We start from the raw sequence: 72,089 nt of genomic DNA on the forward strand, positions 1-72,089 counted from the left end.
ATCACCTGTTGGGTCGGTTCGCTGTGGCGTTGCAAACCCTGCTTGAACGCACGGCTCATTTCGCTTCCGTTGCCGATGGGTCGGTTGTCGCTCCTGGGCCCGCTCCTACTGCCGCTCCGGTTGTTGCGCCAGAGTCTACCCCGACACCTGTTGCTGCGCCTGCGGTGTCTCGGGGTATGACCGGTTCTGCCCCCCTTCCACAGCGCTTTGGGGGAGAGCCAACTCAGTGCCGAGGTTTCCTTAACCAGGTGGGCATTTATTTCGAGTTGCTGCCACATGCCTTTCCTACTGAGAGATCAAAGGTGGGCTTCTTGATCTCGCTGCTCTCGGACAAGGCCTTGGCCTGGGCCAGCCCTTTATGGGAGAACAACAATCCGGTGGTTGCCGAGTTTTCCGGTTTTGTTGCTTCTCTTCGGAAGGTATTCGATGTGCCGGCTCGTGCTGCCTCTGCTGCGAAGCTCCTTATGTCCATCAGACAGGGTTCACGATCCGTAGCTGAATACGCCATTGAGTTTCGTACCCTGGCAGCAGAGGTGGGCTGGAATAATGAGGCTCTGGTCGCTGCTTTCTCTCATGGTCTCTCGGATGCCTTGAAGGATGAGGTTGCAGCTAAGGACCTACCGGTGGAGCTCGAGTCTCTTATTTCTTTCCTGATTTTGATTGACACCAGACTCAGGGAGAGACCTTCCTTTAAGGAGAGCCTGCGGAGGCCTTCTAACAGATTGGCGCCTACGTTTGCTGTCCCACCCATGCCTCCCTCTCCTCCCACGCCTCCTGGGGATGACTTGTCTGGGGGTGAACCCATGCAGCTGGGGTTTGCTCGCCTGTCCGAGGGGGAGAGGGTACTCCGGAGACGCGAGAGCCGATGCATGTACTGTGGTCTCGGTGGGCATTTTCGGTTGGCATGTCCGAACCGTCCGGGAAACGCTCGCACCTGAGATCCTGTCGGGGGCAGATCTTGGGTGGAGTCTCCTCGTCCCCGGTTTCCCGTGTTGACAAACCACTGATCACTGTTGTCCTCTCCTGGGTCGGGGGCTCGGTGACGACCCAGGCGTTGGTGGACTCTGGTGCTGGTGGTTTGTTCATTGATAGTGTGTTCGCTGCCGCCAATTCCATTCCTCTGGAGCCTCGAGGTTCCCCACTGGCTCTTGAGGTCGATAGACGGCAGACCCCTTCTGCCGCCACACGTGACTCATGAGACCCTTCCAGTGGGGATAGCCATTGGTGCCGTTCACAGAGAGTCGGTCTGTTTCCAGGTGATTTCGTCTCCACACTACTCGGTGGTCTTGGGGTACCCCTGGCTCCAGAAGCATAATCCGACTTTCGATTGGAGATCGGCCGAGATCCTCTCGTGGTCACCGCAGTGTGGGGCTAGTTGCATCCATGGGCCTGTCAAGTTGCTGTGTACTTCCTCGGACTCTCTGTTGCCTCCTGAATACGAAGAGTACCGGGATGTATTCGATAAGGTGCGCGCGGTTGCCCTACCTCCGCACCGCCCATACGATTGTGCCATAGAGTTACAATCTGGTGCCGTTCCTCCTCGTGGCAAAGTCTATCCACTGTCGGTAGCGGAGAATGAGGCCATGGAGGAGTACGTGAGGGAGGCGCTTTCACGCGGACACATTCTCAAATCCTCGTCCCCGGCAGGGGCTGGATTTTTCTTTGTGAAAAAGAAGGGCGGTGAGTTGAGGCCTTGTATCGATTACAGGGGTCTCAATCGCATCACGATCAAGAACGCTTACCCAATACCCTTGATTTCCGAGCTGTTCGATCGCCTCAAAGGGGCCACGGTCTTTACCAAACTCGACCTGAGGGCGGCATATAACCTGGTAAGGATCAAGGCGGGCGATGAGTGGAAGACCGCGTTTAACACCAGGACCGGTCATTATGAATCCTTGGTTATGCCCTTTGGGTTGTGCAATGCGCCCGCAGTCTTCCAGGAATTCATCAACGATGTTTTCCGTGACCTGTTGCAGCAGTGTGTGGTGGTCTATTTGGATGACATCTTGGTATATTCTGAATCCATGGAAGCCCACATTATGGATGTCAGACGAGTGTTGCAACGGTTACGAGAGAACAGGCTGTTCGGTAAGCTTGAGAAATGCGAATTTCACCGATCCCAGGTAACCTTCTTAGGTTACATCATTTCCGCTGAGGGGTTCTCCATGGATCCTGAGAAGGTTTCGGCTGTCTTACAGTGGCCCCAGCCCAGTGGTCTCCGTGCCCTGCAGCGCTTTTTGGGCTTCGCCAATTATTATCGGAAGTTCATCAGGGACTTTTCCATGCTAGCCAAGCCTCTCACGGATCTGACCAGGAAGGGCAGTAATTTCCAGGTCTGGCCGCTCGAGGCCATCCGAGCTTTTGAGGCTCTAAAGTCCGCCTTTGTGTCGGCTCCGATTCTGTCGCATCCCAACCCTGGGTTGCCCTTTGTCCTCGAGGTGGACGCGTCTGAGACGGGAGTAGGCGCCCTTCTGTCTCAGCGTAGAACACCCGAGGGTCCTCTGCTTCCTTGTGGGTTTTACTCCCGGAAACTGTCTTCCGCGGAGTGCAACTATCAGATTGGTGACAGGGAGTTATTGGCCATCGTGCAGGCCCTTAAAGAATGGAGGCACTTGCTCGAGGGTTCGGTGGTTCCGGTTCTCATCCTGACGGACCACAAGAATCTGACCTACCTTTCTGAGGCCAAGAGATTGACACCACGTCAGGCCAGATGGGCTCTGTTCTTGTCACGTTTTAATTACGTGGTCTCCTACCTACCCGGTTCCAAGAACATCAGAGCGGATGCCTTATCACGGCAGTACTCCGAGCTGTCCGGGGAGGAGTCGATTCCGACTTCGGTCATACCTCCGAATCAGATCCTGGCCGCCATTCGCACCAGCCTGACCTCTCCCCTGGGTGAGCAGATTTTGGCGGCTCAATCTGGTGCTCCCTCTGGGAGACCCAACGGCAGGTGTTTTGTGCCTGAGGAGTTGCGCACTCGGTTGTTGCGAACCTACCATAACTCCAAGGCCGCGGGGCATCCTGGAAAGAATCAGCTGTCCTGGGCTGTTTCACGTCTGTTCTGGTGGCCTTCTCTACGTTCCGACATCGCCGCATATGTAGCGGCATGCTCCGTTTATGCCCAGAGTAAGTCCCCTCGGCACCTTCTGTTGGGCCTTTTGCAACCCATAGCCACCGGGGAGCGCCCATGGTCATACCTGGGGATGGATTTCATTGTGGACCTCCCTGCATCCCGAGGCCATACGGTCATTCTCATGATTGTGGATCGGTTTTCCAAAATGTGCCACTGTGTTCCTCTCAAGAAGTTACCCTCTGCACAAGAGTTGGCCACGATTTTCGCCAGGGAGGTCTTCCGGTTGCACGGTTTGCCCAAGGACATTGTGTCGGATCGGGGGAGTCAGTTTGTGTCCAGGTTCTGGCGCGCCTTTTGCTCCCAGTTGGGGATTCATCTCTCTTTCTCCTCGGCCTACCACCCTCAGTCCAATGGGGCCGCAGAACGATCCAATCAGGCCTTGGAGCAATTCCTTCGTTGCTATGTCTCCGATCACCAAGACAATTGGGTTGACCTCCTGCCTTGGGCTGAGTTTGCCAGGAACACGGCGGTGAACTCTTCCTCTGGGACGTCTCCCTTCATGGCCAATTATGGGTTCCAACCTGCCGTGTTACCGGAGGTATTCTCTCCCCAGGATATTCCGGCTGTGGAGGATTACCTTTCCGTCCTACGTGCTTCTTGGGTACAGATCCAGAGGTCCCTTGAGGTCTCTGCGCAGCGCCAGAGACTCCAGGCTGATCGCAGACGAGCGCCCGCTCCTTCCTACCAGGTCGGAGACCGTGTATGGTTGTCCACCCGCAACCTCAATCTTCGAGTGCCCACTCCCAAGCTGGCGCCTCGCTTTGTTGGTCCCTTCCGAGTGCTTCGCAGGGTAAACCCGGTAGCCTATGCCCTTGCGCTTCCTCCTGGCATGCGGATCTCCAACGTGTTTCATGTCTCCCTGTTGAAGCCATTGGTGTGTAATCGTTTCACTTCCTCGGTTCCTCGGCCCCGTCCGGTCCAAGTGGGCAATCGTGAGGAATATGAGGTGAGCAATATCCTGGACTCACACCTGGTCCGCGGTCGGTTGCAGTTTTTGGTCCATTGGCGTGGTTATGGTCCAGAGGAGCGTTCCTGGGTTCCCTCCGCAGATGTCCATGCTCCTGCTTTGCTCCGAGCCTTCCACGCACGCTTCCCTCTGAAACCGTTCCTTACTCCGCGGAGGAGGGGCCCTTGAGGGGGAGGTACTGTCATGGTCTTACCTTCTTACTGTTCTCCTTCGTTTGACATGTGCTGGCGGCCATCTTGGTTTCTGGGTTTCTTGTAGCCTCCCACCCTGCGGCTTCTCCTTCCCACTGGGAGGAGCTGGATGCCTAGCTCATATATATAGGAGGTCTGTGGCTTCAGTTCCTTGCTTGGTCCTCCTGTGTTCACATGCTTCTAAGACTGCTGCTGCTTCTGGTTCCCGATCCTGGCCTCGTCTGACTACCCCGTTGGTTCCTGATCCTGGCTTCGTCTGACTACCCTGCTGGTTCCTGATCCTGGCTTCGTCTGACTACCCTGCTGGTTCCTGATCCTGGCTTCGTCTGACTACCCTTCTGGTTCCTGACCTCTGTCTACGCAAGACCCTGCTTCGGTTTAGCCATCCGTTTGGACTTTTGCTTACGGCTTGTTTTTCAATAAAGCCTTCTTATTTCCACTTATCTCTTGTTGTACGTCTGGTTCATGGTTCCATGACAATTAGGGAACAGCTGCTGGAGACCGGGGAACCTCAAATGGAGCAGCCTGCACTTTCTCCAGACCTGAATCCAATTGAAAACCTATGGGATCAGCTGAGTCGCCGTGTAGAGGCGCGTAACTCTGTAGAAAGAAATCACAGAATAAAGTGGCCTAAATGGGAGGAAATGCTCAGAACCCCAAATACTGTAGTGTATTAATAACTGGGGCAGCAAAACCCCCAAATGTGATCCGCTGCAAACGGCAATCCCCAGCAAATAATGCATACAATGGAGGATGCCGGCAGCGGACCACGTGTGCCACAAAAATATCCTACACAATATGGAATAATGTGTGGATGAGACTATGAGAATAAATAAATCACTGCAAAGGTGCACTACAATATATGCAAATGAAAATACAAGGCTAAACCCTCACGCTAGATGTTACTGAGATACCTTGACGCGGTGTGCGGGCTCACAGCAGCATTGGTGCCTTCTCAAACTGCTGATCAGTGGGGGTCCCGGGTGTTGGACCCCCACCGACCACATACTGAAAACCTGGAAAACCTCTTTAATTTATGCAGTTTGCGGAAAGCACTGTACACTGCACATCTGCCGCCGTAAACCCTCCGATTTTATTGGTTGCTCCTAGATCCTTCCTTCTGTATTTACTGCTGAAGAGACAAGAGGTCAGGAAGGATTTGTAAAAAGCTGCAACAAAGGAAATGTCAGGAAACAAGCGGAAGTCAGAGGCGTTTATGAAAGCTCCTGGGTCCTAATGCAAAGTGTGTAACAGGGACCCCCACCTGCCTGCACCTTCTAAGTCAGCAGTGGAGGAAGTAACATCAAGACATAATTACAAATGATAATATTTATTTATTATATTTATAAATTATTTCCCACCCAAACGGAAAGGGGTTCATTCTGTTCAACCTATAAGGATCATAATCATTGTGTGCACCAATGCGTTGTCCACGCATCCAGTGACAATTGTTAAATTACTTGTACAGCATGGCGCCCCCTGGAGCTCATGGTATCGCAGGATACAGAAGGGGGTCATCGTCTTCTGGCATGACCACATCTGTCTGCCTGGTACAGCTGCCCTCCCCACTGAATCGCTCTCCGCTCCCTCACCCGTCAGCCCCTCAGCTATATACCCTCACCTCCTACGGCCGCGGTCAGCAGCTCACCCCAAATGAATCGAGCATACTGAAGTCTATCTGCCCGATCCTTCTTTCCCCGACATCTGCTGTTGGGGGACAGTCTGAAGACTCTCTGAAATGGGTGGGTTTGACTGATGTGTATGGCCGCCTCACGTTTTATAACGCCACTGCACTTTTATAGGGCCCTTCAATAAAAATATAAAACCGCTCAGAGTGTGTTGTGTGGACACGTACACTGCGCCCAGTATCCTGTGGTTAACCCTTCCTCTTCCTCATGCAGCACCTTGGCCATGCACCTTACAGAGCTATCCCTCCTGGATCGGCCGAGAGAGTGTGTATATGCGAGGGAGGAATAAGCTGGCCCCGGGCTCTTCTGATGTCGCCTTATCTCTCACCAACTTGGCTGACTTTACCTAATGTGTTTGGGCACCTGAAGTATTGCAGCTTGAAGAATTGTGAATCTCGCTTCAGCATTTTGTGATGATTTAACAAATCCCCTTTATTACATGATAAAACATGGCCGGCCTGCAGCCACCACTAGGGGGAGCTCACTGCATACATTTATATATACATTCACCACTAGGGGGAGCTCACTGCATACATTTATATATATACAGCCACCACTAGGGAGAGCTCACTGTATACATTTATATATACAGCCACCACTAGGGGGAGCTCACTGCATACATTTATATGTACAGCCACCACTAGGGGGAGCTCACTGCATACATTTATATATACATTCACCACTAGGGGGAGCTCACTGCATACATTTATATATATATACAGCCACCACTAGGGGGAGCTCACTGCATACATTTATATATATACAGCCACCACTAGGGGGAGCTCACTGCATACATTTATATATACATTCACCACTAGGGGGAGCTCACTGCATACATTTATATATATACAGCCACCACTAGGGAGAGCTCACTGTATACATTTATATATACATTCACCACTAGGGGGAGCTCACTGCATACATTTATATATACATTCACCACTAGGGGGAGCTCACTGTATACATTTATATATACATTCACCACTAGGGAGAGCTCACTGCATACATTTATATATATACAGCCACCACTAGGGGGAGCTCACTGCATACATTTATATATACAGCCACCACTAGGGGAAGCTCACTGTATACATTTATATATACATTCACCACTAGGGGAAGCTCACTGCATACATTTATATATATAGCCACCACTAGGGGGAGCTCACTGCATACATTTATATATATATATAGCCACCACTAGGGGGAACTCACTGCATACATTTATATATATATATATAGCCACCACTAGGGGGAGCTCACTGCATACATTTATATATAGCCACCACTAGGGGGAGCTCACTGCATACATTTATATATACATTCATCACTAGGGGAAGCTCACTGCATACATTTATATATATAAAGCCACCACTAGGGGGAGCTCACTGTATACATTTATATATGTACAGCCACCACTAGGGGGAGCTCACTGCATACATTTATTTATACAGCCACCACTAGGGGGAGCTCACTGCATACATTTATATATATAGCCACCACTAGGGGGAGCTCACTGCATACATTTATATATACAGCCACCACGGGGGGGGGGGGGGGGGAGCTCACTGTATACATTTGTATATACAGCCACCACTAGGGGGAGCTCACTGTATACATTTATATATGTACAGCCACCACTAGGGGGGGGGGGGCTCACTGCATACATTTATATATACAGCCACCACTAGGGGAAGCTCACTGCATACATTTATATATATAAAGCCACCACTAGGGGGAGCTCACTGCATACATTTATATATGTACAGCCACCACTAGGGGGAGCTCACTGCATACATTTATATATACAGCCACCACTAGGGGGAGCTCACTGCATACATTTATATATATAGCCACCACTAGGGGGAGCTCACTGCATACATTTATATATACAGCCACCACGGGGGCGGAGCTCACTGTATACATTTGTATATACAGCCACCACTAGGGGGAGCTCACTGCATACATTTATATATACAGCCACCACGGGGGGGGGGGGAGCTCACTGTATACATTTGTATATACAGCCACCACTAGGGGGAGCTCACTGTATACATTTATATATGTACAGCCACCACTAGGGGGGGCTCACTGCATACATTTATATATGTACAGCCACCACTAGGGGGGGGGGCTCACTGCATACATTTATATATGTACAGCCACCACTAGGGGGAGCTCACTGCATACATTTATATATACAGCCACCACTAGGGGGAGATCACTGCAGACTGTGTTATGGCTGAGTTCCAGCCCAGCATGCCCACCTACAACCTTCCTTTCTGACTTTTTTTGTGTTTTAGCTCACAATTCTGGATTTTTATTTCTTTAGAGAAAAAGGAATTAAAATAAAAAACTATTCCCAGATTGCAGATTACTGTAATCAGTTTCTATGTTTTACAGCCGTGCTCTGGCGTCAGAGGTGTCTTCTGTCTATGCAACATGATTCAGCAGATTCCTGGGCCCCGGGTGACTACTACGTGACACACCAAGTCACTCAGAGCAGGAATCCGAGCGCTGCTCACCACCAGCCTCCAGGAGATAAGTTTCCACCACTGAACAATGGAATGGCAGTGGCTCACCCTCTGAAATCCTGGCGGGCGCTCCTTTAATCCGACATTTGATCATTCAGCAAATGCTATTGGGTCTCGTTCTTGCCGAATTGAAGGAATTTTGCAGAAATCAAAAGTAATGGGAAGTCCGGACGGGTGGGATATGCTGCAGAAAACCCGCCAGCAGTCCCAATATGCTTTGCGGTGTAATCGCACCTTTACGTTATTACATTATTTGCATATTTCATTGTCTCCATCAAAATTAGGGACGAGCAAACTTGTGTTTTTAAGTTCGTGGTACAAGGTTCGGTTTTTTAAGAATTGCGTTATGGATTCCGCTATAACTTATGGTCGGTGGTAGCGGAATCCATAACGGAATTCTTAGATAACCCGAACCGTGCACGCCGAACTTAAAAATACAAGTTCACTCAAAACTAATCAAAATCCATGTAAACATATTGCTACAAAATAATTCTTCGGAAGGTTTGGCGACACTTTGCAGCGATCCTCGGCTTTTGTTTAAGCTGCAGAGACGATGACTGCACACAGGTACTGAGCCCCACAGAGGCCTCCGCCCCTCCCCCCACATACCAGGGCCCCGCACATACATGACACACGCCCTGTCATGGCGGTGAGCACGAGAACAGAAGACGCAGAGACCGGGGAATGATTTTATAATATTTTATGAATATAATACCGGAGGATCGCCTTCTTTCTCACGGAATCTCGCTGTCGGTCTGGGAAGAGAAAGACGTCCAGTTATACGGGAGGGGGTGTAGGATAGGGATGTGATACACGTCCTGCACACGCCACATACCGCTATATACATACTGGTCAGCCGGTGACAATGGCGCCAATCACGTTATCACCCACCTGAAGCCGGTGATACACCCAGTCCAGAAGTGCGGTGAGATTGGCGTAGACTCCGGGCCGATTCGGTCGCCCACAACCTTCTCCCCAGCTGACGATGCCGACCTGCCACCATAAGCCGCCCTCCTGGCAGACGAGAGGACCCCCGCTGTCCCCCTGTGCGGTAAATTATATTGTCTCAGGATAAAAGGGTGATGAGTTCAGACATGTAAAATGTATTAAGCTATAGGGGGCGCTCCAGACCCAACATCCAGACTGCTGTTATAGGGGGTGCTCCAGACCCAACATCCAGACTGATGTTATAGGGGGGCTCCAGACTATACATCCCGACTGCTGTTCTAGGGGCAACTCCAGACCCCACATCCCGACTGCTGTTCTAGGGGCCGCTCCAGACCCCACATCCAGACTGCTGTTATAGGGGGCGCTCCAGACTATACATCCAGACTGCTGTTATAGGGGGGCTCCAGACTATACATCCCGACTGCTGTTATAGGGGGGCTCCAGACTATACATCCAGACTGCTGTTATAGGGGGCGCTCCAGACTATACATCCAGACTGCTGTTATAGGGGGGCTCCAAACTATACATCCCGACTGCTGTTTTAGGGGCCACTCCAGACACCACATCCAGACTGCTGTTATAGGGGGCGCTCCAAACCCAAAATCCAGACTGCTGTTATAGGGGGCGCTCCAGACTACACATCCAGACTGCTGTTCTAGGGGCCGCTCCAGACCCCACATCCAGACTGCTGTTCTAGGGGGCGCTCCAGACTACACATCCAGACTGCTGTTATCGGGGGCGCTCCAGACTATACATCCAGACTGCTGTTATAGGGGGCGCTCCAAACTATACATCCAGACTGCTGTTATAGGGGCCGCTCCAGACTACACCTCCAGACTGCTGTTATAGGGGCCGCTCCAGACTACACATCCAGACTGCTGTTATAGGGGGTGCTCCAGACTACACATCCAGACTGCTGTTATAGGGGGTGCTCCAGACCCAACATCCAGACTGCTGTTATAGGGGGGGCTCCAGACCCAACATCCAGACTGCTGTTACAGGGGGGGCTCCAGACCCAACATCCAGACTGCTATTATAGGGGGCGCTCCAGAACCAACATCCAGACTGCTGTTATAGGGGGGCTCCAGACCCAACATCCAGACTGCTGTTATAGGGGGTGCTTCAGACTACACATCCAGACTGCTGTTATAGGGGGAGCTCCAGACCCAACATCCAGACTGCTGTTATAGGGGGAGCTCCAGACCCAACATCCAGACTGCTGTTATAGGGGGCGCTCCAGACTACACATCCAGACTGCTGTTATAGGGGGCGCTCCAAACCCAAAATCCAGACTGCTGTTATAGGGGACGCTCCAGACCCAACATCCAGACTGCTGTTATAGGGGGCGCTCCAGACTACACATCCAGACTGCTGTTATAGGGGGCGCTCCAAACCCAAAATCCAGACTGCTGTTATAGGGGACGCTCCAGACCCAACTTCCAGACTGCTGTTATAGGGGGCGCTCCAGACTACACATCTAGACTGCTGTTATAGGAGGCTCCAGACTATACATCCAGACTGCTGTTATAGGGGGTGCTCCAGATTACACATCCAGACTGCTGTTATAGGGAGCGCTCCAGACTACACATCCAGACTGCTGTTATAGGGGGCGCTCCAGACTACACATCCAGACAGCTGTTATAGGGGGCGCTCCAGACTATACATCCAGACTGCTGTTATAGGGGGCGCTCCAGATTACACATCCAGACTGCTGTTATAGGGGGCGCTCCAGACTACACATCCAAACTGCTGTTATAGGAGGCTCCAGTCTCACCATCTAAAATGCTGTTATAGGGGGCGCTCCAGATTACACATCCAGACTGCTGTTATAGGGGGCGCTCCAGACTACACATCCAGACTGCTGTTATAGGGGGCGCTCCAGACTACACATCCAGACACCTGTTATAGGAGGCTCCAGACTACACATCCAGACAGCTGTTATAGGGGGCGCTCCAGACTACACATCCAGACTGCTGTTATAGGGGCGCTCCAGACTACACATCCAGACAGCTGTTATAGGAGGCTCCAGTCTCACCATCTAAAATGCTGTTATAGGGGGTGCTCCAGACTACACATCCAGACTGCTGTTATAGGGGGCGCTCCAGACTACACATCTAGACTGATGTTATAGGGGGTGCTCCAGACTACACATCCAGACTGCTGTTATAGGGGGCGCTCCAGATTACACATCCAGACTGCTGTTCTATGGGGTGCTCCAGATTACACATCCAGACTGCTGTTATAGGGGGCGCTCCAGATTACACATCCAGACTGCTGTTATAGGGGGCGCTCCAGACTACACATCCAGACTGCTGTTCTATGGGGTGCTCCAGATTACACATCCAGACTGCTGTTATAGGGGGCGCTCCAGATTACACATCCAGACTGCTGTTATAGGGGGCGCTCCAGACTACACATCCAGACTGCTGTTATAGGGGGCGCTCCAGATTACACATCCAGACTGCTGTTATAGGGGGCGCTCCAGATTACACATCCAGACTGCTGTTATAGGGGGCGCTCCAGACTACACATCCAGACTGCTGTTCTATGGGGTGCTCCAGATTACACATCCAGACTGCTGTTCTATGGGGTGCTCCAGATTACACATCCAGACTGCTGTTATAGGGGGCGCTCCAGATTACACATCCAGACTGCTGTTATAGGGGGCGCTCCAGACTACACATCCAGACTGCTGTTCTATGGGGTGCTCCAGATTACACATCCAGACTGCTGTTATAGGGGGAGCTCCAGATTACACATCCAGACTGCTGTTATAGGGGGCGCTCCAGACTGCTGTTATAGGAAGCGCTCCAGACTACACATAGCAAGTAGATCCTGACACATGAAATCCTTTTTATCTCTGAACCTATAAATCAATGTGATTTTACAATTTAGATTAAGCTTATTTTATCTGCAGGGTTTATGGCCAGAGGGCAATGAGCAGATGTGACAGGGCCGCAGGGACTGACGTCAGGGGTCCTAATAGTAGTATTATGGGCCTCTCATGGTGACCTTGGTCTCTGGTTATTGTAAGTCCTGGAGCCGCTCTCCGAGGTCCTGGGATATACAGTCCCCACTAGAAGTGGTCAGACCGTTGTTTTTAGACTGGTAAATGTGTCCAGGTCTCCATATTTACCATGTTCACACAGGGCCAGCAAATCTGCTGCAAAATCTGAACATAGAAACATAGAATGTGTCGGCAGATAAGAACCATTTGGCCCATCTAGTCTGCCCAATATACGGAATACTATGGATAGCCCCTGGCCCTATCTTATATGAAGGATGGCCTTATGCCTATCCCATGCATGCTTAACCTCCTCCACTGTATTTGCAGCTACCACTTCTGCAGGAAGGCTATTCCATGCATCCACTACTCTCAGTAAAGTAATACTTCCTGATATTACTGTTAACCCTTTGCCCCTCTAATGTAACACTATGTCCTCTTGTAGCAGTTTTTCTTCTTGTAAATCTTCTCTCCTCTTTTACCTTGTTGATTCCCTTTATGTATTTAGCAGTTTCTCTCATCTCCCCTCCGTCTCGTCTTTCTCCCAAGCTCTACATGTTAAGGTCCTTTCATCCTTCCTCGGTCTCCTCGCTGTAAACCATTGATTCATAATTGACGTTCCAAAGATGGTTCAACGTCAGCAGAATCAGTCCTTGAAATAATGCCATTATTTTATTTCACAGCAGATATCACACGGATGTGTCCTAAATGCAGATTATTGTATACGTGCCATACACAGGGGTCCATACACAGGGGTCCCTACACAGGGGTCCCTACACAGGGGTCCCTACACAGGGGTCCATACACAGGGGTCAAACTCCATACACAGGGGCCCATACACAGGGGTCCATACACAGGGGTCAAACTCCATACACAGGGGTCCATACAGAGGGGTCCATACAGAGGGGTCCATACACAGGGGTCCCTACACAGGGGTCCCTACACAGGGGTCCATACACAGGGGTCAAACTCCATACACAGGGGCCCATACACAGGGGTCCATACACAGGGGTCCATACACAGGGGTCCCTACACAGGGGTCCATACTCAGGGGTCCATACACAGGGGTCCCTACACAGGGGTCCCTACACAGGGGTCCCTACACAGGGGTCCCTACACAGGGGTCCCTACACAGGGGTCCAACTCAATACACAGGGGTCCATACACAGGGGTCCATACACAGGGGTCCAACTCCATACACAGGGGTCCATTCACAGGGGTCCAACTCCATACACAGGGGTCCATTCACAGGGGTCCCTAAACAGGGGTCCCGACACAGGGGTCCATACACAGGGGTCCATACACAGGGGTCCATACAGAGGGGTCCCTACACAGGGGTCCATACACAGGGGTCCATACACAGGGGTCCAACTCCATACACAGGGGTCCAACTCCATACACAGGGGTCCATACACAGGGGTCCAACTCCATACACAGGGGTCCATACACAGGGGTCCAACTCCATACACAGGGGTCCATACACAGGGGTCCAACTCCATACACAGGGGTCCAACTCCATACACAGGGGTCCAACTCCATACACAGGGGTCCATACACAGGGGTCCAACTCCATACACAGGGGTCCATACACAGGGGTCCATACACAGGGGTCCAACTCCATACACAGGGGTCCAACTCCATACACAGGGATCCATACACAGGGGTCCAACTCCATACACAGGGGTCCAACTCCATACACAGGGGTCCCTACACAGGGGTCCATACACAGGGGTCCAACTCCATACACAGGGGTCCATACACAGGGGTCCCTACACAGGGGTCCATACACAGGGGTCCATACACAGGGGTCCCTACACAGGGGTCCAACTCAATACACAGGGGTCCATACACAGGGGTCCCTACACAGGGGTCCCTACACAGGGGTCCCTACACAGGGGTCCAACTCCATACACAGGGGTCCAACTCCATACACAGGGGTCCCTACACAGGGTCCCTACACAGGGGTCCATACTCAGGGGTCCATACACAGGGGTCCAACTCCATACACAGGGGTCCAACTGCATACACAGGGGTCCATACACAGGGGTCTAACTCCATACACAGGGGTCCAACTCCATACACAGGGGTCCATACACAGGGGTCCAACTCCATACACAGGGGTCCATACACAGAGGTCAAACTCCATACACAGGGGTCCATACACAGAGGTCAAACTCCATACACAGGGGTCAAACTCCAAACTCCATACACAGGGGTCCAACTCCATACACAGGGGTCCAACTCCATACACAGGGGTCCAACTCCATACACAGGGGTCCAACTCCATACACAGGGGTCCAACTCCATACACAGGGGTCCAACTCCATACACAGGGGTCCGGGTCCATACACAGGGGTCCGGGTCCATACACAGGGGTCCAACTCCATACACAGGGGTCCAACTCCATACACAGGGGTCCAACTCCATACACAGGGGTCCAACTCCATACACAGGGGTCCAACTCCATACACAGGGGTCCAACTCCATACACAGGGGTCCAACTCCATACACAGGGGTCCAACTCCATACACAGAGGTCCAACTCCATACACAGGGGTCCAACTCCATACACAGAGGTCAAACTCCATACACAGGGGTCCAACTCCATACACAGGGGTCCAACTCCATACACAGGGGTCCCTACACAAGGGTCCCTACACAGGGGTCCCTACACAGGGGTCCATACACAGGGGTCCATACACAGGGGTCCAACGCCATACACAGGGGGTCCAACTCCATACACAGGGGGTCCATACACAGGGGTCCATATACAGAGGTCAAACTCCATACACAGGGGTCCATACTCCATACTCAGGGGTCCATACTCCATACTCAGGGGTCCATACTCCATACTCAGGGGTCCATACTCCATACTCAGGGGTCCATACTCCATACTCAGGGGTCCATACTCCATACTCAGGGGTCCATACACAGGGGTCCAACTCCATACACAAGGGTCCATACACAGGGGTCCATACACAGAGGTCAAACTCCATACACAGGGGTCCAACTCCATACACAGGGGTCCAACTCCATACACAGGGGTCCAACTCCATACACAGGGGTCCATACTCCATACACAGGGGTCCATACACAGGGGTCCATACTCCATACTCAGGGGTCCATACACAGGGGTCCATACACAGGGGTCCCTACACAGGGGTCCCTACACAGGGGTCCCTACACAGGGGTCCCTACACAGGGGTCCAACTCCATACACAGGGGTCCAACTCCATACACAGGGGTCCCTACACAGGGGTCCCTACACAGGGGTCCATACACAGGGGTCCATACACAGGGGTCCATACACAGGGGTCCAACTCCATACACAGGGGTCCAACTGCATACACAGGGGTCCATACACAGGGGTCTAACTCCATACACAGGGGTCCAACTCCATACACAGGGGTCCATACACAGGGGTCCAACTCCATACACAGGGGTCCATACACAGAGGTCAAACTCCATACACAGGGGTCAAACTCCAAACTCCATACACAGGGGTCCAACTCCATACACAGGGGTCCGGGTCCATACACAGGGGTCCAACTCCATACACAGGGGTCCAACTCCATACACAGGGGTCCAACTCCATACACAGGGGTCCAACTCCATACACAGGGGTCCGGGTCCATACACAGGGGTCCAACTCCATACACAGGGGTCCAACTCCATACACAGGGGTCCAACTCCATACACAGGGGTCCAACTCCATACACAGGGGTCCAACTCCATACACAGAGGTCCAACTCCATACACAGGGGTCCAACTCCATACACAGGGGTCCATACACAGGGGTCCAACTCCATACACAGAGGTCAAACTCCATACACAGGGGTCCAACTCCATACACAGGGGTCCAACTCCATACACAGGGGTCCAACTCCATACACAGGGGTCCAACTCCATACACAGGGGTCCCTACACAAGGGTCCCTACACAGGGGTCCCTACACAGGGGTCCATACACAGGGGTCCATACACAGGGGTCCAACGCCATACACAGGGGGTCCAACTCCATACACAGGGGGTCCATACACAGGGGTCCATATACAGAGGTCAAACTCCATACACAGGGGTCCATACTCCATACTCAGGGGTCCATACTCCATACTCAGGGGTCCATACTCCATACTCAGGGGTCCATACTCCATACTCAGGGGTCCATACTCCATACTCAGGGGTCCATACTCCATACTCAGGGGTCCATACACAGGGGTCCAACTCCATACACAAAGGTCCATACACAGGGGTCCATACACAGAGGTCAAACTCCATACACAGGGGTCCAACTCCATACACAGGGGTCCAACTCCATACACAGGGGTCCAACTCCATACACAGGGGTCCATACTCCATACACAGGGGTCCATACACAGGGGTCCATACTCCATACTCAGGGGTCCATACACAGGGGTCCATACTCCATACACAGGGGTCCATACTCCATACACAGGGGTCCAACTCCATACACAGGGGTCCATACTCCATACTCAGGGGTCCCTACACAGGGGTCCAACTCCATACACAGGGGTCCAACTCCATACACAGGGGTCCATACACAGGGGTCCATACACAGAGGTCAAACTCCATACACAGGGGTCCAACTCCATACACAGGGGTCCAACTCCATACACAGGGGTCCATACACAGGGGTCCATACACAGGGGTCCATACACAGGGGTCCAACTCCATACACAGGGGTCCAACTCCATACACAGGGGTCCAACTCCATACACAGGGGTCCAACTCCATACACAGGGGTCCATACACAGGGGTCCATACACAGGGGTCCATACACAGGGGTCCAACTCCATACACAGGGGTCCAACTCCATACACAGGGGTCCAACTCCATACACAGGGGTCCATACACAGGGGTCCATACACAGGGGTCCATACACAGGGGTCCAACTCCATACACAGGGGTCCATACACAGGGGTCCATACACAGGGGTCCAACTCCATACACAGGGGTCCAACTCCATACACAGGGGTCCAACTCCATACACAGGGGTCCAACTCCATACACAGGGGTCCCTACACAAGGGTCCCTACACAGGGGTCCATACACAGGGGTCCATACACAGGGGTCCATACACAGGGGTCCAACGCCATACACAGGGGGTCCAACTCCATACACAGGGGGTCCATACACAGGGGTCCATATACAGAGGTCAAACTCCATACACAGGGGTCCATACTCCATACTCAGGGGTCCATACTCCATACTCAGGGGTCCATACTCCATACTCAGGGGTCCATACTCCATACTCAGGGGTCCATACACAGGGGTCCAACTCCATACACAAGGGTCCATACACAGGGGTCCATACACAGAGGTCAAACTCCATACACAGGGGTCCATACTCCATACTCAGGGGTCCATACACAGGGGTCCATACTCCATACTCAGGGGTCCATACTCCATACACAGGGGTCCATACACAGGGGTCCATACTCCATACTCAGGGGTCCATACTCCATACACAGGGGTCCATACACAGGGGTCCAACTCCATACACAGGGGTCCATACTCCATACTCAGGGGTCCATACACAGGGGTCCATACTCCATACTCAGGGGTCCATACTCCATACACAGGGGTCCATACACAGGGGTCCAACTCCATACACAGGGGTCCAACTCCATACACAGGGGTCCATACACAGAGGTCAAACTCCATACACAGGGGTCCAACTCCATACACAGGGGTCCAACTCCATACACAGGGGTCCCTACACAAGGGTCCCTACACAGGGGTCCATACACAGGGGTCCCTACACAGGGGTCCAACTCCATACACAGGGGTCCATACACAGGGGTCCAACTCCATACACAGGGGTCCAACTCCATACACAGGGGTCCAACTCCATACACAGGGGTCCAACTCCATACACAGGGGTCCAACTCCATACACAGGGGTCCAACTCCATACACAGGGGTCCAACTCCATACACAGGGTCCCTACACAAGGGTCCCTACACAGGGGTCCATACACAGGGGTCCAACTCCATACACAGGGGTCCATACACAGGGGTCCAACTCCATACACAGGGGTCCAACTCCATACACAGGGGTCCAACTCCATACACAGGGGTCCCTACACAGGGGTCCATACACAGGGGTCCATACATAGGGGTCCATACACAGGGGTCCATACACAGGGGTCCAACGCCATACACAGGGGGTCCAACTCCATACACAGGGGGTCCATACACAGGGGTCCATATACAGAGGTCAAACTCCATACACAGGGGTCCATACTCCATACTCAGGGGTCCATACTCCATACTCAGGGGTCCATACTCCATACTCAGGGGTCCATACTCCATACTCAGGGGTCCATACACAGGGGTCCCAACTCCATACACAAGGGTCCATACACAGGGGTCCATACACAGAGGTCAAACTCCATACACAGGGGTCCATACTCCATACTCAGGGGTCCATACACAGGGGTCCATACTCCATACTCAGGGGTCCATACTCCATACACAGGGGTCCATACACAGGGGTCCATACTCCATACTCAGGGGTCCATACTCCATACACAGGGGTCCATACACAGGGGTCCAACTCCATACACAGGGGTCCATACTCCATACTCAGGGGTCCATACACAGGGGTCCATACTCCATACTCAGGGGTCCATACTCCATACACAGGGGTCCATACACAGGGGTCCAACTCCATACACAGGGGTCCAACTCCATACACAGGGGTCCATACACAGAGGTCAAACTCCATACACAGGGGTCCAACTCCATACACAGGGGTCCAACTCCATACACAGGGGTCCAACTCCATACACAGGGGTCCCTACACAAGGGTCCCTACACAGGGGTCCATACACAGGGGTCCCTACACAGGGGTCCAACTCCATACACAGGGGTCCATACACAGGGGTCCAACTCCATACACAGGGGTCCAACTCCATACACAGGGGTCCAACTCCATACACAGGGGTCCAACTCCATACACAGGGGTCCCTACACAAGGGTCCCTACACAGGGGTCCATACACAGGGGTCCATACACAGGGGTCCAACTCCATACACAGGGGTCCATACACAGGGGTCCAACTCCATACACAGGGGTCCAACTCCATACACAGGGGTCCAACTCCATACACAGGGGTCCAACTCCATACACAGGGGTCCAACTCCATACACAGGGGTCCCTACACAAGGGTCCCTACACAGGGGTCCATACACAGGGGTCCAACGCCATACACAGTGGGTCCAACTCCATACACAGGGGGTCCATACACAGGGGTCCATACACAGAGGTCAAACTCCATACACAGGGGTCCATACTCCATACTCAGGGGTCCATACTCCATACTCAGGGGTCCATACTCCATACTCAGGGTCCATACTCCATACTCAGGGGTCCATACTCCATACTCAGGGGTCCATACTCCATACTCAGGGGTCCATACTCCATACTCAGGGATCCATACTCCATACTCAGGGGTCCATACACAGGGGTCCAACTCCATACACAAGGGTCCATACACAGGGGTCCATACACAGAGGTCCAACTCCATACACAGGGGTCCAACTCCATACACAGGGGTCCATACTCCATACTCAGGGGTCCATACACAGGGGTCCAACTCCATACACAGGGGTCCCTACACAAGGGTCCCTACACAGGGGTCCATACACAGGGGTCCATACACAGGGGTCCATACACAGGGGTCCAACGCCATACACAGGGGGTCCAACTCCATACACAGGGGGTCCATACACAGGGGTCCATATACAGAGGTCAAACTCCATACACAGGGGTCCATACTCCATACTCAGGGGTCCATACTCCATACTCAGGGGTCCATACTCCATACTCAGGGGTCCATACTCCATACTCAGGGGTCCATACTCAGGGGTCCAACTCCATACACAAGGGTCCATACACAGGGGTCCATACACAGAGGTCAAACTCCATACACAGGGGTCCATACTCCATACTCAGGGGTCCATACACAGGGGTCCATACTCCATACTCAGGGGTCCATACTCCATACACAGGGGTCCATACACAGGGGTCCAACTCCATACACAGGGGTCCATACTCCATACTCCGGGGTCCATACACAGGGGTCCATACTCCATACTCAGGGGTCCATACTCCATACACAGGGGTCCATACACAGGGGTCCAACTCCATACACAGGGGTCCAACTCCATACACAGGGGTCCAACTCCATACACAGGGGTCCATACACAGAGGTCAAACTCCATACACAGGGGTCCAACTCCATACACAGGGGTCCAACTCCATACACAGGGGTCCAACTCCATACACAGGGGTCCAACTCCATACACAGGGGTCCCTACACAAGGGTCCCTACACAGGGGTCCCTACACAGGGGTCCATACACAGGGGTCCATACACAGGGGTCCAACTCCATACACAGGGGTCCAACTCCATACACAGGGGTCCAACTCCATACACAAGGGTCCAACTCCATACACAGGGGTCCAACTCCATACACAGGGGTCCCTACACAAGGGTCCCTACACAGGGGTCCCTACACAGGGGTCCATACACAGGGGTCCATACACAGGGGTCCAACTCCATACACAGGGGTCCAACTCCATACACAGGGGTCCAACTCCATACACAGGGGTCCCTACACAAGGGTCCCTACACAGGGGTCCATACACAGGGGTCCATACACAGGGGTCCAACTCCATACACAGGGGTCCATACACAGGGGTCCAACTCCATACACAGGGGTCCAACTCCATACACAGGGGTCCAACTCCATACACAGGGGTCCAACTCCATACACAGGGGTCCAACTCCATACACAGGGGTCCCTACACAAGGGTCCCTACACAGGGGTCCATACACAGGGGTCCATACACAGGGGTCCAACGCCATACACAGTGGGTCCAACTCCATACACAGGGGGTCCATACACAGGGGTCCATACACAGAGGTCAAACTCCATACACAGGGGTCCATACTCCATACTCAGGGGTCCATACTCCATACTCAGGGGTCCATACTCCATACTCGGGGGTCCATACTCCATACTCAGGGGTCCATACTCCATACTCAGGGGTCCATACTCCATACTCAGGGATCCATACTCCATACTCAGGGGTCCATACTCCATACTCAGGGGTCCATACACAGGGGTCCATACACAGGGGTCCAACTCCATACACAAGGGTCCATACACAGGGGTCCATACACAGAGGTCCAACTCCATACACAGGGGTCCAACTCCATACACAGGGGTCCATACACAGGGATCCAACTCCATACACAAGGGTCCATATACAGGGTATGTGGAACACTTGGGCAAAACTCCGAGAATATTAGTCATAAGTACAGAAATCGCCACATTTATTAGTGATATATAGAAAAAAGGAGCCACCACCAGTGAAGGTGTAAAAGTCCCACTGAGGAGCAGGAGGTCCTGTTACATGGGGTCGTGGGGTCTCCAAAGCGTTTCCCCAATACTGCAGGTTCATCAGGGGACAATAAAGGGACATTAATAACTATCTTATGACATATAGACTGTATATACATCCAGGGCCGGACTGACCATAGACCCTACAGGGAAACCTCCCGGTGGGCCGATGCCCATGGGGCCACCCAAGCCCTCCTTACACCACCGGTCGGATGCTCTCGACATTAATTATTGCTAGGATCGTATGGTCCTTTTACCCCGGGGCCCTCCTGCATTCATCTGTATTTCCATTCTCAGGGCGGTGACAGAGTTGAGTGCTGCGCAGGCGACTGCAGTATTTTGCATTGTGCTGTGCATTTGGTTCTGCTGGGGCGGTATTTTGTGCTGCAGAACAGTATTGCAGACCCCGCCTACCTCTGTTGCTCCACCTTCTGTCTATTTGGACCCGCCTACAACATGAGGCCACTTTTAGATTTTTTTCCAAGTCCACTTTAAGCTCCCAGTCCGTCCCAGTCTACATCCGTTTAAGGCACAGCGACAACATTAAAGACGTCCATGCGAAGCCGGAGACGACCCGGCGGGAGGATAATCATGGCTCTTAGTTAACGGTGTTTGTCTATTAGCTGCAAGAAACCGTCCAGGGAGCAGCAAGTCAAGTAGATAGACGTCCTGTGAGCACAATATGGCGGGAGACCCTCCCTCATTCGTTATAGAAAAGAAACAAAAAAGGGGAAACGTACGCTGATCCGCACAATGGCGCCCCTAGGTATGGCGGCCAATACCAACATCAGAACGCATAGAACAGATAGACCGCATACGGACACGGTCACATGTCTTGTAGTGCTAGTCAATGGCGCCACAATGCGACATGCCGCGACACCACTGTCGTAAAGAAAACCAGACTTGGTGGATTTTGTGTCGCAGGTTGAACGTCTCGCGACTCGCAATTCACCTGCGACATCCCAAATCCCAGCTCTAATACATTCGCGCCACTTGTTGTTGTGCACCACATGACGCCGTGTAACCGCCGCCTAACAGCGGTTAGTCTGACTGGTCGGTACGAAGATATGCCGGGATTGCGTAAAAAAAAGGCCCTCGCCGGCTGCATGTCCGGAACGCGAAGAACGATGACCTCACTCAGGTTATAAACATCCACTCACGGCGATTTCAGTGCTTCTGACTAATATTCAGAGTTTTGAGCACGTGTTCCCCTCACCCTCCGGGTACGGACCCCTCTGCTGTGGGGAACATACAGTAATCTGCATTAACTCTTCAGCCGACAGGTTATCTGTGAGACCTGACGTCAGTGGAGGCGCTCCTGAAATCCTGCGCATGCGCCGCTGAGTCTTGCTGCGCGGGCTGTCGGCTCAACAAGTATCTCTGCTGCCTCCCAGCACAGGCGCAGGGCACAGATGAAGCTGGATCACATACACCCGGCTTCACAGCGCATGCGCAGAGTGCAGAAATCAATGGTGCGGGGTTTCAGTGGGTGTGAATATTTCCATGAATTGCCCCCCTCACATGATGACTTGCACATTAGTTCCCCCCCCTGCTTTTATATGGAGGCAGGTCTGTGAGGCTGGAATGGCGGGCGCTGGCCGTTCAGTCTGAAGGTCTCCTTTAATTTATTATTGCAGAAAAAATGCAAACAGACCTTTAACTTTAATGCTCGGGCCACAGGGTGAGGCGGCCGGGGTGACGGGTGCAGGTCGATATATTGACTGGGCGCGGTTATATAACTGCGCCATTACCCTGGTGGAAAGTGCAATTGATTTGTAGTTTATCCCCATTAGTGCAGTTATCGGTTACGTCTCGCTGTGAGCACTGAGCACGGCCCGGTCCACGTAGTGTTCAGTCCACGCCGGAAACTGATGCAGATTAAAATACTTGAGAAAAACTATTTCCTGGTGTAATAAATGAGGGCTGATTAATGTGATTGGGGGTCTTCCAGTTCTGTTATACTGATGTCCTATCCTCATCTGATTATCAGGTCTCCTCTCTCTGAACCCCCAATGGTCCGCTGTTCTGCAGCATCTCTGACACCGGAACTACAACTCCACCCATTGTATGTAGTAGATGGAGCGGGATACTGCGGCGCAGCTCGGGAACAGCTGAACGGCAGGGGTCCTGAGATTCACAGCAGCAGCTGAGGTGTGTATTATGAGGTTCTGCAGCAGCTGAGATGTGTATTATGAGATTCTGCAGCAGCTGAGGTGTGTATTATGATGTTATGCAGCAGCTGAGGTGTGTATTATGAGGTTCTGCAGCAGCTGAGGTGTATTATGAGGTTCTGCAGCGGCTGAGGTGTGTATTAGGAGGTTCTGCAGCAGCTGAGGTGTGTATTATGATCTGCAGCAGCTGTGGTGTGTATTATATGGTTCTGCAGCAGCTGAGGTGTGTATTAGGAGGTTCTGCAGCAGCTGAGGTGTGTATTAGGAGGTTCTGCAGCAGCTGAGGTGTGTATTAGGAGGTTCTTCAGCACCTGAGGTGTGTATTAGGAGGTTCTGCAGCAGCTGAGGTGTGTATTAGGAGGGTCTGCAGCAGCTGAGGTGTGTATTAGGAGGTTCTGCAGCAGCTGAGGTGTGTATTAGGAGGTTCTGCAGCAGCTGAGGTGTGTATTATGATGTTCTGCAGCAGCTGAGGTGTGTATTATGAGGTTCTGACGCAGCTGAGGTGTGTATTAGGAGGTTCTGCAGCAGCTGAGGTGTGTATTATGAGGTTCTGCAGCAGCTGAGGTGTGTATTAGGAGGTTCTGCAGCAGCTGAGGTGTGTATTAGGAGGTTCTGCAGCAGCTGAGGTGTGTATTATGAGGTTCTGCAGCAGCTGAGGTGTGAATTATGATGTTCTGCAGCAGCTGAGGTGTGTATTAGGAGGTTCTGCAGCAGCTGAGGTGTGTATTATGAGGTTCTGCAGCAGCTGAGGTGTGTATTATGAGGTTCTGCAGCAGCTGAGGTGTGTATTATGATGTTCTGCAGCAGCTGTGGTGCGTATTATCAGGTTCTGCAGCGGCTGAGGTGTGTATTAGGAGGTTCTGCAGCAGCTGAGGTGTGTATTATGATCTGCAGCAGCTGTGGTGTGTATTATATGGTTCTGCAGCAGCTGAGGTGTGTGCTATGAGGTTCTGCAGCAGCTGAGGTGTGTATTAGGAGGTTCTGCAGCAGCTGAGGTGTGTATTAGAAGGTTCTGCAGTGGCTGAGGTGTGTATTAGGAGGTTCTGCAGCAGCTGAGGTGTGTATTATGATGTTCTGCAGCAGCTGGGGTGTGTATTAGGAGGTTTTGCAGCAGCCGAGGTGTGTATTAGGAGGTTCTGCAGCAGCTGAGGTGTGTATTAGGAGGTTCTGCAGCAGCTGAGGTGTGTATTATGAGGTTCTGCAGGAGCTGAGGTGTGTATTATGAGGTTCTGCAGCAGCTGAGGTGTGTATTATGATGTTATGCAGCAGCTGAGGTGTGTATTATGAGGTTCTGCAGGAGCTGAGGTGTGTATTAGGAGGTTCTGCAGCAGCTGAGGTGTGTATTATGATCTGCAGCAGCTGTGGTGTGTATTAGGAGGTTCTGCAGCAGCTGAGGTGTGTATTAGGAGGTTCTGCAGCAGCTGAGGTGTGTATTATGATGTTCTGCAGCAGCTGAGGTGTGTATTATGAGGTTCTGACGCAGCTGAGGTGTGTATTAGGAGGTTCTGCAGCAGCTGAGGTGTGTATTATGAGGTTCTGCAGCAGCTGAGGTGTGTATTAGAAGGTTCTGCAGTGGCTGAGGTGTGTGCTATGAGGTTCTGCAGCAGCTGAGGTGTGTATTAGGAGGTTCTGCAGCAGCTGAGGTGTGTATTAGAAGGTTCTGCAGTGGCTGAGGTGTGTATTAGGAGGTTCTGCAGCAGCTGAGGTGTGTATTATGATGTTCTGCAGCAGCTGGGGTGTGTATTAGGAGGTTCTGCAGCAGCTGAGGTGTGTATTAGGAGGATCTGCAGCAGCTGAGGTGTGCATTAGGAGGTTCTGCAGCAGCTGAGGTGTGTATTAGGAGGTTTTGCAGCAGCCGAGGTGTGTATTATGAGGTTCTGCAGCAGCTGAGGTGTGTATTATGATGTTCTGCAGCAGCTGAGGTGTGTATTAGGAGGTTCTGCAGCAGCTGAGGTGTGTATTAGGAGGTTCTGCAGCATCTGAGGTGTGTATTAGGAGGTTCTGCAGCAGCTGAGGTGTGCATTATGAGGTTCTGCAGCAGCTGAGGTGTGTATTAGGAGGTTCTGCAGCAGCTGAGGTGTGTATTATGAGGTTCTGCAGCATCTGAGGTATGTATTAGGAGGTTCTGCAGCAGCTAAGGTGTGTATTATGAGGTTCTGCAGCAGCTGGGGTGCGTATTAAGAGGTTATGTGTATTATAGAACACACTGCAGCTGCTGAAGAACCTCTTCTTACAGAGACGGCACTATACATTATATTACTACAGTCCATATACCTGACAGGAGTCCACTTTCCCGTCCAGGTAGCCGGCACATAGCATTTGGGCAGTGATCATCCCCGGGTAATATGAGGACTGGTTACAGAGATGGCTGCTGATCAGATGGACCTTGGCTTCTCGGAGAACCGGAGACAATTGACCTGGGAATAGACCAAAAAATAAGAGGAAACCCATAAATGTCCTGACAGATCACTGTATACCGCCATATACCCAGATCGTGTTCATAGATATTAGAACCTAATATTTGGGGGTTCCACCAGCCGGTCACCCCCACAGTGTGTCACCTCACCTCCCTCACTCACGTGTCCCCATCCGCTGATCCAGCAGTTGCCCATGCTCTGGAACTTCTGACGTGTTCTGGGTAGACACACGGGCCGCAGGGTTTCTGCATGAAAGAGAAACCGAAGAGAAGCGACTGCGGGACGGATATAGCGGTGTGATGTGAAAAACACGCATCAAAAATCCCAGAAAGTCCTTATTTCCTTTGATCTGGAACCAAAACTGAGAGAAATATCTAAAGAATTCTTCTATACTTTTTCCCACTCTCCTCAGAAGACCTGAGATCCAACCTCTCCCTTTCTGTAAGGCAACTACATCCAGCAGGAGCTCTGCCCCACTGCCTGCAACCAGAGGACAGACATGCTAAGCCGGGCCCATCTTATCACATTCCTGATCCCATCAGCCAAAAATGGGACGCAACGGGGTTAAGGGCAGAAGGATACACCTTCAGAAACCGAGATCAGCCCCGTGAAGGTATAGTCCGGCATGCACCCCACTGAACCCCAACCTTGAAGAGGAATTCTAGATACAAGCCATTGTTCTGTTCATCCAGGACCCAGTAGTCCGGTCCTCATCCTGATCCTATGTTCAGGTACATGGCAGATCAGGGGGACAGGTAGAGCTATTCTGCACTATAAAGCATGGTGGAGTTTCATCTCACCAGTAAAGCCCATGGGCTGGCTAGTTTTGAGCAGAGCGACATCGTAGTCATTGGTTTCAGGGTTGTACAGGCCATTGTAGTAGATGCTCCGGACAGAGTGAGAGGTGGACGGGTTGAGGGAGGTAGAGCCGGCGTGAACCTTCCACCTTGCCACCATAAGGAAGTTGGACCTGTGAAATCAGACAGAGAAAGGTACTCCACGCCGATCACCCACACGTACAATACTCCATGCAGCTGTGTCGGCTACTCACAGGACGAAGCAGTGGGCCGCACTCATCACCCACTGGGAAGAAATGATGGACCCTCCACAGACATGCCGTCCATCCCAGCGCAAGCTGACCTGCCATGGCCAACGTCCCCAGGCCGATGGAGATCCTCCAACTATACGCTGGCCATCAGCAGAAGAACGGCCACAGTCTACACCAAGGAGAGAGGAACATAGGCAGTGAGACCACAGGACCTACACACCATGACTCACCATGTCTCCCCAGATAACAGCTCAGCTTTGTATCGTCTGCTCTTAGGACATGTTTTGGGGGCACTTGAGCACCATGGGCCAACATGGTCAAAGGTAATTTTTCTAGTGTAGTTTAAAAGATTAAACCTGCGCTCCGGTTGATTGCTTACTGGTATATATGACACAGTGAGCTTATATACAGCTGGAAGCCATGACACCATCCCTTTAAGGGTTCTATTATACAGGTGGATTAGTGGGCACAAGTAGCTCTCACCGCTTCGCTTACCACATGTCAGGCTGATCCAAACCAATATCTATTAGTGGCTGTATATATCTGTATGTAGTACTCTACTGAGCTCCCTCTAGTGGTGGCTGCATATATCTGTATGCAATAATCTCCTGAGCTCCTCTAGTGGTGTCTGTATATATCTGTATGTAGTAATCTCCTGAGCTCCCTCTAGTGGTGGCTGTATATATCTGTATGTAGTAATCTCCTGAGCTCCCTCTAGTGGTGGCTGCATATATCTGTATGTAGTAATCTCCTGAGCTCCCTCTAGTGGTGGCTGTATATATCTGTATGTAGTAATCTCCTGAGCTCCCTCTAGTGGTGGGTGTATATATCTGTATGTAGTAATCTCCTGAGCTCCCTCTAGTGGTGGTTGTATATATCTGTATGTAGTAATCTCCTGACCTCCCTCTAGTGGTGACTGTATATATCTGTATGTAGTAATCTCCTGAGCTCCCTCTAGTGGTGACTGTATATATCTGTATGTAGTAATCTCCTGAGCTCCCTCTAGTGGTGGCTGTGTATATCTGTATGTAGTAATCTCCTGAGCTCCCTCTAGTGATGGCTGCATATATCTGTATGTAGTAATCTCCTGAGCTCCCCTAGTGGTGGCTGTATATATCTGTATGTAGTAATCTCCTGAGCTCCCTCTAGTGGTGGCTGTATATATCTGTATGTAGTAACCTCCTGAGCTCCCTCTGGTGTAGCTGTATATATCTGTATGTAGTAATCTCCTGAGCTCCCTCTAGTGGTGGCTGTATATATCTGTATGTAGTACTCTACTGGGTTCCCTCTAGTGGTGGCTGTATATATCTGTATGTAGTAATCTCCTGAGCTCCCCTAGTGGTGGCTGTATATATCTGTATGTAGTAATCTCCTGAGCTCCCTCTAGTGGTGGCTGTATATATCTGTATGTAGTAATCTCCTGAGCTCCCTCTAGTGGTGGCTGTATATATCTGTATGTAGTAAGCTCCTGAGCTCCCTCTAGTGGTGGCTGTATATATCTGTATGTAGTAATCTCCTGAGCTCCCTCTAGTGGTGGCTGTATATATCTGTATGCAGTAATCTCCTGAGCTCCCTCTAGTGGTGGCTGTATATATCTGTATATAGTAATCTCCTGAGCTCCCTCTAGTGGTGGCTGTATATATCTGTATGTAGTAATCTCCTGAGCTCCCTCTAGTGGTGGATGTATATATCTGTATGTAGTAATCTCCTGAGCTCCCTCTACTGGTGGCTGTATATCTCTGTATGCAGTAATCTCCTGAGTTCCCTCTAGTGGTGGCTGTATATATCTGTATGTAGTAATCTCCTGAGCTCCCTCTAGTGGTGGCTGTATATATCTGTATGTAGTAATCTCCTGAGCTCCGTCTAGTGGTGGCTGTATATATCTGTATGCAGTAATCTCCTGAGCTCCCTCTAGTGGTGGCTGTATATATCTGTATGCAGTAATCTCCTGAGTTCCCTCTAGTGGTGGCTGTATATATCTGTATGTAGTAATCTCTTGAGCTCCCTCTAGTGGTGGCTGTATATATCTGTATGTAGTAATCTCCTGAGCGCCCTCTAGTGGTGGCTGTATATATCTGTATGTAGTAAGCTCCTGAGCTCCCTCTAGTGGTGGCTGTATATATCTGTATGTAGTAATCTCCTGAGCTCCCTCTAGTGGTGGCTGTATATATCTGTATGCAGTAATCTCCTGAGCTCACTCTAGTGGTGGCTGTATATATCTGTATGCAGTAATCTCCTGAGTTCCCTCTAGTGGTGGCTGTATATATCTGTATGTAGTAATCTCCTGAGCTCCCCCTAGTGGTGGCTGTATATATCTGTATGCAGTAATCTCCTGAGCTCTCTCTAGTGGTGGCTGTATATATCTGTATGTAGTAATCTCCTGAGCTCCCTCTAGTGGTGGCTGTATATATCTGTATGTAGTAATCTCCTGAGCTCCCTCTAGTGGTGGCTGTATATATCTGTATGCAGTAATCTCCTGATCTCCCCTAGTGGTAGCTGTATATATCTGTATGCAGTAATCTCCTGAGCTCCCTCTAGTGGTGGCTGTATATATCTGTATACAGTAATCTCCTGAGCTCCCTCTAGTGGTTGCTGTATATATCTGTATGTATTAATCTCCTGAGCTCTCTCTAGTGTTGGCTGTATATATCTGTATGCAGTAATCTCCTGAGTTCCCTCTAGTGGTGGCTGTATATATCTGTATGTAGTAACCTCCTGAGCTCCCTCTAGTGGTGGCTGTATATATCTGTATGTAGTAAGCTCCTGAGCTCCCTCTAGTGGTGGCTGTATATATCTGTATGTAGTAATCTCCTGAGCTCCCTCTAGTGGTGGCTGTATATATCTGTATGCAGTAATCTCCTGAGCTCCCTCTAGTGGTGGCTGTATATATCTGTATATAGTAATCTCCTGAGCTCCCTCTAGTGGTGGCTGTATATATCTGTATGTAGTAATCTCCTGAGCTCCCTCTAGTGGTGGATGTATATATCTGTATGTAGTAATCTCCTGAGCTCCCTCTACTGGTGGCTGTATATCTCTGTATGCAGTAATCTCCTGAGTTCCCTCTAGTGGTGGCTGTATATATCTGTATGTAGTAATCTCCTGAGCTCCCTCTAGTGGTGGCTGTATATATCTGTATGTAGTAATCTCCTGAGCTCCGTCTAGTGGTGGCTGTATATATCTGTATGCAGTAATCTCCTGAGCTCCCTCTAGTGGTGGCTGTATATATCTGTATGCAGTAATCTCCTGAGTTCCCTCTAGTGGTGGCTGTATATATCTGTATGTAGTAATCTCTTGAGCTCCCTCTAGTGGTGGCTGTATATATCTGTATGTTGTAATCTCCTGAGCGCCCTCTAGTGGTGGCTGTATATATCTGTATGTAGTAATCTCCTGAGCTCCCTCTACTGGTGGCTGTATATCTCTGTATGCAGTAATCTCCTGAGTTCCCTCTAGTGGTGGCTGTATATATCTGTATGTAGTAATCTCCTGAGCTCCCTCTAGTGGTGGCTGAATATATCTGTATGTAGTAATCTCCTGAGCTCCGTCTAGTGGTGGCTGTATATATCTGTATGCAGTAATCTCCTGAGCTCCCTCTAGTGGTGGCTGTATATATCTGTATGCAGTAATCTCCTGAGTTCCCTCTAGTGGTGGCTGTATATATCTGTATGTAGTAATCTCTTGAGCTCCCTCTAGTGGTGGCTGTATATATCTGTATGTAGTAATCTCCTGAGCGCCCTCTAGTGGTGGCTGTATATATCTGTATGTAGTCAGCTCCTGAGCTCCCTCTAGTGGTGGCTGTATATATCTGTATGCAGTAATCTCCTGAGCTCCCTCTAGTGGTGGCTGTATATATCTGTATGCAGTAATCTCCTGAGTTCCCTCTAGTGGTGGCTGTATATATCTGTATGTAGTAATCTCTTGAGCTCCCTCTAGTGGTGGCTGTATATATCTGTATGCAGTAATCTCCTGAGCGCCCTCTAGTGGTGGCTGTATATATCTGTATGTAGTAATCTCCTGAGCTCCCTCTAGTGGTGGCTGTATATATCTGTGTGTAGTAATCCCCTGAGCTCCCTCTAGTGGTGGCTATATATATCTGTATGCAGTAATCTCCAGAGTTCCCTCTAGTGGTGGCTGTATATATCTGTATGCAGTAATCTCCTGTGCTCCCCTAGGGGTGGCTGTGTATATCTGTATGCAGTAATCTCCTGAGCTCCCTCTAGTGGTGGCTGTATATATCTGTATGCAGTAATCTCCAGAGTTCCCTCTAGTGGTGGCTGTATATATCAGCAGGCTATTTAATCTATGTCGATGCAGGATTTTTGTTTCTGTGGCTCCTTGTTATGCAGCGGATGTGGACCAACTGTGTCACTAGAACAGACGTAGCTTGGAGGCATTATCTAAGTGGCCCTCTAGTATTCATCCTTTAACCCCTATACAGGGATATGGACTTCACTGCGGGGGAAACACCAGGCTACTACCTCTTGGAGTAGTCTCTGGAGCACCAGTGTGGAGTCAGGAGAGGCAGTGAAGTTTAAAAATCCAGGAAGAGTTGGTACATGGGCAAATGAACATAAAGCAGCACACCTTAGCAGGAGCTAGCAAACTGGAAGCTATTGCTCAGTCACCCTCCTGCAGAGGAAGGTGCCTTACGTGTCTCTGTGTGACCAGCCTTTGATTGGGGAAGATTAGGGTGTGCGCACACTGGCTCTTTAAGACCTGGAGGCGCCACGTGCCCTACAGGCAGCAGGCCTACAGCCTACAAGAGAGGAAGGAAGCACCTCTGGCAGCCGGGCCGACAGGCAGGAGAAGACTGGTGGGTGCGGGACAGATAACATTCTTACTGCTATAAAAATTAAGAAAAGGTGGAAATTCACTGGAAAGGTTAACTCCTTGCTCGTCTGGGGTTATTGGATGGACATACCTATGGCAGAGACCAAAGTGAGTAGAGGTTATTAAGTGGGCACTCTATCTTTGTCTGGCAGACATCGGGAGATCACTTTTTTGGGAAAAATAATAGCAGAGAAAACAATTATGTGCAAGGGAGGAGAGGAGCCAATGTCCATTATGTGCACCATAGAAGACAATGGAATTTGTAGACGATTCTAGTGACGTTTATGTGGTCTGTCCGGTTAACAGGCCCCCGCTATACAGTATGAGGAGAGAGTATGAGACCTCTGTGGTCAAGGTGGTGCTCAGTGGTATACCAAAAAATCAAAAGAGCTTTTCAAAAATAAAAATAAGCATTTAACAAAACAGCAACTTGAGTGCGGTGGTTTTCTCTTCTACCCGCTATACAGTGAGTGGCCTGGCACGCAATTATTCTAGCGATTGCAGCTCTGAGGCTGATCCTGCACTGGTCTTCTCTGTATCGCCATCTAGTGGTCAGAAATCAAACTGCAAGAAGTCAATTTTTTCCAAGTTCAAATTGTAAGACCTGCAAATCCATTTCAGTGCAGCGTACACAACAGTGCTCGGAGTGCTGCCATAGCGCCATGTGACTGCATCAGCCTCAGAGCTCCACAGCGCCATCTGCAGTATTCATACCCTAATGGCAGCCACCAATCAGTGACAATCACAGCGACCTGCAAATGTGCTGGGTCAATGTGTCTCTCAATCATATGGGGTAGGTGGGCATGCTGATGTACCCCTTTGGGAGGGGGTGGCAGATGTTGCCTCGGTCCCTCCTGACTACTCTCTACCCCGATCCTGAATGGGGTCTCACCCGTGCACTGCAGCGATACGCCCTCTTCATCTGGACAGTTCTCTCTGTAAGAGAATACAAATGACAGCAATAATGAGTCATGCACTGAGCGCCCCCTGGTGTCAGGATCCTGGATGCATTACTTACACAGGATTCAGGAATCCATCCAAGTTACTGGGAGATCCGGTGGTTTTATTCATCACCGCAAAGGATTCTCGGCAGGCAGGCTCTGTGCCTCCGAGGGGCAGCGGGGAAGATAATACTGTGTGGCTGGCAGGGGGGAGAGGAAGAGTGTTACACAACCCCACTGATTTGTGGGGTTAATGAAGGCTGTGCCCATAAAGGTTGAAGAACAAGAAAGATGGAGGTCATCAAGTCATGAAGGGTTCGGAGGAGCCTATGGGGGTCCCCGGCTGCCAGATACATGCCAGGCACGTGTATGCTCCTCCGCTCCCGTTTGTTAAGAGTCTCTCTGTTCTCCACCTCTCAGGGATAGAGATAGCAGCAGGGAGGGGGAAGAGGTTGTACATGGCAGATCAGAAAGTGGAGAGGGGGAAAAGCATTCGAGGAGGGCAGCTCACACAGCCTCTAGATAGGGAGGAAAGCTCACACAAGGCAGTTTAAGAGGTGTTGTCACTTCAGCAAATGGCACTTAAAGTTAATACCCGGCACTTACTAATGTATTGTGATTCTCCATGTTGCCTCCTTTGCTGGCTGGATTTATTTTTCCATCACATTATACACTGCTCATTTCAATGGTTACGACCACCCTACAATCCAGCTGGGGTGGCCGTGCTTCCACACTACAGAGAAAAGTGCCAGACTATGCACGCTCCCAACGTCCCAGCCACCAGAGAGGCCGACACTTTTCCCTATAATGTGAAAGTACGACCACCGCTGCTGGGCTACAGGGTGGTCGTAGCTATGGGCAGTGTCGTAACAAATGAGCAGTGTATAATGTGATGGAAAAATGAATCAAGCCGGCAAAGGAGGCAATATAGAGAATCACCATACATTAGTAAGTGCCTCTTATTAACTGCATCTACAGGATAAAGGCCATTTTCTGAGAGGACCCCTGTGTACAAGTGTAGAGGGAGCAGAGCACCACAGCAGCCTCTGCAGGAGGAGAGAGGGGGTCTCATGCTCTAGTACAAGGAAGAGAAGCTCCCTCATGGCATGTACAAGGTGAAATCGATGCAGGATCGACCCTGTGCTCACACATGAGGGCTAGTGAAGACAGCAGCAGGAACGTAGCAGAAGAGGAGGCACAGGGCGCCCCGCTATTACCTATTGAACCCCAGTTCTCTGCAGACTGTCCAGCCATGTGAGGTCTCCCAGCCCTGGTGACACACAGTGTAATACCGCCCGCTGTTCACGCTGTAGACTTGAAGCAGCGAGCCGCCAGTCAGCAGCAGCACAGGATTCCGGTATTCTGGTAATGCAATGTTCATGCCTAGGATTAGATGCTCTGGAGGCAATAATTCTGCTTGGCCCAGCTCTGCGGCCCACAGCACTTTGGTGACGAATATCAAGCATCACACTTCACTGACAGCAAAGGCAACAACGATCATTAAAGTGGAGCTTCTTGTATATATGATTCTTTTCAGTGACATGACATAATATACTGTAGTCACACCCAAAGCTGCATTCAAAATTCTGCAAAATTCCTGTTGCTCGTATCACTGCATATCCCTGCTGGTTCAGTGTCTACATAAAGTATGCTCAGCAGCAGGAGGTAATGCTGCACCTCCCACCACTGTCAAGCATAGCAGCTGCAGCCAGCATGAATGCAGCTTTAGATGTGAATGGAGAAGAGAGCACATGGTAACACACCACACTGTACACTGAACATGCAGAAAAGTCCTCAAACCCGTTCTCACCGCTGGCCAGGGTCCGATTGCTTGGCTGTCTGCTAGGCGGGCAGAGGTTGGCACCATCTGCATGGGAACAGTTTAACGAGGGAGCGCATGCCTCCAAATAGTCCGGACAGGCGCGCTGCACCGCAGGACGGTAGAAATACTGCACTGCGGGAAACGTCAGAGAGTGAGGGGTACATCACTGCAAACACAAGGACCTGCTCAGGCTCCCCATGTCCAGCTGAGGTGCATTGTGGGAAATAGGCGGTAATGAACGGGTAACGGATCGGTCAGTGGACAGGACCTGTGTAAAAACCTGTCAGCAAAAGGAGAATGGATTTCAAGCAGCAGCCAGCAGAACTAGAAGTGCAGCTTTGAATGTGAATGGAGGAAAGAACTGTCATCTACCCCTTAGTAGAGTGGGGGGAGCGTGACAGCGCAGGATCCGGAGATGGAGCTCGACGCTCGGACTCAGATCTGTAGCATTTATAGTTCTGCCACCCAACTAAGAGACCCCTTATGTAAGTAACTGACCACCAGGTGGAGCCATACTATGTAAGTAACTGAAGACCAGGTGGAGCCATACTATGTAAGTAACTGACCACCAGGAGGAGCTATACTATGTAAGTAACTGAACACCAGGTGGAGCCATACTATGTAAGTAACTGACCACCAGGTGGAGCCATACTATTTAAGTAACTGAACACCAGGAGGAGCCATACTATGTAAGTAACTGAACACCAGGAGGAGCTATACTATGTAAGTAACTGAACACCAGGTGGAGCCATACTATGTAAGTAACTGAACACCAGGAGGAGCTATACTATGTAAGTAACTGACCACCAGGTGGAGCCATACTATGTAAGTAACTGAACATCAGGTGGAGCCATACTGTGTAAGTAACTGAACACCAGGTGGAGCCATACTGTGTAAGTAACTGAACACCAGGTGGAGCAATACTATGTAAGTAACTGAACACCAGGGGGCGCCATACTATGTAAGTAACTGACCACCAGGAGGAGCCATACTAAGTAAGTAACTGAACACCAGGGGGCGCCATACTATGTAAGTAACTGAACACCAGGTGGAGCCATACTATGTAAGTAACTGAACACCAGGTGGAGCCATACTATGTAAGTAACTGAACACCAGGAGGAGCTATACTATGTAAGTAACTGACCACCAGGTGGAGCCATACTATGTAAGTAACTGAACAGCAGGTGGAGCCATACTATGTAAGTAACTGAACAGCAGGTGGAGCCATACTATGTAACTAACTGAACAGCAGGTGGAGCGATACTATGTAAGTAACTGAACACCAGGTGGAGCTATACTATGTAAGTAACTGAATACCAGGTGGAGCTATACTATGTAAGTAACTGAACACCAGGTGGAGCCATACTGTGTAAGTAACTGAACACCAGGTGGAGCCATACTATGTAAGTAACTGACCACCAGGTGGAGCCATACTATGTAAGTAACAGAACACCAGGTGGAGCCATATTATGTAAGTAACTGATCACCAGGTGGAGCCATACTATGTAAGTAACTGAACACCAGGTGGAGCCATACTATGTAAGTAACTGATCACCAGGTGGAGCCATACTATGTAAGTAACTGAACATCAGGTGGAGCCATACTGGGTAAGTAACTGAACACCAGGTGGAGCCATACTATGTAAGTAACTGAACATCAGGTGGAGCCATACTATGTAAGTAACTGAACACCAAGTGGAGCCATACTATGTAAGAAACTGAACACCAGGTGGCGTCATACTATGTAAGTAACTGATCACCAGGTGGAGCCATACTATGTAAGTAACTGAACACCAGGTGGAGCCATACTATGTAAGTAACTGAACATCAGGTGGAGCCATACTGGGTAAGTAATTGAACACCAGGTGGAGCCATACTATGTAAGTAACTGAACACCAGGTGGAGCCATACTATGTAAGTAACTGAACACCAGGTGGAGCCATACTATGTAAGTAACTGAACATCAGGTGGAGCCATATTATGTAAGTAACTGAACACCAAGTGGAGCCATACTATGTAAGAAACTGAACACCAGGTGGCGTCATACTATGTAAGTAACTGATCACCAGGTGGAGCCATACTATGTAAGTAACTGAACACCAGGTGGAGCCATACTATGTAAGTAACTGAACATCAGGTGGAGCCATACTATGTAAGTAAATGAACACCAGGTGGAGCCATACTATGTAAGTAACTGAACATCAGGTGGAGCCATACTATGTAAGTAACTGAACACCAGGTGGAGCCATACTATGTAAGTAACTGACCACCAGGTGGAGCCATACTATGTAAGTAACTGAACATCAGGTGGAGCCATACTGGGTAAGTAACTGAACACCAGGTGGAGCCATACTATGTAAGTAACTGAACATCAGGTGGAGCCATACTAAGTAAGTAACTGAACACCAGGTGGAGCCATACTATGTAAGTAACTGACCACCAGGAGGAGCCATACTAAGTAAGTAACTGAACACCAGGGGGCGCCATACTATGTAAGTAACTGAACACCAGGTGGAGCCATACTATGTAAGTAACTGAACACCAGGTGGAGCCATACTATGTAAGTAACTAAACACCAGGTTGAGCCACACTATGTAAGTAACTGAACACCAGGTGGAGCCATACTATGTAAGTAACTGAACACCAGGAGGAGCTATACTATGTAAGTAACTGACCACCAGGTGGAGCCATACTATGTAAGTAACTGAACAGCAGGTGGAGCGATACTATGTAAGTAACTGAACACCAGGTGGAGCCATACTATGTAAGTAACTGAACACCAGGTGGAGCCATACTATGTAGGCAACTGAACACCAGGTGGCGCCATACTTTGTAAGTATCTGAACACCAGGTGGAGCCATACTATGTAGGCAACTGAACACCAGGTGGCGCCATACTTTGTAAGTAACTGAATACCAGGTGGAGCTATACTATGTAAGTATCTTCACACCAGGTGGAGCCATACTGTGTAAGTAACTGAACACCAGGTGGAGCCATACTATGTAAGTAACTGACCACCAGGTGGAGCCATACTATGTAAGTAACCGAACACCAGGTGGAGCCATATTATGTAAGTAACTGAACACCAAGTGGAGCCATACTATGTAAGAAACTGAACACCAGGTGGCGTCATACTATGTAAGTAACTGAACACCAGGTAGAGCCATACTATGTAATTAACTGAACACAAGGTGGAGCCATACTGTGTAAGTAACTGATCACCAGGTGGTGCCATACTATGTAAGTAACTGAACACCAGGGGGCGCCATACTATGTAAGTAACTGAACACCAGGGGGTGCCATACTATGTAATTAACTGAACACAAGGTGGAGCCATACTGTGTAAGTAACTGATCACCAGGTGGAGCCATACTATGTAAGTAACTGAACACAAGGTGGAGCCATACTGTGTAAGTAACTGAACACCAGGGGGTGCCATACTATGTAAGTAACTGAACACCAGGTGGAGCCATACTATGTAAGTAACTAAACACCAGGGGGCGCCATACTATGTAAGTAACTGAACACCAGGTAGAGCCATACTATGTAAGTAACTGAACACCAGGTGGAGCCATACTATGTAAGTAACTGATCACCAGGTGGAGCCATACTATGTAAGTAACTGAGCACCAGGTGAAACCATACTATGTAAGTAACTGAACACTAGGTGGAGCCATACTATGTAAGTTACTGAACACCAGGTGGAGCCATACTATGTAAGTACCTGAACATCAGGGGACGCCATACTATGTAAGTAACTGAACACCAGGTGGAGCCATACTATGTAAGTAACTGAACACCAGGGGGCGCCATACTATGCATGTAAATGTAAAAACTGTTCACTTAATACATGTAAATGACAAACACTATTCATTTTTATGTTGTTTGCAATAAGTAGAATAATTTAGTGGTGGGATAATCACTTTAGTGGGGGATTGACTGTACTTTTCGTACTTACAGATTAGAAGCACAGACAGAGATGCTGCTACAATGGACAGGACGATGGAGATGTGGATGAGGATTCTGGACATACGATGTAGGGAGCACAGGGGCGATTTCTCCTCTGAACGGCACAAGGTCTCAGATCCAGAAATATCTATTCCAGAAGACAATAATGTGTTACCTGCTGTCACCAGGAGGGCTTGATAGCTAATGGATATAGACTGGGCTCATGGCTTCTAGGGGAACATGCTCTACGCTCTCGTGTATCATCCATGGGCACACATGCACCTGGGTCAGGACCATTACAGGAAGATCATACTGCATACTCGGAACTCCTAACCCCCGTCCCTTAACCACTACTTCTGCAGATTTCCTCTACCTTAATGGGCAGATCTAGCACTTGGCACAGGCTAAGGTCCTGTCAGGAATGGGCACTGCCAGCCAAATTAAAGATGGAGGTTTCTTATCATGTGCTGAACACTGGTTTAGTTGTCAATGAGCCACCTAAGCCCCAAATCTCCGACCAACCCCTGGTTAGCCCCGCGGTCCCCTCACTCTGCAGCTCAGTGACTGTTGAGATGATGACGGCAGCCTCATCCACTGGCTGTACAGCATAGGCCTCCACTGGGGCTTCTTCTCCGGTACCTAAGGGGGACACATCCTGAAAACACGAAGAAGGAGAAGACAATGGAGTGAAGATGTGAACGGAATAAAATTCATTGCAAAGTTTTTCAAAAACTTCAGTTTCCAACAAATCCAAAGTTTTTTGGGTCCATTCCACATAAATCCATAAAAATGATATCTGCCATTTTACACATCAGAATACACAGCTAAGAAGATAACGAAGGAAGATCACATGACCCTGTCCAGGTGGCCTTGTCCATAATGCCTTGCAGTCAGCCTCATCCAATCGTAAGGGACAATAGCTGTGATGATAGTGGACACGTCATAGGCCAGGCATGCTCAACCTGCGGCCCTCCAGCTCTTGTTCAAAACTACAACTCCTAGCATGCCTGAACAGCCTACAGCTATCAGCAGGGCATTGTGGGAGTTGTAGTTTTACAACAGCTGGAGGGCCGCAGGTTCAGCATGCCTGTCATAGGCAATATACAAAATCCCAAGCAGGATCTGCTGGTACAGTCACTGCATACATTCATTACATCCTGCATTATACTCCAGAGCTGCATTCACTATTCTGCTGGTGCAGTCACTGTGTACATACATTACTTATCCTGTACTGATCCTGAGTTACATACTGAATTATACTCCAGAGCTGCACTCACTATTCTGCTGGTGCAGTCACTGTGTACATACATTACTTATCCTGTACAGATCCTGAGTTACATCCTGTATTATACTCCAGAGCTGCACTCACTATTCTGCTGGTGCAGTCACTGTGCACATACATTACTTATCCTGTACTGATCCTGAGTTACATCCTGTATTATACCCCAGAGCTGCACTCACTATTCTGCTGGTGCAGTCACTGTGTACATACATTACTTATCCTGTACTGATCCTGAGTTACATCCTGTATTATACTCCAGAGCTGCATTTACTATTCTGCTGGTGCAGTCACTGTGTACATACATTACATATCCTGTACTGATCCTGGGTTACATCCTGTATTATACTCCAGAGCTGCACTCACTATTCTGCTGGTGCAGTCACTGTGTACATACATTACTTATCCTGTACTGATCCTGAGTTACATCCTGTATTATACTCCAGAGCTGCATTTACTATTCTGCTGGTGCAGTCACTGTGTACATACATTACATATCCTGTACTGATCCTGGGTTACATCCTGTATTATACTCCAGAGCTGCACTCACTATTCTGCTGGTGCAGTCACTGTGTACATACATTACATATCCTGTACTGATCCTGAGTCACATCCTGTATTATACTCCAGAGCTGCACTCACTATTCTGCTGGTGCAGTCACTGTGTACATACATTACTTATCCTGTACTGATCCTGAGTTACATCCTTTATTATACTCCAGAGCTGTACTCACTATTCTGCTGGTGCAGTCACTGTGTACATACATTACATATCCTGTACTGATCCTGAGTCACATCCTGTATTATTGTCACGGCTGAGGATGGGGGAAACCCTCAGCCGTGAGATGCCAAGTGTTGAAGTGGCTACTGGCCATGAGGCCACAGGATAGGGAGCAGGTCACCTCCTCACGCATCCCTACCCTGACCCTAACTCCTAACCTGCATGGGCCGACCTTTAGGGTAGGAGGGCCCATGCGCAGGAACCTCGGAGCCCTATCTTACCCTCCGCAGATCCCTGCGCTAGGAGCTGGGTAAGGCAACCTACTCCTCCTTGACACGGAGGAGCAGGAGCCTCAATGGCCAAGCTGTTGGGAAAAGGGGGACAGGAACAGCTATACGGAAATGGCAGGCGAACGAAAGTTCACCAACCTGCCACAGCCCTGCTGACTGGATCCCTAAACAGACAGGGATCCAGAACCGTATGCTGCACAGAAACATATAAAGGTCCCAACAGAAAACATCCACCAACACACACATAAAGACATAGGCATACATAAAATCTTAACTTAAATCTTATGACCACAGTGGTGGCTCTCGCAGGCAGATGGAAAAACACAGGAGGCTGCTCCAGCTAGCAAGGCTGCAGCAACCTACTGAGCCCTGCCACAGAGAGAGAGGCTATATAGGCCCAAAGGCCACACCCACCGGTCAACCACACCCAGTGACATCATACACACTGGGCAGGAAGTTAACCCTTCCAGTACACAGAAGGGAAAACACACATAAAGGGGAAGTGCACACAAAACATAATACACCGTGCACACAACACACACACTTAACATAATAGCAGTCAGGTGAGACCGCATGCCAGTGCAGCAAGCTGCCTAGCGACGCTCAGGCTGCTCTGCTGCAAAATACCACGCTAGTTGCCTGCGGCAACCACAAGTGAGGCCACACACCAGCGGCCCTCACCCATGTTTGAATACCCATATAAAACCGCAGGCAACCGCATGCGGTCAAGGAGTCACGGTCATGGGCATGGCCGTGACAATTATACTCCAGAGCTGCATTTACTATTCTGCTGGTGCAGTCACTGTGTACATACATTACTTATCCTGTACTGAGCCTGAGTTACATCCTGTATTATACTCCAGAGCAGCACTCACTATTCTGCTGGTGCAGTCACTGTGTACATACATTACTTATCCTGTACTGATCCTGAGTCACATCCTGTATTATACTCCAGAGCTGCACTCACTATTCTGCTGGTGCAGTCACTGTGTACATACATTACTTATCCTGTACTGATCCTGAGTTACATCCTGTATTATATTCCAGAGCTGCACTCACTATTCTGCTGGTGCAGTCACTGTGTACATACATTACTTATCCTGTACTGATCCTGAGTTACATCCTGTATTATACTCCAGAGCTGCATTTACTATTCTGCTGGTGCAGTCACTGTGTACATACATTACTTATCCTGTACTAATCCTGAGTCACATCCTGTATTATACTCCAGAGCTGCATTTACTATTCTGCTGGTGCAGTCACTGTGTACGTACATTACTTATCCTGTACTGATCCTGAGTTACATCCTGTATTATACTCCAGAGCTGCACTCACTATTCTGCTGGTGCAGTCACTGTGTACGTACATTACTTATCCTGTACTGAGCCTGAGTTACATCCTGTATTATACTCCAGAGCAGCACTCACTATTCTGCTGGTGCAGTCACTGTGTACGTACATTACTTATCCTGTACTGATCCTGAGTTACATCCTGTATTATACTCCAGAGCTGCACTCACTATTCTGCTGGTGCAGTCACTGTGTACGTACATTACTTATCCTGTACTGATCCTGAGTTACATCCTGTATTATACTCCAGAGCTGCACTCACTATTCTGCTGGTGCAGTCACTGTGTACGTACATTACTTATCCTGTACTGATCCTGAGTTACATCCTGTATTATACTCCAGAGCTGCACTCACTATTCTGCTGGTGCAGTCACTGTGTACATACATTACTTATCCTGTACTGATCCTGAGTTACATCCTGTATTATACTCCAGAGCTGCACTCACTATTCTGCTGGTGCAGTCACTGTGTACATACATTACTTATCCTGTACTGATCCTGAGTTACATCCTGTATTATACTCCAGAGCTGCACTCACTATTCTGCTGGTGCAGTCACTGTGTACATACATTACTTATCCTGTACTGATCCCGAGTTACATCCTGTATTATACTCCAGAGCTGCACTCACTATTCTGCTGGTGCAGTCACTGTGTACATACATTACCTATCCTGTACTGATCCTGAGTTACATCCTGTATTATACTCCAGAGCTGCACTCACTATTCTGCTGGTGCAGTCACTGTGTACATACATTACTTATCCTGTACTGATCCTGAGTTACATCCTGTATTATACTCCAGAGCTGCACTCACTATTCTGCTGGTGCAGTCACTGTGTACATACATTACTTATCCTGTACTGATCCTGAGTTACATCCTGTATTACACTCCAGAGCTGCACTCACTATTCTGCTGGTGCAGTCACTGTGTACGTACATTACTTATCCTGTACTGATCCTGAGTTACATCCTGTATTATACTCCAGAGCTGCACTCACTATTCTGCTGGTGCAGTCACTGTGTACATACATTACTTATCCTGTACTGATCCTGAGTTACATCCTGTATTATACTCCAGAGCTGCACTCACTATTCTGCTGGTGCAGTCACTGTGTACATACATTACTTATCCTGTACTGATCCTGAGTTACATCCTGTATTATACTCCAGAGCTGCACTCACTATTCTGCTGGTGCAGTCACTGTGTACATACACTACATTACTTAGCAGGTACTGAACATTTTTTATTCCATAGTAAAAGATTATACAGTATTAGAAAATCCACATTACAGTTTTTTTCAGCTTCTCTTTTTGGTATGAATACTGTTAACAGGCATTTTTTTCAGAAATTTTTAGCTTTCACAGAGACGTCTAAGTGACCAAATAACACAATACTGCTCACATGCTGCACAATAAAACAGCAGAAAAAAAGCTTTGTCTGTGCTAAATTTCATAATTCACATTAGACTTTAACAATACATCCGGCCACATGAAAATAAACAGGAAAAAAAATTCTCAAAAAGCAGCGTGAAAAATATATAAAAAAAATACCGCGGGGGAGTTATCGGGACAGTTTTCTAGTAGTGAAAACAAGTCAAAAATGACTGCGCCATCAGCAAATATTTTTGTCTCAGCCAATGATTGCTCTGTATACCTCTGAGGCCAGGGATTGGCTGCAGCAGTGCACATGACATCGAAGGGCAGTTCACGGCAAACTGCGCGCGTTTGTGACTACACGGTACCGGTTTTATGGCACACACCACTATATATATGAGCGGATTTATATAGAACCATCTGTAAGTGTGTCAGAACTGCGACAAAACTGCAGCATGTGAACAGTCTGACGCTTACAGGTCTAACCACTAGCGCTACAGATTTGGCCCATACAACCCGTCTCCATGCGGTCGCCATGCCTCTCGTGCGCCCTCAGTATATTCGGCGCACTCACCTGAGTTCTGTTGTCTTCTGGGAAAATATCAAATACAGAGATTCTTTTTGATACCTAAAAAATATCAAAAATATGAGGTTTACGTCAGCAGAGGCGATCGCTGTGTGACTGATACAACTGCACCGTCCCCTGCACACGACCGGAGGTATTTTGCGGTCTATCTTGCATCCGCATTTTTTGCGGACTCATTGACTTCAATGGGTCTGTTTTGCAGCCACGTATAGGACTAGTTCTATCTTTTTGCAGAACCGATATACGAATGCAGAAAACCTCACAGATCACCCAGAATGCGGACCGCGGACCCAAGTACGCGGACAGCACACAGACACGGTCGTGTGCATGAGGCCTAATAGATTTTCCAACACAGAATCTTTTTTTCTGACACAACTTTGTGAAAAAATTGTGTCAGATATGTAAGGACATGACACTGGTGCATCTGTATGTAACGTTGAGCTGTTAGTCCCCGGCCGGGGGCAGGGAGACTTGGCGCTCACCGAAAAGACTCAGCATTGTATGAAGATTCATGCCTCATGGGAAAAAAACTATGCCATACCTACCATAGAGGCAGACCACACAACTACTGGGACCTTGGGGGGAGCTGAACTCCTTCTTCTGCTCCAGACAAAGTCACTACATTTTCCATCATCCGCCACTAGGGGGAGCTCAGTGCAAAGAGATTATTTACAGCTTTCTTCGATAGTAAGTGTATACATTCCTATGCACTGAGCTCCCCCTAGTGGTGGCTGCAGACAGACAGGTTTACAATATACTGTAGGAAGGGAAGCAGCACATTTATCAGTGTATTGATGCCACTTCTCTAGTGTAAATGCATTGAGAAACTGAGACGGAGGGTAACTTTTCTTTAATTAAAAATCGTAAATTCATCAGAAATCTGGAGAACTGCACTTTGCATTTAATGTTGCCTGGAAGGATTCAATACATGTATACTGGGAAACTGGGAGGAGCAGGAGAGGAAGGACATGCGTTAGCCAGTGGGGCCAGTTTGTGTCGCTTCCTCCCAGATTGCCACTGAGCAGACAGAAGGGGAGCAGGGTGAAGCACCTGAGACCGTGTTCACATGGGTGGCAAGTCCCAATATACTGGGCAGGGACCGGGTGGTGCGGGCGCTCTCTAGTGACATGCTCCTGCCTCAGGGCGCCATGACAGCCCTTATTCCTGCGGGCAATAACTGCCTCTGCTGGGACCCCTATAGTTGTAGCAATGTCTACAATACATCTCACAAGGTTTGTTACAATCCTTTCAATCCAGAGGGGAAAAAAAGCCGTCTGGTTTGAGATCTGCATTCATACAAGCAGGCAAATAACACGAGTTTGTGAGCGTTCGCGTGTTTGAGTTCAAGCGTGTGTTTGTATTAAGTGTGTGACTTCAGATTCAGGGACTTTAGGAGGGGACCACAGTAAGTTATATACTTATCACTGCACTGTATTGTATTTTTTCTCTTTTCTTACATAATCCTCACTTAGTATGTGCTCCATTACTGACAGCGCCGTCCAGCGCTCGTCTTGTCCGATGTCTGCAGTCCTGGAGCAGCCGCTTGAGGGTGCATATCTTTGTTCAAAATGTGAGCAATTTGCCCATTTGGAATCGCACATCGAGTATCTAAACAGGCGAGTTTCTACACTGAGAAGCGTTTTGTAAAAGAGTTTGCTGCTCACTGAGCAGGCGCTCTATGGGGTAGATGAGGGGGAGGGTGGTAGCGCTCTATGGGGTAGATGAGGGGGAGGGTGGTAGCGCTCTATGGGGTAGATGAGGGGGAGGGTGGTAGCGCTCTATGGGGTAGATGAGGGGGAGGGTGGTAGCGCTCTATGGGGTAGATGAGGGGGAGGGTGGTAGCGCTCTATGGGGTAGATGAGGGGGAGGGTGGTAGCGCTCTATGGGGTAGATGAGGGGGAGGGTGGTAGCGCTCTATGGGGTAGATGTGAGGGAGGGTGGTAGCGAGGAGAATCAGGAAAGTGAGGAAGCTAGCTGGGTAACAGTTAGAAAGGGGGGTAGAGGGAAGAGTGCCAGGGAGGCTAGCCCTGATCTGACACAAGTTTGTCAGATGAGGGGATGTCAGTCCAGGGACGGCACTGCTGCAGCCGGACACTTCCTCTGCCAGTCAGGGGAATGTCGGCTCCAGTAAGCAGGGGGCCAGGAGAGCAGGGCAGACGGGTGCTGGTAGTGGGAGACTCCATTATTAGGGGTACAGATAGGGAAATCTGTCACAAAGACCGGGATCGTCCAACGCTGTGTTGTCTTCCTGGCGCTCGAGTTCGACACATCGCGGATCAGGTTGACAGATGGGAGGGGCTGGAGAAGATCCAGTGGTCATGGTCCATATCGGAACCAATGACAAAGTTAGAGGTAGGTAAAGCGTCCTTAAAAATGATTTTAGGGATTTAGGTCACAAGCTGAGGGCAAGGACTTCAAAGGTAATGTTTTCCGAAATACTGCCTGTACCACGGGCCACACAAGAAAGGCAGCGGGAGATTAGGGAGGGGAACAAGTGGCCCCAGAACTGGTGTAGGAAGGATGGGTTTGGGTTCCTGGAGAACCGGGCGACTTCTCTATCGGCTACAGGCTCTATCGTAGGGCAGGGCTGCACCTCAATGGGGAAGGGGCAGCTGTGCTGGGGAGAAGATGGCTAGAAGGTCGGAGGAGTGTTTAAACTAGGGACTGGGGAGGGGGGAACTACGTTATAGGAGGGGAAGATAGTGCAGATAGAGACCGGGGGCAAGGTAGTGGGACTGGGGGAGGAATGGAAGGAGGGACTAGAACAGTTCACAAGGAAAGGTGTAGGGTAAAAAATATACATAAACCTCCTAAATGTATGTATACAATTGTCATTCAAGAGATTGTTTCCTCAGGGAGGAACAAAAATACCAAACTTCAAAAAAGCTAAATTTAGAGAGGCCATAGGCCTACCTAACTGGGACAAAGTCCTCAAAAATAAGAATACAGCCACAAAATGGGATATCTTTAAAAGCATCCTAAACTCTAATTGTGAGAGGTACATACCGTATGGGAATAAAAGGTTAAGAAACAAGAAGAAACCAATGTGGATAAACAGAACTGTAAAGAAAGCAATAAATGACAAAAAGAAAGCATTTACATCACTAAGGGTACTTTCACACTCGCGTTGTTGGATTCCGGCAATCTGTATGCAAACGGATACCATTTGTAGACGGATCTGGATGCGGATCCGTCTTGCAAATGCATTGCAATACTGGATCCGTCTCTCTGGCTGTCATCCAGAAAAACAGATCCAGTATTTATCTTTTTCACGTTTTTAAAGGTCTGGTCATGCACAGACCGCAAAACCGGATCCGTTTTTCCGGAACACTTGGGGCCGGATCCGGCATTATTGCATTTCAATGGAATTTCGGAATTTTTGATGGAGAAAATACCGCAGCATGCTGCAGTATTTTCTCTGTCCACAAACCGTACAGTGACTGAACTGAAGACATCCTGATGCATACTGAACAGATTGCTCTCCATTCAGAATGCATTAGGATAAAACTAGGAACTCAATACTGGAAAAGTTTAACGCAAGTGTGAAAGTACCCTAAAACGGGAGGGCAGCTAGGAAGCACTGAAAAATAGAATACATAAAAAACATATAAAAGCAGCCAAACTAGAGACCAAGAGATTAATTGCCAGAGAGAGCAAAACTAACCCTAAAATGTTCTACAATTATATAAATGGTAAAAAGTATAAATCTGAAGGTGTCGGCCTCTACAGAGTAATGAGGGGAGATGAGGAGAAAGAAAAGCTATTCAATATTTTTTTCTCCACTGTATTCACTGAAGAAAATAAACTGAAATGCAGAATGTAAAAGTTAATTTCCCATTAAAAGTGTCCTGTCTGACCCAGGAAGAGGTACAGCGGTGTCTTAAAAAGATTAAAATAAACAAATTGCCAGGACCAGATGGCATACACCCCCGTATCCTAAGAGAATTAAGTAATGTCATAGCCAGACCCTAATTTCTGATATTTAAGGACTCTATACTGACAGGGAATGTCCCACAGGATTGGCGCATGGCAAATGTGGTGCCAATATTCAAAAAGGGTTTCAAAAACAGAGCCCGGAAACTATAGGCCGGTAAGTCTAATGTCTGTTGTGGGTAAAATGTTTGAAGGTTTTCTAAGAGATGATATCTTGGAGGACCTCAATGAAAATAAGCAAATAACGCCATATCAGCATTTGGCTTCGTGAGGGATCGGTCATGTCAAACAAATGTAATCAGTTTCTATGAGGAGATAAGTTCTAGACTTGACAGCGGCGAATCAATGGATGTCGTGTATCTGGACTTCTCCAAAGCATCTGACACTGTACCACATAAAAGGTTAGTATATAAAATGAGAATGCTCGGACTGGGAGAAAACGTCTGTATGTGGGTAAGTAACTGGCTGAGTGATAGAAAACAGAGGGTGGTTATTAACGGTACACACTCAGATTGGGTCACTGTCACTAGTGGGGTACCTCAGGGGTCAGTACTGGAGGGGTCACTGTCACTAGTGGGGTACCTCAGGGGTCAGTACTGGAGGGGTCACTGTCACTAGTGGGGTACCTCAGGGGTCAGTACTGGAGGGGTCACTGTCACTAGTGGGGTACCTCAGGGGTCAGTACTGGAGGGGTCATTGTCACTAGTGGGGTACCAGAGGGGTTAGTACTGGAGGGGTCTCTGTCACTAGTGGGGTACCTCAGGGGTCAGTATGGAGGGGTCACTGTCACTAGTGGGGTACCTCAGGGGTCAGTACTGGAGGGGTCACTGTCACTAGTGGGGTACCTCAGGGGTCAGTACTGGAGGGGTCACTGTCACTAGTGGGGTACCTCAGGGGTCAGTACTGGAGGGGTCACTGTCACTAGTGGGGTACCTCAGGGGTCAGTACTGGAGGGGTCACTGTGACTAGTGGGGTACCTCAGGGGTCAGTACTGGAGGGGTCACTGTCACTAGTGGGGTACCTCAGGGGTCAGTACTGGAGGGGTCACTGTCACTAGTGGGGTACCTCAGGGGTCAGTACTGGAGGGGTCACTGTGACTAGTGGGGTACCTCAGGGGTCAGTACTGGAGGGGTCACTGTCACTAGTGGGGTACCTCAGGGGTCAGTACTGGAGGGGTCACTGTCACTAGTGGGGTACCTCAGGGGTCAGTACTGGAGGGGTCACTGTCACTAGTGGGGTACCTCAGGGGTCAGTACTGGAGGGGTCACTGTGACTAGTGGGGTACCTCAGGGGTCAGTATTGGGCCCTATTCTCTTCAATATATTTATTAATGATCTTGTAGAAGGCTTGCACAGTAAAGTATCAATTTTTTCAGATGACACTAAACTGTGTAAAGTATTTGACATGGAAGAGGGCAGTATACTGTGTATATATACTACAGAGGACAGTATACTGTGTATATATACTACAGAGGACAGTATACTGTATATACACTACAGAGGACAGTATACTGTGTATATATACTACAGAGGACATTATACTGTATATATACTACAGAGGACAGTATACTGTAAATATACTACAGAGGACAGTATACAGTATATATACTACAGAGGACAGTATACTGTATATATACTACAGAGGACAGTATACTGTATATATACTACAGAGGACAGTATACTGTACATATACTACAGAGGACAGTATACTGTATATATATACTACAGAGTACAGTATACTGTATATATACTACAGAGGACAGTATACTGTATATATACTACAGAGGACAGTATACTGTGTATATACTACAGAGGACAGTATACTGTATATATACTACAGAGGACAGTATACTGTATATATACTACAGAGGACAGTATACTGTGTATATACTACAGAGGACAGTATACTGTGTATATACTACAGAGGACAGTATACTGTATATATTCTACAGAGGACAGTATACTGTATATATACTACAGAGGACAGTATACTGTATATATACTACAGAGGACAGTATACTGTATATATTCTACAGAGGACAGTATACTGTATATATACTACAGAGGACAGTATAAGGCATATATACTACACAGGAAAGTATAATTTTATATATATATACACACACTACAGAGGACAGTATATATATATATATATATATATATATATATATACTAAAGAGGACAGTATGCTGTATATATACTACAGAGGACAGTATACTGTATATATTTACTACAGAGGACAGTATACTGTATATATATATACTACAGAGGATAGTATACTGCTACAGAGGGATCTGGATAGATTGGAGTCTTGGGCAGATAAGTGGCAGATGAGGTTTAACACTGACAAATGTAAGGTTATACACATGGGAAGGAATAATGCAAGTCACCCGTACATACTAAATGGTAAAACACTCGGTAACACTGACATGGAAAAGGACCTCGGAATTTTAATAAACAGGTGTCCGCTCGTGAGCTCCGTTTGAAGGGGCTCACAAGCGGCCCTGAACGCAGCCGTCTGGCCCTAATGCATTCTCAGTGGAGGCGGAACCACTGAGAATGCATCCGCCTGCCAGCGCTCAGCCTCCGCTCCGCTCAGTGAGCGGACACCTGAACACTGCAAGCAGCGTTCGGGTGTCCGCCTGGCCGTGCAGAGGCGAGCGGATCCGTTCCGACTTATAATGGAAGTCAATGGGGACGGATCCGCTTGAAGATGACACCATATGCCTCAATCTTCAAGCGGATCCGTCCCCCATTGACTTTCAATGTAAAGTCTGAACGGATCCGTCTGAGGCTACTTTCACACTTAGAAAATTTTTCTAAGTTATAATGCAGATGGATCCGTTCTGAACGCTAGTGTGAAAGTAGCCTAAGCTGCAAAAAACAGTGTCAGGCAGCTGCTGCCAAGGTCAATAAGATAATGGGTTGCATCAAAAGGGGCAGAGATGCCCGTGATGAGAACATAGTCCAACCACTTTACACATTACTAGTCAGACCACATGTGGAGGACTGTGTACAGTTCTGGGCTCCTGTGAACAAGGCAGACATAGCAGAGCTGGAGAGGGTCCAGAGGAGGGCAACTAAAGTAATAACTGGAATGGGGCAACTACAGGACCCTGAAAGATTATCAAAATTAGGGTTATTCACTTTAGAAAAAAGACGACTGAGGGGAGATGTAATTACTATGTATAAATATATCAGGGGTCAGTACAGAGATCACTCCCATCATCTATTTATCCCCAGGACTGTGACTGTGACGAGGGGACATCCTCTGCGTCTGGAGGAAAGAAGGTTTGTACACAAACACAGAAGAGGATTCTTTACGGTAAGAGCAGTGAGACTATGGACTCTTTACTGTAAGAGCAGTGAGACTATGGACTCTTTACTGTAAGAGCAGTGAGACTATGGACTCTTTACTGTAAGAGCAGTGAGACTATGGGACTCTGTACTGTAAGAGCAGTGACACTATGGACTCTATACTGTAAGAGCAGTGAGACTGTGGACTATATACTGTAAGAGCAGTGAGACTATGGACTCTATACTGTAAGAGCAGTGAGACTATGGACTCTTTACTGTAAGAGCGGTGAGACTATGGACTCTATACTGTAAGAGCAGTGAGACTATGGACTCTGTACTGTAAGAGCAGTGAGACTATGGACTCTATACTGTAAGAGCAGTGAGACTATGGACTCTACTGTAAGAGCAGTGAGACTATGGACTCTTACTGTAAGAGCAGTGAGACTATGGACTCTTACTGTAAGAGCAGTGAGACTATGGACTCTTACTGTAAGAGCAGTGAGACTATGGACTCTTTACTGTAAGAGCAGTGAGACTATGGACTCTTTACTGTAAGAGCAGTGAGACTATGGACTCTTACTGTAAGAGCAGTGAGACTATGGACTCTTACTGTAAGAGCAGTGAGACTATGGACTTTACTGTAAGAGCAGTGAGACTATGGACTCTTTACTGTAAGAGCAGTGAGACTATGGACTCTTACTGTAAGAGCAGTGAGACTATGGACTCTTACTGTAAGAGCAGTGAGACTATGGACTCTATACTGTAAGAGCAGTGAGACTATGGACTCTTACTGTAAGAGCAGTGAGACTATGGACTCTTACTGTAAGAGCAGTGAGACTATGGACTCTACTGTAAGAGCAGTGAGACTATGGACTCTTACTGTAAGAGCAGTGAGACTATGGACTCTACTGTAAGAGCAGTGAGACTATGGACTCTTACTGTAAGAGCAGTGAGACTATGGACTCTTACTGTAAGAGCAGTGAGACTATGGACTCTACTGTAAGAGCAGTGAGACTATGGACTCTTACTGTAAGAGCAGTGAGACTATGGACTCTTACTGTAAGAGCAGTGAGACTATGGACTCTTACTGTAAGAGCAGTGAGACTATGGACTCTATACTGTAAGAGCAGTGAGACTATGGACTCTTACTGTAAGAGCAGTGAGACTATGGACTCTTACTGTAAGAGCAGTGAGACTATGGACTCTATACTGTAAGAGCAGTGAGACTATGGACTCTTACTGTAAGAGCAGTGAGACTATGGACTCTACTGTAAGAGCAGTGAGACTATGGACTCTTTACTGTAAGAGCAGTGAGACTATGGACTCTTACTGTAAGAGCAGTGAGACTATGGACTTTACTGTAAGAGCAGTGAGACTATGGACTCTACCGGTAAGAGCAGTGAGACTATGGACTCTTACTGTAAGAGCAGTGAGACTATGGACTCTTTACTGTAAGAGCAGTGAGACTATGGACTCTTTACGGTAAGAGCAGTGAGACTATGGACTCTATACTGTAAGAGCAGTGAGACTATGGACTCTATACTGTAAGAGCAGTGAGACTATGGAACTCTTTACTGTAAGAGCAGTGAGACTATGGACTCTTACTGTAAGAGCAGTGAGACTATGGACTCTTTACTGTAAGAGCAGTGAGACTATGGACTCTATTACTGTAAGAGCAGTGAGACTATGGACTCTTTACTGTAAGAGCAGTGAGACTATGGACTCTTTACTGTAAGAGCAGTGAGACTATGGAACTCTTTACTGTAAAGAGCAGTGAGACTATGGACTCTTACTGTAAGAGCAGTGAGACTATGACTCTTTACTGTAAGAGCAGTGAGACTATGGACTCTTTACTGTAAGAGCAGTGAGACTATGGACTCTTTACTGTAAGAGCAGTGAGACTATGGACTCTTACTGTAAGAGCAGTGAGACTATGGACTCTTACTGTAAGAGCAGTGAGACTATGGACTCTTACTGTAAGAGCAGTGAGACTATGGACTCTTTACTGTAAGAGCAGTGAGACTATGGACTCTTACTGTAAGAGCAGTGAGACTATGGACTCTTACTGTAAGAGCAGTGAGACTATGGACTCTTTACTGTAAGAGCAGTGAGACTATGGACTCTATACTGTAAGAGCAGTGAGACTATGGACTCTTACTGTAAGAGCAGTGAGACTATGGACTCTTACTGTAAGAGCAGTGAGACTATGGACTCTTACTGTAAGAGCAGTGAGACTATGGACTCTTACTGTAAGAGCAGTGAGACTATGGACTTTACTGTAAGAGCAGTGAGACTATGGACTCTATACTGTAAGAGCAGTGAGACTATGGACTCTTACTGTAAGAGCAGTGAGACTATGGACTCTTACTGTAAGAGCAGTGAGACTATGGACTCTTACTGTAAGAGCAGTGAGGACTATGGACTCTTTACTGTAAGAGCAGTGAGGACTATGGACTCTATACTGTAAGAGCAGTGAGGACTATGGACTCTATACTGTAAGAGCAGTGAGGACTATGGACTCTATACTGTAAGAGCAGTGAGATGGACTCTTTACGGTAAGAGCAGTGAGACTATGGACTCTTTACTGTAAGAGCAGTGAGACTATGGACTCTATACTGTAAGAGCAGTGAGACCATGGACTCTTTACTGTAAGAGCAGTGAGACTATGGACTCTTTACTGTAAGAGCAGTGAGACTATGGACTCTATACTGTAGGAGCAGTGAGACTATGGACTCTTTACGGTAAGAGCAGTGAGACTATGGACTCTTTACTGTAAGAGCAGTGAGACTATGGATTCTTTACTGTAAGAGCAGTGAGACTATGGACTCTTTACGGTAAGAGCAGTGAGACTATGGACTCTTTACGGTAAGAGCAGTGAGACTATGGACTCTATACTGTAAGAGCGGTGAGACTATGGACTCTGTACTGTAAGAGCAGTGAGACTATGGACTCTGTACTGTAAGAGCAGTGAGACTATGGACTCTTTACGGTAAGAGCAGTGAGACTATGGGCTCTTTACTGTAAGAGCAGTGAGACTATGGAACTCTCTGCCTGAGGAGGTGGTGATGGTGAGTGCAATAAAGGAGTTCAGGAGGGGCCTGGATGTATTTCTGGAGTGTAATAATATTACAGGCTATAGCTACTAGAGAGGGGTCGCTGATCCAGGGAGTTATTCTGATGCCTGATTGGAGTCGGGAAGGAATTTGTTTTGTCTTCCTCTCCATCAACTTGCAGGATAAGAGGCCGAACTGGATGGACAGAGGCTTTTTTCAGCCTTATAAACTATGTTACGATGTAATTTATTAAGTTTAGACAATTCTCTACGAGTTAAACAGATCAGCAGCACAAATGCCATCAGGGCGGGTAAGGCTCTGTTCACATTCAGTATTCTGTCAGATGTACACGATGATTTCCCGATGGCTCTGATCCAAGGCTCCGATGAATGACACGCATATTACAAAACGTATAGTACGAGGTTTACGCCGTCTACAATACCAGGCTGTGCAGCAATTATACAGGTATAACGCTACATACCAGCTTGATGGATACCAAAGGGACGTCCATCTATGTCTCATGTGCATGGGGCCCTATGGATATGCCAGGAGCGAATAGGCTCAAATGTAATGTGCAGTAGGAAGAAGAAGTAAGTGAACCCTGGGAATGACCTGGATTCCTGCACTGGTGACGGATACAATGTCACCTGACTCTTGCAGACTCTTGGGTATGAGAAGTACTAGATCTTTATTACCTGTCACCATTTCAACATTCCTATTCACTGAAAGCAAGCAGATATATTGACAACAGTGTGGAATTAATTAAAGCGCAAATTGCATTATGACATTGCGGAATGTTTTCAGTGTTCAAGCCCTTTAACAGGGTAACTCCTTCATGTCACAGATGTCCAGGTCCGAGGCGCCCCAGAAGTACTGACATTCAGTTTTAGGTGTAGTATCCCTTTAAGTGCTGAGACTTACCTTTGTCATCATGAGTGGCCATTCCAGTGTCACGGGCTCCGCTGCATATAGGGGCCCAAGACTCTACGCCCTGTAATGTGGATGTCGCCGGCTCCCGACAGCAACATCGCTCATATGATAAAGAATGGCAGGAGTCGAAACGCGCTGGAGAATTGTCGTTACCTATAGAAAGTCGCCTTGGTTACTGCAAATGACAGCTGAACACAATGCGGTGAGATCTTCCCTGTGCATGCTGGCCACATCCCGGGAAGACGAGCCATGGGTCAGATCAGGTGTCTTCTGCGGGTGTTGGGTTGCTGGCAGAGCCATGATGTACAGCTGTCTGTGTGATACACTGATACTACCGGAGGGCGGCCGGCCTCTAATGGAAATTACCAGGAGGCCATGACAAGCGCCCCCAATATTACAACTTTGTGCTCGACAAATGTCCTCAGATCCAGGGATGGTCACAAGTGTATGTAGAAATGAACACCCATAAGCTGTGACATTAAACTTACTGCCTGATATTGTGTCTCTCCCCCTTTGACCCATCGAGGCACGTGCCCCAAGACCTCGGAGGTGTCCTGTAGTATCAGAGCCTGGAAGCTGCTCGGTGTGGCCTCCAGAGATCCCACAGATGACGATCAGATTGAGATCTGGGAATGTAGTCATCTCCTTCATCTCCTTGTCATGTTCCTTGTTCCTGGACAGACTTTGCAGTGCAGCCGGGCACTAACCTGCTGAGCGAGGGCACTGCCATGAAGGGGGTACTACTGCCATGTAGGGGGTACTTGTCTGTAGGGAGGTGGTATGTGTCCCATCCATATGATGCCAGGTTTCCAGAAGAACACTGCCTCAGACCAGGTGGTCTTCTCCTTATGGTGCACCTAGTGCAATCTCTTCTCCTGGTAAGTGACGCACACACCCGGCCATCTACATGACGTAACATGATCCCTCAGACCAGGCCATCTTTTTCCATTGTCCCATGGTTCAGTTCTGCTGCTCCTGTGCCCATTGTAGGTGCTCTCAATGGTGGACAGGGGTCAATATGGACCCAGTTGTCTTCGCATCACAATTCAGTCTTTGTCAGAGTCGCTCAGATCCTTATTCTCGCCCATCTTTCCTGCTTCCAACACATCATCTTCAAGAACTGACTGCTCAATGTTCTTGAACAGCTGGACCTGAGTGCAGTCACTCCCAGTATACGGACCCGAGTGAATGTACAGCCCTCACTGTATATAAAAGATGCCCCTCCATCTGAGGGGACCCTGACCACAGCAGCAGCAGTGCGTGCCATGTGCATGTACCCCCAGATTTCTGCCCCCATTTACAATTCAGTTTTTTTTGGGCTGAATGCCCATGTCCCTTCTAACCCACCTATGTGAGGGCATCTGTATTTAACCCCCTGTAGTCAATGCTCCGCATGTGTTTTTGGGCCCCCATCCTGTGGTTCCCCAGTATTCACAGCTACCCCTCCTGTTCGCACCCGTGGGGATGCCATTATCAGGGTTGGTTTCCAGAGTCTTCTTTGAAGGGCTTTCCTCTTCCATCTGCCTCTACAGGGAACCCCATTCTCAGGGTGGGTGGAGGTCATGGAAGTCGGACCCCCAGCAAGTAGAAGTGGTAGCATAACCTAGAGACATGTCAAAGCTTTATGAGCCAAGAATACCCCTTTAATGATACAGACACCAAACTCTATATTTTATATCCACTCAGAGCAAAAACCTTCCACTGTTTTACCAAGCTCTCCCCCATGCTGCACCTTCCTACATCTCTCCCCTCACCATCAACCAGCTCACCGATGCTATTGTTCTCCCTCACTACATTCTCTCCTGCCGATCTCCAAGGCTTCTCCAGGTCCTGGACCATTAGCAGGACCTGCATGCTCCCTGACCTGGTCACAGATATCGCTTCCCTCTTCTCCCATCTTACAAAGTGATGGCTTATCCCTAGAATAGTTATGATTGTGGCATGTCCAACCTGTGGGACCCCCACAGATCCCCTCCACGCTTCAGGCCACCGACTGTGCAGGGAACTGGGGGCTCCATACACGTGAACAGGGTCGCCCTGCCGTTTCCTGCACAGAGGGGTGAACCGCAGCAATTCCCGAATGTGAGTGTAGGTTCACCATGGCCGAGCTCCACCTGGTAATACCTTACGTTATAACGTATTGATGTCCTGGGTGCTATAGACACGGCAGGTATTAAAAAAATGTTGCCCTTCAGGTTTCATTGTCTGACGGGACTAATCCATGATGTGAATCCATAACAAGCAATGAATGCAGCGTCGGCGGCAGACGCGGCGCTCTCTGGTAACACAGGGGCCGGGCGAGCTGTCGCCGCCTCTCAGATATCCTTCACTTATTTATACAGACTGGATAGTCACGTCCTGCTCACCATTGTTATGTCTGTTCATGTCCGCAGTCTGGGTGTGCACCGTGAGACCTCACCAGTATCCAATATCCTCCGTCCCGCTCCTCGTTCAGGCCTGACGACTTGTAATTTCCATCAATGTACGAAAAGGGTGCAATTCTAACATCCTCTGGCTTCTTGTCTCAGTGACTTCTGGATGGGGAAAGGAGGTGACAACCTCTAGGGCAATGGGACATAGCGCAGTGTCCTACTATGTGCTATATGTGGGCACTTTAAACTTTTGCTGCTGTCATATTTAATGTATTGCATTTCCTAATATCAGGCTGGCATTGTCATTACATCTATGCGCCCCTAGGTGGTGCTGGCACCACTCATATATATATCTGTGGCTTGTTAATAAAGTAAGTTCAGTGTGTAGAAAGAAACAGAGAGGAGAAGGAAGTAGTGATGGGAAGTTCAGATCTTTCAGATGAATCGGATCTTCGGTTCACTTGCCGAGTCACTAGTTATTTTCCTGAGTGATGTCTGTGTGGACTGTGGGGACTATTTTATTATCAGCCAGTGTTACTGTTATCACCTTATCACATCCAGTTTTCCCTGTGCATTCACTTGGTTGTCCTGCTGTCAGACTGCTGGCACTGTGGGTGACAATGCATTGCATGCACAACAGACAACAATGTACAGTCACCCCACACATGACAGCTCCTGACTCCTGAGTCCTCCTGTCCGGCGCCCGCTTCCCTTGAATCCCTTCACTATCACTATAAGTATAATCACTAATCCTCCTGACTCACTCAGACTTTCAGAGCTCAGTCAGACAATGTACCAAGTTAACTACCAAGAGCCCACTGAATCTGTGCACGATTTTCTAATAAACCTGAAGAGAGATTGTCACCCTGTCAGATCCATCCTTCCGCTGTTTCGCCGTGCCGCCGCTCCGTCCCCATTGACTATAATGTGGAAGAGGGCGGCGCTGTACGGCAGTGCACGGCGAAAGGCCGCCGGACTAAAAGTCCTGCATGTCCGACTTTTTAGTCCGGCGGCCTCTGACCGCGAACTCCCGTACTGCGCCGGAGCGCCGCCCCGTCCCCATTATAGTCAATGGGGACGGAGCGGCGGCATGGCGAAACAGCGGAAGGATGGATCCGACAGGGTGAACAGCCTGCCAGATCCGTCCTGCCACAAGTGTGAATTTTGTGAAAGTACCCTTAGTTATATAGCTACTGAATGAGACAGAAGAAGGGATGCCTTTAACATATATCTCTCCTTGAGAAGCCAATTTGATCCTAAAGGGTTAATTCAAACTGTAATCTAAACTCTGTCCTGTCCCTTCTCTTATCTCTCTGCTCCTGTCCCTTCTCTTATCTCTCTGCTCCTGTCCCTTCTCTTATCTCTCTGCTCCTGTCCCTTCTCTTATCTCTCTGCTCCTGTCCCTTCTCTTATCTCTCTGCTCCTGTCCCTTCTCTTATCTCTCTGCTCCTGTCCCTTAATCTTATCTCTCTGCTCCTGTCCCTTCTCTTATCTCTCTGCTCCTGTCCCTTCTCTTATCTCTCTGCTCCTGTCCCTTCTCTTATCTCTCTGCTCCTGTCCCTTCTCTTATCTCTCTGCTCCTGTCCCTTCTCTTATCTCTCTGCTCCTGTCCCTTCTCTTATCTCTCTGCTCCTGTCCCTTCTCTTATCTCTCTGCTCCTGTCCCTTCTCTTATCTCTCTGCTCCTGTCCCTTAATCTTATCTCTCTGCTCCTGTCCCTTCTCTTATCTCTCTGCTCCTGTCCCTTCTCTTATCTCTCTGCTCCTGTCCCTTCTCTTATCTCTCTGCTCCTGTCCCTTAATCTTATCTCTCTGCTCCTGTCCCTTCTCTTATCTCTCTGCTCCTGTCCCTTCTCTTATCTCTCTGCTCCTGTCCCTTCTCTTATCTCTCTGCTCCTGTCCCTTCTCTTATCTCTCTGCTCCTGTCCCTTCTCTTATCTCTCTGCTCCTGTCCCTTCTCTTATCTCTCTGCTCCTGTCCCTTCTCTTATCTCTCTGCTCCTGTCCCTTCTCTTATCTCTCTGCTCCTGTCCCTTCTCTTATCTCTCTGCTCCTGTCCCTTCTCTTATCTCTCTGCTCCTGTCCCTTCTCTTATCTCTCTGCTCCTGTCCCTTATCTTATCTCTCTGCTCCTGTCCCTTCTCTTATCTCTCTGCTCCTGTCCCTTCTCTTATCTCTCTGCTCCTGTCCCTTCTCTTATCTCTCTGCTCCTGTCCCTTCTCTTATCTCTCTGCTCCTGTCCCTTCTCTTATCTCTCTGCTCCTGTCCCTTCTCTTATCTCTCTGCTCCTGTCCCTTAATCTTATCTCTCTGCTCCTGTCCCTTCTCTTATCTCTCTGCTCCTGTCCCTTCTCTTATCTCTCTGCTCCTGTCCCTTCTCTTATCTCTCTGCTCCTGTCCCTTCTCTTATCTCTCTGCTCCTGTCCCTTCTCTTATCTCTCTGCTCCTGTCCCTTCTCTTATCTCTCTGCTCCTGTCCCTTCTCTTATCTCTCTGCTCCTGTCCCTTCTCTTATCTCTCTGCTCCTGTCCCTTCTCTTATCTCTCTGCTCCTGTCCCTTAATCTTATCTCTCTGCTCCTGTCCCTTCTCTTATCTCTCTGCTCCTGTCCCTTCTCTTATCTCTCTGCTCCTGTCCCTTCTCTTATCTCTCTGCTCCTGTCCCTTCTCTTATCTCTCTGCTCCTGTCCCTTCTCTTATCTCTCTGCTCCTGTCCCTTATCTTATCTCTCTGCTCCTGTCCCTTCTCTTATCTCTCTGCTCCTGTCCCTTCTCTTATCTCTCTGCTCCTGTCCCTTCTCTTATCTCTCTGCTCCTGTCCCTTCTCTTATCTCTCTGCTCCTGTCCCTTCTCTTATCTCTCTGCTCCTGTCCCTTAATCTTATCTCTCTGCTCCTGTCCCTTCTCTTATCTCTCTGCTCCTGTCCCTTCTCTTATCTCTCTGCTCCTGTCCCTTCTCTTATCTCTCTGCTCCTGTCCCTTCTCTTATCTCTCTGCTCCTGTCCCTTCTCTTATCTCTCTGCTCCTGTCCCTTAATCTTATCACTGCTGCAAAAGCCTCAGCCTCAGTGTAAACTGCTCTAGTGACTCACGGCTCTTTTAACTTAAAGAATCGAATGAGTCTCTAACTAAGGCCTCATGCACACGACCGTTCTTTTTTAAGGTCTGCAAAAACAGGGTCCGTAGGTCCATGATCCGTGACCGTTTTTTCGTCCGTGGGTCTTCCTTGATTTTTGGAGGATCCACGGACATGAAAAAAAAGTCGTTTTGGTGTCCGCCTGGCCGTGCGGAGCCAAACGGATCCGTCCTGAATTACAATGCAAGTCAATGGGGTCGAATCCGTTTGACGTTGACACAATATGGTGCAATGCAAACGGATCCGTCCCCATTCACTTTCAATGTAAAGTCAGGAGTCCCTTTTATACCATCGGATCGGAGTTTTCTCCAATCCAATGATATATTTTATCTTGAAGCGTCCCCATCACGATGGGAACGCCTCTGTGTTAGAATATACTGTCGGATCTGAGTTTTCAAAAGCTTTTATGCAGACGGATCTGCGGATCCGTCTGTGTGAAAGTAGCCTACGGCCACGGACCACGGACGCGGATGCCAATCTTGTGTGCATCCGTGTTTTTTCACGGACCCATTGACTTGAATGGGTCAGTGAACCGTTGTCCGTCAAAAAAATAGGACAGGTCATATTTTTTGGATGGACAGGAAACATGGATCACTGATGCGGCTGCAAAACGGTGCATTTTCTGATTTTTCCACGGATCATTTAAAGTCCTCGAATAAAAACTGAAAACGGCACAACGGCCACGGATGCACACAACGGTCGTGTGCATGAGGCCTCTTTAGATTCTTTTAACCTGTGACTCATTTGATTCTTTCTCAGACTCCCTCCTGTACTTGTGTGACTCAGAGCTGCTAGTGCTTGCCTTGCCTCAGCTCTGATTGGTGGGTGGGCGGGGAGGGGAGGGGCTGGCAGAAGCAGCCTCCACTCTAGGATCAGATTACACGGCCGAGTCCCTCCCCTCCCTGCTGCCAGCGGCTCTGCTATTGTGTGCTGTGACTCACTGACTCAGCTCTGATTGGTGGGTGGGCGGGGAGGGGAGGAGCTGGCAGAAGCAGCCTCCACTCTAGGATCAGATTACACTCCTCCCGAGCCCCTCCCCTCCCTGCTGCCAGCGGCTCTGCTATTGTGTGCTGTGACTCACTGACTCAGCTCTGATTGGTTGGTGGGCGGGGAGGGGAGGAGCTGGCAGAAGCAGCCTCCACTCTAGGATCAGATTACACGGCCGAGCCCCTCCCCTCCCTGCTGCCAGCGGCTCTGCTATTGTGTGCTGTGACCGAGCTGACTTAGACTGAGGAGCTGTTTCAAACGGATCGGATCATTTAGGTGAATCGACTCCTCCGGTTCAGTGAACTGAATCGATTCAAATGAACGATTCGTTCATGATCCGGACATTACTAGAAGGAAGTGTATGGAGGAGCAGAGCAGGCTCAGTCCAAGATGTAGCTGCCTTTCTTTCCTCTGGGCCCAGATGAAGCCTGGAGAGGACAGACCAAGTAGTCACAGCAGCCCAGCACAGACAAGTGAGTCTATGTACGAATATAAAGCAAGTTAAGTGAAGATTAGAGCTGAGACTAGCCAAGGGACTTCACAAGCATCAGTGACCAGGTGGAACTTAAAGGTACCTGGACACAGCTGGATGATTAGTGCGCAGAATTATCCTTTTTCACTAAATGCCTTCTGGGACATAGTGGACCTGAAAATCTTCAGGAGAGCATCCTGCAAGAAATAATGTAGCAGAGAGTTTGCCTGCCACGAGGGAGAACGCCCTTATTGGATTGCTCAACATAAGTTAGAATTATTATTATTATTATTTTCAGTACCTGAGTGCTAGAGATTGGACTTTGTGCAAAACTATTTAAGCAAGAATTGTCATTCTGCCTGTTAAAGCTAAAGTCTTGAGAGAACTCCTCAACTGACAATTGCCAGACCTGTTATAAGGAATTGCAGTTAAACCAACATCTGGATTATTGCTTTTGCTGTATTGATGAACTGTAACAACTGCCCTGAGACGATTGATTCAGTAAATGCTCAACTGTTTTCTACTACAACTGACTCCTTATCCTTTCTACTACTCTCAACATTTGCACCTAACGGTGCTGGTGTCACGAACAAAGGGACCTAGCCACCAAAGCAGCTTAAATACCCATTACCATCAAGGGCACCTCAACTTCCATCTGGCCGGTGTTCCCTGCAATAGAGAGTGCCCCGGAGGATTTAGTGCTGCCTTCCCCATGACTGCACGCCGGCCGAGGGAGGCTCTGCTAACCGTGAGTAAATAAACTACTACCCACATCGGCCCACCGTCACCTCACGTGTTGCCCCTGCGGACTCGGTTGCTGCAATAGGATAGGTCATCAGTAAAAAAAAAAATGGAAAACCCTTATAAAGGGGTTGTCCCATATGGGACATTTGAAGCATATTGGTAGGATACGCCATAAATGCCCACAGGTGCAGGTCCCATCTCTGGGACCCCCCTCCTATCTCAAGAACAGGGCCCCGAAGTGAATGGTGAGAAAGACACATCCCCTTCATTCATTACTATGGACTTCCAAAAATAGTTGAGCACCAGAACCAAGCGTAGTACATATATACAGCACCAGAACCAAGCATAGTACATATATACAGCACCAGAACCAAGCACGATATATATATATATATATATATATATATATACAGTACAGACCAGAAGTTTGGACACACCTTCTCATTCAAAGAGTTTTCTTTATTTTCATGACTATGAAAATTGTAGATTCACACTGAAGGCATCAAAACTATGAATTAACACATGTGGCATTAAATACATAACAAAAAAGTGTGAAGCAACTGAAAATATGTCATATTCTAGGTTCTTCAAAGTAGCCACCTTTTGCTTTGATTACTGCTTTGCACACTCTTGGCATTCTCTTGATGAGCTCCAAGAGGTAGTCACCTGAAATGGTCTTCCAACAGTCTTGAAGGAGTTCCCAGAGATGCTTAGCACTTGTTGGCCCTTTTGCCTTCACTCTGCGTCCAGCTCACCCCAAACCATCTCGATTGGGTTCAGGTCCGGTGACTGTGGAGGCCAGGTCATCTGGCGCAGCACCCCATCACTCTCCTTCATGGTCAAATAGCCCTTACACAGCCTGGAGGTGTGTTTGGGGTCATTGTCCTGTTGAAAAATAAATGATGGTCCAACTAAACGCAAACCGGATGGAATAGCATGCCGCTGCAAGATGCTGTGGTAGCCATGCTGGTTCAGTATGCCTTCAATCTTGAATAAATCCCCAACAGTGTCACCAGCAAAGCACCCCCCCCCCCCCCCCACCATCATACCTCCTCCTCCATGCTTCACGGTGGGAACCAGGTATGTAGAGTCCATCCGTTCACCTTTTCTGCGTCGCACAAAGACACGGTGGTTTGAACCAAAGATCTCAAATTTGGACTCATCAGACCAAAGCACAGATTTCCACTGGTCTAATGTCCATTCCTTGTGTTCTTTAGCCCAAACAAGTCTCTTCTGCTTGTTGCCTGTCCTTAGCAGTGGTTTCCTAGCAGATATTCTACCATGAAGGCCTGATTCACACAGTCTCCTCTTAACAGTTGTTCTAGAGATGTGTCTGCTGCTAGAACTCTGTGTGGCATTGACCTGGTCTCTAATCTGAGCTGCTGTTAACCTGCGATTTCTGAAGCTGGTGACTCGGATGAACTTATCCTCCGCAGCAGAGGTGACTCTTGGTCTTCCTTTCCTGGGGCGGTCCGCATGTCAGCCAGTTTCTTTGTAGCACTTGATGGTTTTTGTGACTGCACTTGGGGACACTTTCAAAGTTTTTCCAATTTTTCGGACTGACTGACCTTCATTTCTTAAAGTAATGATGGCCACTCGTTTTTCTTTACTTAGCTGCTTTTTTCTTGCCATAATACAAATTCTAACAGTCTGTTCAGTAGGACTATCAGCTGTGTATCCACCGGACTTCTCCACAACTCAACTGATGGTCCCAACCCCATTTATAAGGCAAGAAATCCCACTTATTAAACCTGACAGGGCACACCTGTGAAGTGAAGACCATTTCAGGTGTCTACCTCTTGAAGCTCATCAAGAGAATGCCAAGAGTGTGCAAAGCAGTAATCAAAGCAAAAGGTGGCTACTTTGAAGAACCTAGAATATGACATATTTTCAGTTGTTTCACACTTTTTTGTTATGTATATAATTCCACATGTGTTAATTCATAGTTTTGATGCCTTCAGTGCGAATCTACAATTGTCATAGTCATGAAAATAAAGAAAACTCTTTGAATGAGAAGGTGTGTCCAAACTTTTGGTCTGTACTGTATACTGGAGCACTATGGGGGGCACCTATATATACTAGGGCACTATGAGGGCACCTATATATACGGGAGGACTAGGGGGCACTTATATATATTGGGGCACTATGAGGACACCTATATATACTGGAGCACTATGGGGGGCACCTATATATACTGGAGCACTATGGGGGGCACCCATATATACTGGGGCACTATGAGGGCACCTATATATACTGGAGGTCTAGGAGGCACCTATATATACTGGGGCACTATGGGGACACCTATAAATACTGGGGCACTATGGGGGCACCTATATATACTGGAGCACTATGGGGACACCTATATATACTGGAGCACTATGGGGGGCACCTATATATACTGGGGCACTAGGGGGCACCTATATATATTGGAGCAGTATGGGGCACCTATATATACGCGAGCACTATGGGTGTCACCTATATATACTGGAGCACTAGGGGGCACTTATAAATACGGGGGCACTATGGGGACACCTATATATACCGGGGCACTATGGGGCACCTATATATACTGGAGCACTATAGGTGTCACCTATATATACTGGAGCACTATGGGGGTGCCTATATATATACTGGGGCGCTATGGGGACACCTATATATACTGGGGCACTATGAGGGCACCTATATATACTGGGGCACTATGGGGGCACCCATATATACTGGAGCACTATGGGGGCACCTATATATACTGGAGCACTATGGGGGCACCTATATATACTGGAGCACTATGGGTATCACGTATATATACTGAAGCACTATGGGGGCACCTATATATACTGGAGCACTACGGGGGGGGGCACCTATATATACTGGGGCACTAGGGGGCACCTATATATACTGGAGCACTATGGGTGTCACCTATATATACTGGAGCACTATGAAGAACCTATATATACTGGGGCACTATGGGGGCGCCTATATATACTGGGGCACTATGGGGCACCCATATATACTGGAGCACTATGGGGGCACCTATATATACTGGAGCACTATGGGGCACCCATATATACTGGGGCACTATGGGGGGCACCTATATATATTGGAGCACTATGGGGTACCTATATATACTGGAGCACTATGTGGGACACCTATTTATACTGGAGCACTATGGGGGGCACCTATATACTGGGGCACTAGGGGGCACCAATATATATTGGAGCACTATGGGGCACCAATATATACTAGAGAACTAGGGGCACCTATATATATTGGAGCACTATGGGGGCACCTATATATACTGGAGCACTATGTGGGCACCTATATATACTGGACAACTATGTGGGCACCTATATATACTGGGGCACTATGGGGGCACCTATATATACTGGAGCACTATGTGGGCACCTATATACAGTACAGACCAAAGGTTTGGACACTGTCACGGAAGGTGTACAGAAAACTAGAAGACACAAAATGAAGATCCGACTGACTGGATCCAAAACTAAGGAACCAAAGGGAGAGCCCTGCAACAGACCTGGCTCTCTCCCTAACTGCTCAGCCTATGCAAAAATCTCAATGGTAGATGATCGCATATCCTCGTTCCTCAACTGTATAACACCTGAACACCCTATAATAGTGAGGGGACACGACCACCGGCTCCCTACACTTGATACGGAGGGAGTCAGGGTCACCTGGGATCCAGCAAACAGGAAAACGCAAATGAATGAACAAAACTTATCTGTAGAAGACTCAGTAGTAGCATCCAGCATGCACACACTCCAGGAAGTTGTATAAACCGCAAAGTGATGCAGTATGGGAAGGGATTTAAAGGGATGCAATCAGTGCAACTACATGACAGCTGAGAGAGGCTAACGAGATGAGAGAATGAAAGCAAAACAAAAGGAACCTAAAGGAGGAGGTTCAGAAGAACGTGATGTGTGGTGGTGACAGTACCCCTCCTTCTACGAGTGGACTCCGGACACTCAGAGCCCACCTTCTCAGGATGGGACCTATGGAAAGCCCTGATGAGACGAGTGGCCTTAGTGTCCGTCACTGGGACCCACATCCTCTCCTCAGGACCATAACCCTCCCAATGAACGAGGTACTGGAGAGAACCGCGGACAACACGAGAATCCACAATCCTAGAGACCTGAAATTCAAGATTACCATCAACCACAATCGGAGGAGGAGGCAAAAACGAGGGTACAATGGGTTGGACATAAGGTTTTAATAAGGACTTATGAAAAACATTATGGATCTTCCAAGTCTGAGGAAGATCAAGACGGTAGGCAACAGGATTGATGACGGACAAGATTTTGTAAGGCCCAATAAACTTAGGACCCAACTTCCAGGAGGGAACCTTTAATTTGATATTCTTAGTAGACAACCACACCAGATCACCAACATTCATGTCCGGACCAGGCACACGTCTCTTATCTGCCACACGCTTATATCTCTCACTCATGCTCTTTAGATTATCCTGAATCTTTTGCCAAATAGATGACAAAGACAAGGAGAATCTGTCCTCATCAGGTAAACCAGAAGACTCCTCTCCAGAGAATGTCCCAAACTGCGGATGAAACCCATATGCACCAAAAAATTGTGACTTATCAGAGGACTCCTGATGACGGTTATTTAAAGCAAACTCAGCAAGGGACAAAAAAGAACACCAATCCTCTTGATTCTCCGCCACAAAACAGCGCAGATATGTCTCCAGATTCTGATTGATGCGCTCTGTCTGGCCATTCGACTGCGGGTGGAAAGCAGAAGAGAATGACAACCAAACCCCCAAGCGAGAACAGAAAGCCTTTCAGAATCTGGAAACAAACTGTGTGCCCCTATCAGAGACTATGTCTGAAGGAATACCATGCAATTTGACAATGTGATCAATAAATGCCTGCGACAGCGTCTTAGCATTGGGCAAGCCAGGAAAAGGAATGAAATGCACCATTTTGCTAAAACGGTCCACCACCACTAGAATCACAGTCTTCCCCGAGGAACGAGGCAGGTCCATAATGAAGTCCATGGACAAATGTGTCTAATGACGGGAAGGAATGGGTAACGGAAGGAGAGGACCTGATGGCCGTGAATGAGGGACTTTGGCACGAGCGCAGGTCTCGCAGGCTGCCACAAAACCCTCAACCGACTTACGAAGCGCCGGCCACCAGAATCTCCGAGCGATGAGATCCACTGTGGCTCTTGCCCCCGGGTGCCCAGCAAGGACAGTATCGTGGTGCTCCTTAAAAATCTTGTGTCTTAAAGCGAGAGGCACAAACAACCTCCCAGGAGGACAAAGATCAGGAGCCTCCGACTGGGCTACCTGAACCTCTGCCTCCAATTCAGAAAAAAGAGCAGAGACCACCACACCTTCAGCCAAAATGGGACACGGGTCTTCAAAATTCCCGCCTCCCGGAAAACAACGTGACAGGGCATCTGCCTTCACATTCTTAACTCCAGGGCGGAACGTGACAACAAAATTAAACCTTGAAAAGAACAAAGACCATCTGGCCAGATTCTTATGGTCAGTAAACACAGTAATAGGGTGTCTGGCTCCCTGTAGCCAATGGCGCCATTCCTCAAAAGCTAACTTGATGGCCAACAACTCCCTATCTCCCACATCGTAATTTCTCTCTGCGGAGGAGAGTTTCTTCGAGAAAAAGGCACATGGTCGCCATTTGGCAGGAGAAAGACCACACCCACACCCACCTCAGAAGCATCAACCTCAACTATGAAGGGTAGAGAAATATCAGGTTGTACCAAGATGGGAGCGGAAGCAAAACTCTCCTTGATATTAGAAAAGGCCTTACGCGCCTCTACCGACCAGGAGGAAAAATCTACCCCCTTTCTGGTCATATCAGTGAGTGGTTTAACAACAGAGGAATAATTCAAAATAAACTTCCTGTATTAATTGGCAAAACCCAAAAAACGCATCAGCGCCTTCTGATTCTCAGGAAGCTCCCACTCAAGCACAGCGCGGACCTTCTCGGGGTCCATGCGAAAACCAGAAGCGGAGAGAAGAAACCCCAGAAATTGAATTTCTGGAACCGCAAACACACATTTTTCCAGTTTAGCGTACAATTTATTCTCCCGCAGGATGAGCAAGACCTGACGTAGGTGGTCCTTATGAGTTTTGAAATCAGGAGAAAAAATCTAAATGTCATCTAGATACACTAATACAAATTTCCCCATTAAATGATAAAAAATGCTGTTCACAAAATGCTGAAAGACGGCTGGAGCATTAATCAAACCAAAAGGCATAACCAAATTCTCAAAATGGCCCTCAGGGGTATTGAAGGCCGTCTTCCTATTCGTCTCCTTCTCTGACCCTGACCAGGTTGTATGCCCCTCTTAGATCCAACTTGGAAAAAACTTTAGCCCCAACAATCTGGTTAAACAGGTCCGGGATCAGAGCAAGCGGATGAGGGTCACGAATTGTGATATTGTTCAGCTCCCTGAAATCCAGACAAGATCTTAAAGAACCATCTTTTTTCTTAACAAAGAAAAAAACAGCGGCAACAGGTGAATTCGAGGGTCGTATGTGTCCCTTTCTCAGACTCTCAGAGATATAAGCACGCATAGCGATCCCTCTCAGGTTGGGAGAGATTGTATAAACTGAGATTTAGGCAGCTTGGCGTCTGGGATGAGATTAATAGGGCAATCGTACTCCCTGTGAGGGGGCAAATCCTGAACTCCACTCTCAGAAAACACATCCGAAAATTCAGAGAGAAAAGATGGTACAGTCTTAGTAGAAACCTCAGAAACAGATGTCGTGAGGCAATTCTCTCTGCAAAAGTCACTCCAACCATTTATTTGCCTCGCTTGCCAATCAATGGCGGGGTTATGTTTAGTGAGCCAGGGTAGCCCCAACACTAGAGGAGTAGGCAATCCGCTAAGGACGAAACATGACACATCCTCAACATGAGCATCACTCACAATCAAACGGATATTGTAAACTATGCCCTTTAACGATTTCTGAGAAAGTGGAACGGAATCAATAGCAAAAACGGGTATATCCTTTCCCAAAGTGCGCACCTGGAAACTATGAGTTATAGCAAATTGATTATCAATGAGATTGACAGCTGCTCCACTATCCACAAAAATCTCACAAAAAATGTTCTTGCTCTCTAGCGCCACCCTGGCAGATAGGACAAAACGGGAACTACAAGCAAACGGAAAACCTTCAATTTCCGCATCAACCCTGCCAATAGTAACAGATGGAACGTTTTTAGAGGATTTTTTTCTTTTTGTTTCTTTATTACTCTCAAAAAACTGCCTGAATCTCCTAGAGGGACAAAGAATTGCCAAATGATTTATACCTCCACAACAGAAACAAACCTTCCCATGCGAGCTGAATCCTCTATTGTCAGAGGCAATCAACCCCAGCTGCATGGGCTCCTGCTCAGAGGGGATTGAGAGCGACTGAGATCCCCTGTGCACTGAATGAGACTGCCGCACTGTCCTGGGACTGAGTATGACAGGAAGGAGAGATCTCTCTTCTGTCTCTAAGACACCTGTCAATACGAACGGCCCGAGACATAGCAGTGTCCAAGGAGGTAGGTCTCTCATGAAAGGCAAATGCATCCTTCAATCCCTCTGAAAGACCATGGCAAAATTGACTTCGGAGTGCAGCATCATTCCAACCAGTATCAGCTGCCCATCTCCGAAATTCTGAGCAGTATATTTCTGCGGATTGTTTACCCTGGCATAATAGACGTAGTCTAGACTCAGCCAGAGCAATACGATCCGGATCATCATATATCTGACCCAGGGCTAAAAAGAATTCATCCACTGAACGGAGGGGCCGTGCCCCCACCGGCAGCGAAAAGGCCCAGGACTGAGCGTTATCCCTGAGCAGTGAGATGATGATCCCCACCCTCCGCTCCTCATCACCAGAGGAATGGGGAAGTAGGCGAAAATGGAGTTTGCAAGCCTCTCTAAAACGCACAAAATTCTCACTACCCCCGGAGAACGTATCCGGAAGCGAGATTTTAGGCTCAGAACAAATTCCATGAACGCAAGCAAAAACGGTCACCTCAAACTGAGAGACAGTTTTCCGGAGATTTGCTACCTCCAGTGAAAGACCCTGCATGCGGTCAATCAAGGTTGAAACCGGATTCATGCTTAAGACGGTTTTGGCGGTTTATAATGTCACGGAAGGTGTACAGAAAACTAGAAGACACAAAATGAAGATCCGACTGACTGGATCCAAAACTAAGGAACCAAAGGGAGAGCCCTGCAACAGACCTGGCTCTCTCCCTAACTGCTCAGCCTATGCAAAAATCTCAATGGTAGATGATCGCATATCCTCGTTCCTCGACTGTATAACACCTGAACACCCTATAATAGTGAGGGGACACGACCACCGGCTCCCTACACTTGATACGGAGGGAGTCAGGGTCACCTGGGATCCAGCAAACAGGAAAACACAAATGAATGAACAAAACTTATCTGTAGAAGACTCAGTAGTAGCATCCAGCATGCACAGACTCCAGGAAGTTGTATAAACCGCAAAGT

General features: G+C 48.6%; 1 protein-coding gene across 1 annotated transcript; it reads right to left on the reverse strand.

Annotated features, from left to right (window-relative positions):
• Positions 1-9,216: 9,216 nt before the first annotated feature.
• On the reverse strand, positions 9,217-56,119 carry LOC122942364 (transmembrane protease serine 3-like). Its single transcript, XM_044299937.1, has 14 exons — positions 55,870-56,119; positions 44,655-44,708; positions 39,617-39,722; positions 39,078-39,215; positions 35,109-35,252; positions 34,516-34,660; positions 33,376-33,498; positions 33,250-33,293; positions 27,534-27,699; positions 27,283-27,452; positions 26,632-26,727; positions 26,340-26,482; positions 9,405-9,557; positions 9,217-9,268 (listed from the first exon to the last, which is right to left on the reverse strand). The coding sequence occupies exons 1-14, from the start codon at positions 55,879-55,881 to the stop codon at positions 9,248-9,250; spliced, it is 1,515 nt and encodes a 504-aa protein (XP_044155872.1). The 5' UTR covers positions 55,882-56,119; the 3' UTR covers positions 9,217-9,247.
• Positions 56,120-72,089: the final 15,970 nt, after the last annotated feature.

The sequence above is a fragment of the Bufo gargarizans genome, chromosome 6 (assembly GCF_014858855.1).
Source record: "Bufo gargarizans isolate SCDJY-AF-19 chromosome 6, ASM1485885v1, whole genome shotgun sequence".
Classification (NCBI taxonomy): domain Eukaryota; kingdom Metazoa; phylum Chordata; class Amphibia; order Anura; family Bufonidae; genus Bufo; species Bufo gargarizans.

What these genes read in the sequence shown, in the direction of transcription:
- LOC122942364 (XM_044299937.1), bottom strand. An exon ending in CCAGCCCATGGGCTTTACTG is followed by an intron (nt 26,728 to 27,282) that starts GTGAGATGAAAC and finishes TCTTTCATGCAG; the next exon opens with AAACCCTGCGGCCCGTGTGT. An exon ending in GGGTGTATCACCGGCTTCAG is followed by an intron (nt 9,269 to 9,404) that starts GTGGGTGATAAC and finishes TTCTCTTCCCAG; the next exon opens with ACCGACAGCGAGATTCCGTG.